The sequence below is a fragment of the Phyllobates terribilis genome, unplaced genomic scaffold (assembly GCF_046119375.1).
Source record: "Phyllobates terribilis strain yellow unplaced genomic scaffold, ASM4611937v1 Scaffold_9__5_contigs__length_417890890, whole genome shotgun sequence".
NCBI lineage: Eukaryota > Metazoa > Chordata > Amphibia > Anura > Dendrobatidae > Phyllobates > Phyllobates terribilis.
The window spans coordinates 107,930,459-108,002,547 of NW_027362769.1; positions in this window are offsets into that span (position 1 = coordinate 107,930,459).

Here is a 72,089-nt window from a genome sequence, read left to right on the forward strand (position 1 = left end):
TGACTGATATTGATCCGAGTGTTGGATTAAAATCATCAAACTGGCAATGCAATTCTATGAGTCTGAAAAAATATCAGATAGCTCTGGCATGCCATCCGAGTCCAGACTGTTTTTCATGGACTCTAGGTAGAAAAAGGTAGACTTTTTATTTTTCTCATTGGAGAAATAATTACGAAACTTTGACCAAATTTGTATGACACACAGATAAAAATGTGAGCAAAATCACTGAGGAAGCTAGAATAATAAAATAATAATGATCATTTTATTTCTATACTGTAGCGCCAACATATGCCGCCGCACTGACAGTGACTGGCAAGCCTCTGCCTATACTCGCATGCAGGCGGTGGCTTGTCAGTCACTGTCAGAGGGTGGGTAGAAGCCGCCGGGAACCCGCCTGTTTATTTATTTTTAGAGCACCATTGATTCCATTGTGCTCTAAAACGAAATAAATAATAATAAATAACTTGTTGATATCTGAAAAAGTATGTTCTATTAGAAAGTGATAAAAGAGCAGAAAACACTGAAGATCAGTAGGTCTCTAATATTATTCACTGCTGAGTCCTCCCACCAGGAAGAGTCTTCAAAAGATAAACTGTTCTAAGCCTTCCATACCTTCCATAAAGGGGGTGTCTATGTAATTACACACTTTTTTTTGTCTCAGTCACATTATTGGCCCTTTTTTTTTGCATGTGGAATTATTTATTTTTTTAATATGCCTGGAGGTTCCAATACTGACCACAAAGACCTAATATCTAAATAATCAGCTAGATAACTCTTGGGAGCTAAGACAACATCTGGGACAATTCATGGACCCATGTATTTACATCAAACCTGTCAGGAAATTCATGCTGTCTAAACCAGGGGCTTTATTAATCAGAAAATGGCTGCGTTATTACAGTCTTATGTTTTATTCTGAAATGCTGCTACTCTTCTGGGAAAACATATTTGAGGGAAAATCTGGAGAGGGATCATATGTCTTGGATAACTTATACGAGGTCGGTCCACCGCAGCTTCTCCCTGCCCTGTAGCCCTAGACTGACAGGTCTCTCTCCATACACACACATTGTGAGGGACCTGCCAGTCCAAGGGAGCAGGTTAGAGAGAAGTCGCCAGGAACTTACTTCATACTAGTAAACAAAACTTGGCACTCCAAATGAGTAATTTAAATATTTATTTTTTTAATTTCAGTGCAGCACAGGTGAGAAAACAGACGTTTCGATCAGCGAGACCTTCATCAGCATGTGCAGACTGTGTAGATAGAGGAGAGTTAATATGGACGCAGTGTCCCAATCAAAGAAGGGAACGCCCCATGAGGAAAGTGGGGCAGGAGGCAAGGCAAAGAACGCGGTGTCCACCGCTTGTCCAGGAGCTGCCATGTGAGGAATGCCTAAGAAACATACATTCCTCACATGTAATAAAGCTGTCAAGCAGTCGCAAATCATGCACACAGGGAGACTGTCACTTTATACAATATGTACCATAATTAAAGGAACAACATTTTTTTTGCTTCAATTTTTATTTATTCCCAAACAGTAAAACACTTATAAAAAATATGTAGCAAAAACAATTATAGTATTATATATAATATATATCTAAACATCATAATATCTAAAAAGGGTGTATAGATGGTTCCTTGCACTGGCACTGCTGTCCAGTGAATTATTGCCACAGAAAAGGCTTCACCCAGTTGACGCGCTGCTTCTTTTCTGTGTGAGCAGTTGATCATTGAGGGGATCACTGCTGGCAATGAATTCCATTAGAGGTACACAAGGCTTCTCCATGTGCCAAGTGCAAATATTGTAACTGGTGGGTGGTATTGCATATTGGGGTCACTGGTTATTAGCCAAATCTCCCCATAGTTCTCCAGATATGCACGGGCCAGAAACTCTGGTTGGCTGTTTATGTGCCTGCAGAGAGGACAGGTGTTGTTGTCCATTAGCCATCTTCCAATACAGGCACGATGGAAAAAGTGGGAGCACTCCATGTAGCTGACTTCATCCCCAGTTGCAATGTCATCCAGACAGATGGTGCAGGTTTCAGGTGGGTCCTGGGACGATCTTAAGGAGGTAGGGAGTAACAGCATGGTTGAATTCACCACTTCAAGCTGAGTGTTAATGGGGAATGGATTCCTGTCTTCAGACCTTTCTGGTGGTGGTGGTGGTCTTCTTCGTCGCTGCCTCCTAGAATTTACAGGAGCTATCTCCATCCTCCTTTGGCGGGCAAACCTGCCCCTTGTCCTGTGGGCGATAGGGGAATCTGCCCTGCTCTGCTGCAATGTTCCTGTGTGAAAAAGACAAACAACACACATATAAGGACTTTCTCCTGTAGAATATTATCCCTCTCTAAGGAATACATATTTTAGAGACCTGTATATGGATATATTAGTGGCTTTTTATGTCCTTCCCCATCTTACCTGATGTAGATGGCCTTACAATGCCATTTGGTAAAGGCTCTTCTGGGACATGGGGAGTATTAGAATTGTCCTGTGAAGCCATGTTCTTCTTATCTGGCCAAGATGTTGAAAATGTCTTGGCCTTGAAGATGCTGGAGAACTCCGAGCCGAAGAATTCTTCAGCACAAATGCTCAAAAAATATTTTCTGGTCTTTGCCAAAAACCAACTAAGTTAAAAGGGGTACTCACTAGAGATATCTCTCCTACGTGAATGCACCGATCAACACTACAGAAGCCCCTCTAACAGCCGAGGCAATTATTATGTCACAATGTCATTACCTCACATTCCATGTTCCGTGTTCCATGATGTGTCCTGATGTCACTACCTCACTGCTTACCTCATAGTGCAGTTCTGGACCACAGACTGGATATGCCTATATGTTTATATAATGCTTTGCATTATTGGGATATACATAGAATTACTAATCATTTCTACAAAGTAAAACACAAAAATGATTTTAATAAAAATAGCATTTATAATTAGTGTTCATTCACACTGGTGACTAGCCAACTTGTAACTCGGACGAGTGCTATCTGATGTTTCATCGGATAGCACTAGCTCCAATGTTGTAATATGGAGCAGTGAAAACTAGCATTTTTTTATCATACTGAGTCAGCATGAGAAAAAAACTGCTACATGCAGCTAGTCGTATATCGGACGGCGCGCACCCATACATGTCTATGGGTGCGTGCAAAACATCAGACTGCACTGGAATGCCATCCGAGTGCAGTCCGATATACGCCGACTTACACAATGGAAAAGATGGAGAAAAAAATGAATTAAAATCAACCCCTTAAGGACCTGAGTTTTGTTCCGATATCTATAACTTATTTTATTTTTTTGTCCACATAACCAAATGAGGGTTTGTTTTTTGCAGGTCGAGTTGTAAGTTTGAACGACACCAATACTTCATATTGTAAAATGAATGAAAAGCAGGAAAAAAATTCCAAGTGGGGTAAAATTGCAAACTCCCACCCACGTAATTCCACCATCATTTTTTGAGTTTATCATTCATGGTGTTGTACAAATGGCCCCGCAACATAATTCTCCAGTTCAGTAGCTGGAGATATCAAACTTGTCCTTTTTTGTTACTATTTCTTATTTAATTCTTTTTAGTGAAGAAAACAAATTAAAATAAAAAAAATATTGTTTGTGTCGCCATTTCCTGAGGTCTGTAACTTTCATATTTTTCCGGCAATCGAGCTGTGTGAGGGCTTCTTTTTTTTTGCATCTTGAGTGGATGGATTTTATTGATATCATTGATATTTTAATATTTATTGCATTTTTTTCTTTTCTGGGTTGAACTTGGGGTTTAAATAATTTTATAATTTTTTAGATAAGGTTCTTTTTTAGATACGATAATATCTAATAATATATTTATATTTTACATTTTCTTAATTTCTTTATTTGTGAAGGGGAAAAGGCAGATGATTTAAACTTTTATTGTTTTTTTTTATATATTTTTTTAAAACATTTTTATTTTTTTAATTTTTAATCCCTTGCAGGACACAAGTCTTATGACTCCTTCTCAGCATGCACCAAACAAATATACGGCGCAGAGGTCAATGTGTTCTTGCAAACCGTCGTATGTGTATGGGACGATGATTTTGCATGATCACAAGCAGAACTTATAACATTATCAGCAGGTGTCAGCTGTGTATGATAGCTAACAATCTGCTGTAATGGCTGTAATCAGAGCAAGCACCGATCACAGCCGTTTAACCCCTCAGATATTGCTGTCAATAACGACAGCAGCATCCAGATATTTATACGATTGACGGGGCTCCCTCTTTATCCCAAGTTGAACCCCATGATTGTGAGACGCTGATGGTTGCCAAACTAACCCCACGCCAAGCATTGGCCAAAAGGTTTACCAGTTGAGACATGTAATGACTGACAGTCTGCTCTGCTGATCTACATGTCACTGGAAATGCCTCATTTAATTTACAATAAGCCCTGGAGGTAGATTCTCAGTGAGATCTATGTCCGGCCCATAGATCTTAACAGTTCATTTACATATTAAGAAAAATATGGACTTCTCTTGGATAAGACATCAGATCACAGATATCAAAGTATCATTTAATTCAACTTTCTATGATCTATTTGCTGATATAAAGTACAGAGCAGTATCTGTGTCTTCCAATATGATCAACAAGAAAAGGTTTTTAAGGCAAGTACAAAAATCTCAGTGACTTGATATGTTTGGGAGACCTTGCAATATGGAATATTCAAGAAGGGTCTCAGAGGGTTTGGAAGAAAAAAAAAAGGCTTACCATGCAGATTACCTAACACACGGTGGTTTGCGGCCTGTTATGACCAAAGATACATGGTTCTCCATGGTGCAGAGATTTTCAGCGGGTTTTGAGTAAGAATGAGCTTAGATAAGAGGAAATGTGCTCACCTTGCATTGCTTGGGCCAGCGGTCACATTTTGCTGGCCATGGGCCTTTTAATTGCTCCTGAGTAGCAATGAACGAGTATGTTCTGTTAACCCTTTCACCGAGTATGCTCGGACGAGCACCGAGTGTTTACAGCATGCTCGGTGATATGTTTGAATCACTCCCGTGTATGATATGCGACGGTTTGACAGCTTTAATACATGTGAGGAATGTGTAAGAAGCAGACATTCCTCACATGTATTAAAGCTGTCAAACAGTCACAAATCATGCACACGGGAGCGATTCAAACATATCACCGAGCACGCTGTAACTACTCGGTGCTCGCCCGAGTATACTCGGCTAAAGGGTTAACAAAACATACTCGCTCATCACTACTTCTGAGATGGCGAGCACCTGCACTTAACGTTCAGTACAGAACACTGCGGTGCATTCACTGAAGACGCTGTCGCACCTTGGAGTCAACACACTCCGCGCTCCAGTCCCACCAATGACAACAACAGCAGCAGCAGCCCCAGCCCATCCTGTGAAGTCTATATGCTCCCAGCCCATCCTGTGATATCTATATGCACCCTGCCCGTCCTGTGATGTCTATATGCCCCCAGCCCCTCCTGTGATGTCTATACACCCCAAACCCATCCTGTGAAGTCTATGTGGTGCCCCTGTGGGTCCAGTGGCCACAGAGGTACTGCATCTCAGCCAGAGGTGTGGTACCCCACTCTCAGGTAAGGAGGGAGCACTATCCGGGACCCACACACTCACATCCAACACACACCACTCCAGAGGGAAGGGCGAGATTGCTCCTGAGGGAGAGCACAGTCCCTGTCCCTGTCAGGAGGGTGGAACTAAGTAGAGGAGGTGGGTGGAGGAAGTAGTTTAGGGGAGCACAGACAGAATAGTATAAAATGGCAATATATGAGGAGAACAAGAGCAGTCTGTGGAGCGCTGGATTGATCACTAGAAAACAGAATTAGGGCTAAAACCACTTAATAAGCCCTTGTGGAGAGGGCTTATTAAATGGTTTTAGCCCTAATTCTGTTTTCTAGTGATCAGTCCAGCGCTCCATAGACTGCTCTTGTTCTCCTCATAGATTGCCATTTTCATTCCCTCCGAGAGGGTTAGCGGCAGGAGCAGCGATTGATCACATGCTAAATTATCCCTACAATTCCCCATCTAACCAATTGAGGACCTGGGGTGCCAGAGCCGCCCTCCCTAACTCCAAATGACCTGCGGTGACGCGCACACAGCCCTGAGTCATGTGGTCTGCAGCCGGTCACGTGGTCCGCCACCAGGAACCCGGAAGTAGCGATCACAGACAGCGGTCCGCAGTACGCAGCACGTGGTGAGCATGCCGGCCGGCCATGTGCGGCAAGAACCACTATCCCTCCACTTGGCAGTTACCGGGGTTGTGCAGGGGTGCACAATTCCAGTAGGTGAGTGCCCTTCTGGCCATCCTCAATTGAATTAGTCCACCCGGTCCTTCACACAGCGCGCTTCTCCTTTCTTTCTTTAGAACAGTATAAAAGGAAGAATGGAAACATCTAGAAGGGGTTCTGTGGAGAGTTATGCTCAGGGGAGCAAGAGGCCAGTCTTCTGTTCCAGTGCTTGGAGCAGGAGCACAGTTCAGTGGAGAGTGAAGAGTAGGGCCCAGTGAGAGGGTCCAGCAGTAAGAAAGTGAGGTGATAAGGCAGGAGCAGTAAGGAGGGCTCCAGAGAGAGAAGGGATCCCAGGGACACAGCGAGTGCGGAGGACACCCGTGCGCCCAAGTTCACGCTGACGTGGAGGGATCAAGGCCGCAGTAGGGGACCAGCCCCAGACTAGTGGAGTACTTTAAGGCTCAGCTAGCAAACCGGAGGCTGCAGTATCTTCATGTGCCGTAGCCAAAACCCACACATAATCGCTGAAAAGGTGGCCATATAGGACCAAGGGGACAGACCGGACGTCGTCCGACAAGGCCCGCGGCCACTGGCTCGGGACACTGTGTGTGAGGCGCAGGGCAGGAGGGCGACAGCCAGCGCAGAGAGATGACCTGGAGAGGTACACAGAAAGGGGTCCCGTTCAAGTGCTTCCAAGATATCTGAGAGTTGGCTGGATCACTTCCCCGGAGGACACAGGATGACGTGGGCGGTTACAGACCGGTTACTGTAACCTGGAGAACTTAACAACTGTGAGTAAATACCCGAAGACTGCACTCCACTGTGTCCTTGAATAATTGCTGCTACCACCTGCCTTGCACTACACCAGCAACATCTATCTCATCAATCACTATATACTGCCCTGGAGCTTAGCTCTGCCCGTGGAGAGCTGAACCATCTTTGCTGCGTCACCATCAGCCCCAGTGGACCTCCACTGCAGCAGCGGCCCCATATAGCCTCATACCACTGGTGGCGTCACGAACATTACCCCCAAAACTTTATTCCCCTTTTCTTTATTTCCCCAAATTGACTGTTCTTTCTTTGACCACCCTGGGCCACAGACCGGATCACTGCCGCCGTGACTACCCCAATACAGAACCGGCCCAGCTACCGAGTGCCCCATGGCTCCAGGGGGCGCATCATCTACATGGCCCCAGCCCCTCCTGTAATCTCTATATGTCCCCAGCCTCTTCTGTGATCCGAATATGCCCACAGTCTCTCATGTGATGAATATATGCCCCCCACCATCTCCTGTGATGAGTATATACCCCCAGCCCCTCCCGTGATGAGTATATGTTCCCAGCATCTCCTTTGAAGAATATATGCCCCCAGCATCTCCTGTGATGTCTATATGCCCCAGCCCCTCCTGTGATGCAAATATTTTCCCAGCCCCTCCTGTGACGGGTATATGCCCTAGCATCTCCTGTGATGAATATATGCCCCCAGCATCTCCTGTGATGAATATATGCCCCCAGCTTCTACTGTGATGAATATATGCCCCCAACATTTCCTGTATTCAAAACTTACAGCTGTGAGTTATTTTCAAAATTCATCACAAAGAGTTGACTCCAGACCATTGTAAACCTGGAAAATCTGCATGGAAAACTGAAAAACCAGTTGTGAGTAGTAAAATCATCTCTACCATCTAACATCACAGGTCTCACCAAAAATAAACAGATCCAGCCATCATATTAGGGGTGAGTTAAAGGGAATCTGTCACCCCCTGGGACCTATCAGACCTCTATGATGGGCATATGTGGCGCCCCTGAGGGTTCGACCGCCACAGGGATGCTGCACCTCTTCAATGGGGTGTGGTGTTCCTCCTTCGAGGTAAGAATGGTGCAATGGTCAGGACCCCACCTCCACATCCAACACCACACTTCTCCCACCAGAGGGGGCTAGTAGGCACTAGTGTGCTGCCCCTACTGGAAAATGGGAGACTGGGGAACCAAGAGATAGGGGGAACCGTTTAGTGGGTGAGGGTGGAGGACGCACATTTAGTTACACTTAATATTTCATATTTAATAAACAGCCATCTTGGGCTCATGGTTCTTTGATTGTGATCTCTATCCCTGAACATGGCTTCTGGGCGAACCTGCAGCGGATGGAGACACGGCCCTCGTACTCCGGCCTTGAGTCGAGGGGCAGGTTGGAGTTAACGAATATCTCAACTCGGTCAAGGACCATACCCAAGAAGACCTGGAGCTTAGGAGTGTAGCTCCACCGCAAGAGGATCCCAGGGGGATGCAGACGGAGCGGTATACGCCACCTGTCCTCGCTATTCTGGCCTAGTCAGAGGGATTCCGGCTGCAAGAGGGGTACCGGCCCCCGACACCTGACTTTGCTACTCCGCGTCCTAGTCAGGGAAGCCCGGCAGGCCCAGAGGATCCCACCGGGTAACGGAAGGAGCGGAGCTGCCACCCGTACCCTTTTTCTGAGCGTTGTCCAGAGGGAGACCCGGCCTATCTACACAGACAAGAAAGGACTCGGTCTGAAGTCTAGGAACACTCTGGTGCGGGGTCCTGATTAAGCACTTGAATTACTCGGAGGTTGTCGGACCCCCATCCCTGGTGACCGCAGAACTCCGTGAGGAGCAGGGAGAAGCCTTTCAGCTGCACTCTCCACCGTGAGTAAAAACCCTGGAAGTCAACCCCTATGGCCTCCGGACTCTTTATTTCTGCACCTCACCGCGCAGCACCAGACCTCCTACACTACAACTCCCTCCATCCTCGTCTCTGCCCTGAGGCCCTGCTCCGCCTGTGGGGAGTAGTGTCAACTACGGCTGCCACAACATCACGCCTCAGAGGACTGCAGCAGCGCTGGTGGCCTTCACAAGGTATCACAGGTGGCGTAGTCATTAGCAACCACTCAACCCTGAAAGCCCATTACATCTTTTTTTAATGTGACGGCCCTGGGCACGGACCGGGTCCAGGCCACGTCTGCAACCCCACAAAACATCTGACCCGGCTCCGAGTAATCCCTTCATCTTCCCAGGGTAGGGCTGTGAGCGTCACACACATACAAGTGATAGAAATGTGAATCTATACTTACCTGTATGTCCCATGTTAGAGGTCTATTAGATTTGTGATATCTTTTTATCAAATTAGTTCAGCCAAGCTTTGCGTCCAGGGGACGCGAAGAAATCCCCGCCTAATTAGCTTCATTTCCATAACCCCCCTGCATGTCACAGGGCCCTGTGACGTGCAATTCCCGGCCAGATCCCGCACCTGAGCAATTTACCCTGTACGGACGGCACTGCCACCCCCGTGTATCACAGTTGGGATTGTGTTCTTAGGCTTCCAAGCTTCTCCCTTTTCCCTTCAAACGTAACGGTGGTCATTATGCACAAAAAGTTAAATTTTAGTTTCATCAGACTACAAGACATGTCTCCAAAAAATGAGATCTTTGTTCCTGTGTGCATTGCAAACATTAATCTGGCTTTTTTATGTTTGTTTTGAAGTAATGGCTTCTTCCTGGCAGAGTGGCCTTTCAGCCCATGTTGATACAGTACACATTTCACTGTGGTTATTGACACAATCTTACCAGCTTCCGACCATCATCTTCACAAGGTCTTTTGCTTTTGTCCTTGGGTTGATATGCACATGTCAGACCAAAGCACGTTCATCTCTGGGACTCAGAACCTGTCTCCTTCCAGAGCGGTATGATGGTATGATGATGCATCTGGGCTGCAGGCTGCTCCTGACAGTGGGCACCTACTCTTACAGTCTGATAAAGCAACTCATGCTCCTTGAATGGCCCATGCTTTGAATTTAATAGTGCAACATTTCTTTCACAGATATACCCACTTGAGAAAAGTGGTGGCTAAGGCCTGGAAAGTGTTAGCTCATTTCAACTGTTGTTAAGTGGCAAAGCATGCCATCCTAGGTTTGCAAAAATACTGTAGAATTATCTATCAAAGAGCCGCCTGTTTTGCGACGTGTTGGAATTCATTGTTGCACATGTTGAAGCTTTTGTATGAGCAGTTTCTTCCATTTGTACCGCCAGGGTATAAACACTAGCAATGCAGGAGGAAAAAGAAGCAGCTTTCTCAGATAAGATATATGACAATTTTTTTTATCTTCACTTGTGCTATTGATTTCTGAAATAAAAAAGATTAAAATGATGGCTACTTTTTAAGAAAAGGTAATCATTGTTTTTTTTATTATTATTATTATTATTATTATTATTAACAGCCTTCAGCTTGATCTCGAGCCAAGGTGACTTGATGGATGAACTCTCTGTAGGAAGATCGATTTTGTACAAACCTAGATAGGTCCATCAGGGTCTTCTCCACCATTATCTTGATAGTATCAAGCCATTGGGTTGCTGGTCTTCCTCTTCGCCTTGTTCCTTCTATTCTTCCGACCATGATGTCATTCTCCAGTGATTGCTCTCTTTGTATGATGTGTCCAAATAAGCAAGTCATAGTTTGGTGATCTTTGCTTCGAGTGACAAGTCTGACTTGATTTGTTCCAGAATTGATTTGCTTGTTCTCCTTTCCATCCATAGTATTGATAACATCCTTCTCCAGACCCACATTTCAAAGGCGTCAATTCTTATGTTTTGTTTCTTTATGAAAATCCATTTAACAGCTGAACTCAGTAATTATTAGGGGCGTTCATATATTTTGTCCAAGTTTTCATTTTCTGCATGATATACATTTCTTTTAGTATTACTGTAATAAATGATATCTGTATACATGTACGTAGACACGAGTGTCTTGGGGTAACAATAAACTTGGTATGAATATTTTATTCCCATCCTTTGTTAAACTTGTCTTGCAGAACTATAATTGGGTATAAGAAAATGTACACTGAGCACAACCCCCAACATAATATTAATGCATGATTATTATGTACAGTCTTTTAGCTGTGAACAGTCTGCTACTAGTTTCCTTAATTAAGGATACAAAGGGCTTCTTTATCTTTGCATATTCCCCTGCTAGGACATTGATACTCATTATTTCCGAAGTCCAAACGGTAAGGCTGTGTCAAGAATGCATTCATCACAAGACGGGCACTTATAGTCAGCAAAATTTTCACTTGTGTCAGCGATTTTAGCAATTTGCAATTTCTATATGTTTGACGTGTGTTTTTAGCGTCGGAGAACATATTCAGAGATCATGATCATGGGAAGGATCTTTAGGTTAGAGTGATGTAATGGAAGCAATTAAGAGCCTAAGATGAGCCTTTCCTTTGGAAAAGAAGAAAATGTTTCACTGTTAATTTGCAGCAGAAGCAAATTTTACACTTATTGTCTGCAGAGATCCAAAATTGCCAAAGTAATATGATTTACTATTGTGCTTTATTGGGTTGAGGAACTAATATGGATGGTGCCAAGCTTTGTACGGCAATGCAAAATATAATGTGTAAAACATTAGCAACATTATAGGTACATTTTCTGTAAATGATTAAACTATTTATAAGTGTTGGAATAAGAACATTCTGGTGGTTGCTTTCATGCATCACTAATGGGAGCTAAAGAGCTTATGATTTATACATTAAATTTGATTAACCCCTTCCCACCGTGGCCATTTTACTTTTTTTTTTTGGCTTCATTCCCCCCCTTCTTCCAAAAGTCATAACTTTTTTATATTTACGTTAATATGGCCATATGAGGGCTTGTTTTTTGCGGGACGAGTTGTGCTTTTGAATGACACCATTGATTTTACCATATAGCGTACTGGAAAAAATCCAAGTGCAGTAAAATTGCAAAGAAAAGTGCAATTTCACAACTGTTTTTGTGCGTTCTTTATTTGCCATATTCACTGTATGGTAATACTGACCTGGCAATATGATTCCCCAAGTCAATACGAGTATGTGGATACCAAACGCGTGTAGTTTATTTTTACTTAAGTGGTGAAAAAAAATCCAAAATTTGTATGAAAATTTTTTTTCTTTTTTGTCGGCTGGCGCATCCATTTTTCGAGATATGGGGCTGTGTGATGGCTTTTATTGCATTTTAGTGCAATGTTGCGGCGGCCAAAAAAAACTAATTCTGGCTTTTCAATTTCTTTTCTCATTGCGCTGTTTACTAATTGGATTGATTTCTTTTATATTTTCATAGATCGGACATTTCTGAAAGCAGCGATACCAAATATGTGTATTTTTTTTAGTTGTTTCCATTTCAATGGGTCAAAAGGGGGTGATTTGAACTTTTGTGTTTTTTTATTTTTTTCATATTTTTTAAAAACTTTTTTTCCCCCACTTTTTACTGTCTTAAATAGGCCCCTTAGGAGATGTGAAGCTGCAATCGTCCAATCGCCTGTACTTTGCATAGTAGTGCTGCAGCACTGCTATGTATTGCCTTTAGGAAATGTCTAATGTGCACAGGTGCATTGAAGGGGTTTTCCAGTGTTGGATATTGTGTGTAGTACTGACGTCTTGTCAACATTGCTGACTGTGCCCGAGTTGATGGCACTAGTTGCTCCGAACCACTGAGCTCACTTATTGGCTGCAGCGCTGTCGATGTGATGCCAAGACTGCAGACACTAACAGACACTTGGAGCAGTGGTGGAGACTCAGCACTGGATTTGGGGAGGGTGAGTAAAGCATAGTTTGTTATCTTTTAAAAACAAATTGCAGAGGGCAAGAAGGGTTTTTCCGAAACTGGAAAACTCCTTTAAGCCCTAATATATATATAATATACAGTGCAGAAAATAAGTATTTAATACACTGCAGATTCTGCAAGTTTTCCCACCTACAAAGAATGGAGAGGTCTGTAATTTTTATTGTAGGTACACTTCAACTGTGACAGACAGAATCTTGAAGAAAAAAAACAGAAAATTACATTGTATGATTTTTACATAATTAATTTGCATTCTATTGCATGAAATAAGTATTTGATAGAACAGAAAAACAGAACTTAATATTTGGTATTGAAACCTTAGTTTGAAATTATAGAGGTCAGATGTTTCCTGTAGTTCTTGACCAAGTTTGCACACACTGCAGCAGGGATTTTGGCCCACTCCTCCATACAAATCTTCTCCAGATCTTTCAGGTTTCGGGGCTGTCACTGGGCAACATTGAGATTCAGCTCCCTCCAAAGATTTTCTATTGGGTTCAGGTCTGGAAACTGGCTGGGCCACTCCAGGACCTTAAAAAGCTTCTTACGGAGCCACTCCTTACTTGCCCTGGCTGTGTGTTCTGGGTCATTGTCATGCTGGAAGACCCAGCCATGACCCATCTTCAATGCTCTTACTGAGAGAAGGAGGTTGTTGGCTAAAATCTCACGATACATGACCCCATCCATCCTCCCTTCAATACGTTGCAGTCTTCCTGTCCCATTTGCAGAAAACCACCCTCAAAGTATGATGTTTCCCCCACCATGCTTCACGGTTGGGACGGTGTTCTTGGGGTTGTACTCATCTTTCTTCCTAAAAACACGGCAAGTAGAGTTGATACCAAAAAATTATATTTTGATCTCATCTGACCACATGATCTTATCCCATGCCTCCTCTGGATCATCCAGATGGTCATTAGTTAACTTCAAACAGGCTTGGACATGTGCTGGCATAAGCCGGGGTTACCTTGCGTGCCCTGCAGGATTTTAATCCATGACGGCATAGTGTGTTACTAACGGTAATGTTTGAGAATGTGGTCCCAGATCTCTTCAGGTCATTGACCAGGTCCTCCTGTGTATTTCTGGGCTGATTCCTTACCTTTCTCAGAAACACCCATACTCCACGAGGCGAGATCTTGCATGGAGCCCCAGGCCGAGGAAGATTGACAGTCATCTTGTGTTTCTTTCATTTTCTAATAATTGTGCCATCAGTTGTTGTCACCAAACTGCTTGCCAGTTGTCCTGTAGCCTATCCCAGCCATATGCAGGTCTACAATTTTGTCCATGGTAACTTTAGACAGCTCTTTGGTTTTTGCCATGGTGGTGAGGTTGGAGTGTGATTGATTGAATATGTGGACAGGTATCTTTTATACAGGTAATGAATTAAAATAGGTGCAATTAACACAATGAGTGTAATGAGTGCAGAGTAGGAGGGCTTCTTAAAGAAAAACTAACAGGTCTGTGAGAGCCAGTATTCTTGCTGGATGATAGGTGATCAAATACTTATTTCATGCAATAAAATGCAATTTAATTATTTAAAAATCATACAATGTGATTTTCTGTTTTTTATTTTTAGATTCTGTCTCTTACAGGTGAATTGTACATATGATAAAAATTACAGACCTCTCCATTCTTTGTAGGTGGGAAAACTTGCAAAATCGGCAGTGTATCAAATACTTATTTTCCCTACTGTACATGGTAATGGTTTGAGGTCCTGGATTAGAAAATGTTTTCTTAGATGGTATCCTGTACCTGATGTGTTTGCTTAGACAGTGTCATTGTGAGGACATTCTGGTAATATCACAAGGCAGAGCTAACTTACCATAATTGTGGACCACCGAGCTATGAATATACCAGGAACGTGTTTTTCAGTCCTGCGTTGGCCTTCAACACTTCATCCAAACATCTGGCTTCCACCTGGCACAGGCTTCTAATACTGCACTTATTGTTTTTTGTGCACCTGCAGTGATATTTCTTTCCCAGTCCTAATTAGAACTTTCATCACTCATTTCAGTTGGCAATATATTAGATAACATGAACCCTGCTCCCGATTCTGTGTAATACATTGCTCCTTTTTAGAAAACATGTAGTGTGACCTCATTGACTTCTTGTTTTATTGTCTACTGGACAATAACAATCGGATATAAATGTGTATAACTCACAGTGACAAAAATGAGCCCTGTACAAAAGAATGGCAAGAAATTAGATTATTGATAAAAAATTAGTTACAACAATGATTTATTAAGATACATAGTAAAATACATTATTTTATGTCAAATAATTCTACATGCAAACTGCTAATTATAGAAAAAAAATCTATCAATTTTTATGTGATCTTTTAAAACACAAGAGGATTAATGCCTTTATATTGCCAAGTGAACATGCTGATACATTGAGCACCTGATGGAGCCTGATAGCAGCACACGGAGGCTAATATAGGCTACCCCTTCATATACAGTTGTGCTCAAAAGTTTACATACCCCGGCAGAATTTTTCCTTTCTTGGTCTTGTTTAAGAGAATATGAATGATAACAAAAAAACTTTTTCTACATTCATGGTTATTGCTTGGGTAAAGCCATTTATTGTCAAACTACTGTGTTTTCTCTTTTTAAATCTTAATGACAACAAAAACATCCAAATGACCCTGATCAAAAGATCACACACCACAGTTCTTAATACCGTGTATTGCCCCCTCTAACATCAATGACGGCTTGAAGTCTTTTGTGGTAGTTGTGGATGAGGTTCTTTATTTTCTCAGATGGTAAAGCTGCCCATTCTTCTTGGCAAAAAGCCTCCAGTTCCTGTAAATTCCAGGGCTGTCTAGCATGAACTGCATGCTTGAGATCTCCCCAGAGTGGCTCAATGATATTGAGGTCAGAAGACTGAGATGGCCACTCCAGAACCTTCACTTTGTTCTGCTGTAGCCAATCACAGGTCGACTTGGCCTTGTGTTTTGGATCGTTGTCATGTTGGAACGTCCAAGTACGTCTCATGCGCAGCTTCCGGGCTGATGAGTGCAAATTTGCCTACATTATTTGCTGATAACGTGCTGCATTCATCTTTCCTTTAACTTTTACCAAGTTTCCTGTGCCTTTGTAGCTCACACATCCCCAAAACATCAGTGATCCACCTCCCTGCTTTAATGTAGGAATGGTGTTCAAGGCCAAGAAAGGAAAAATTCTGCCGGGGTATGTAAACTTTTGAGCACAACTGTAAATGTGACTATTAGAAGTCACAGGGGAGCTCTGTCCAGAATGGCTGAAGAGCATTTATAAAGGACATTGCAACTTGGGCATTAGATGGGTAGTATATTCTGCATTATAATGCATATCTAAGCAGCTGCAGAACCTCTTATCAAAGAGACAGGAAACCATATGTCAACATAAAGCTACCCTTTCTCTACACATTGTACTATCTAATATTATTTTCTATAATTATTGCATTATTATATGTACACAATACCAAGAGGAACTTGGTTCCACTGAGCCAAGCATAAAGACGGCATGGAATTTTTTAATATGTTACTTGTTACCTTGAGTTACAAAATGCAATATGTTTTAGACTGCAGTCTTCAATTCTTCACTATCTTCATTATCATATTTGATATGCACTTCTCAACCTGCACCTAGTTTTAGAAGTCCTTCCCAATAATGCATGGTGGATGAGAGATCTGTGGGTCCAAGATGCTGTTTTCTTCACTATCTCTTATGTATCTGCACAGCTTAATTCCTGGACTAATTTCCCCCTCAATAGCCTATGGAGTATCTCCTCCTACTAGTGCTGACAGACACTGATCCTGAGTATGTGATTTCCTCCCTGTGTATTCTCCTGTATACATGCTCAGTCTGTTTACCCCCTCTTGCAAAGTTTGATGTATATGCTTTCCTTTCTATCTACCACGATGGATGATTCATGTTTGTAGTAGGAGCGCTGCTGGAAAAAATTCTCTTGACGTAGTAAAGTTGAAGGTTTTTTTTTTATACTATAAACATCAATTGTCCACCCTGGTCAATTTCTTCTGGTGGATCTCATCCCTCAGCCACGTGGCATGAGCAGGAGGCATTCTTTACTTGTTGAGTAGTTGTGTCTCACACAACCACTCCAGGTGAAAACCGCCAATTGTTTCAGTGTCCTCCTTCATTTGGGCTTTACCCTATGTTGTGGCACTTTATTCCCTCTACAGCTCTATTTCATTACTTCCTATCTATACTGATACAGAACAGCTTATGTGATCTGCCCTTCCTTGAAACTTGCAGGGTTTTCTTCAACTCCACACTGATCTGGTTCATAAATATTCCAATATTACTACCTCTCCCTGCTGCTATATCTAACAGTGAGAGAAGGGCAGGGGAGGGAGCAGAGAAAGCCAGGAGCAGTGTACTTTCAGATCTATGTCAGAGTCAACAGGACAACCAGCTATGTGAAGGAGTTGCTTTTCTATTCAACAGTAAAAATGGTAGAAAAGTTTAATTAAAATTGATTAGAAAATTCCTCAATTTTTGCATTTAGGAATCAAATAAATAATAAAGAAAATTCAGTGTAAATGTGTAATCTAAGTTCAGTTCTGTAAATTGCAGGAGTTCCTGTGTTATAGCCATATTTTAAAGCTAAAATGCAGTCATTAAATTAGTGTAAATTAAGTTTTTTGAGAATAATCCTAATTAGTGATAAGCAAATTTGCCAAAATTCGAATTCAGCAGTTTACTCGAATTTTGCCAGGAAATTTGATTCATATCGAGGTTATTTGTTGTGTCTCTCCAAACACGAACCACAGAGCATAATAAAAGTTGGGTGAAAAAAAGATACTCATCTCTCCTGCTGCAACAGTCCACCATTCGTTTCTCCACACAACTCCCTCCGGCTTCTTCTTTCCTTTTGGTAACGTAAGCGACTCCGGTATTTTCATGTTGCATCGTAGACAACTCATGTTGTGACTTACTTTTATATATAGTTGCCACATAATTGTCATATCCTTATGCCTTATTATAACAATTTCTATTGCATGGTATAGCTGATAAATTCTAGCATTTCTAAGAAAGTGAATAAGAAGTAAGGAAAGTGAAATAATTGCCATATTTGTTTTTATTGTATCTTATTCCACATAACTTTTTATATCTTAGACTATAAACGTCCTACATTATAAACCTTGAAATATTAAATTAGGCAAAAAATTAAATTTGGTGTACAACGTAGAAGATAAAAAGAGAGTCTTTATTTGTTGGCCTTTTATAAAACTGTTATGATCGTATTTGTGGCCTTGCATTTAGCACCAATAAGAAGCCCAGGGATATTTATACAGGAAGTTCTCCTTACGAACATCTCCGTTACAACTTTAATACAGCAAAGTGAACATTATTTGCTGTTTCAATTACTTGGCCCAATATTATTGCAATTTACATTTTAATTGGTTTTCCAGCACGCATATAATTTATTGGTAGTACAACATAAATGTTACTGATTTAAAACAATAATTGGTCATTCCGCATTTAATTTTCTTCCCAACTTCTCATAGGGCAACATTGTTTTAATTGAGCCTATTGAGCCTACAGGTTTATTGAGTATGGCCCATACTTATCACTAGAGGCACCAAAGTGTGCAGTAATGTCAAAGTGATTTATCTATCCATAAATACCAAATTTATCACCTGAAATGAATTACCTGAATTACCTTCCACTTGAACTCAGAGAAACTCATGCATGGTGGAAACCTTTTTACGGACTGTACACAGGCGCATTAACTAACAAGCACATATCCCCATGCATATCACTGAATTATCACTACTTATTATCATCACTTAGTGCATTTTCTGCACAAGATCGGAATGAATAGGAATCTACAGGTACATTAACGATGGAGAATTTTTTTAAAGAAAGTGTAGCAAGATGATAGAAAATTCGATGACGCGTTTGGTTAAAATTATTGATGATGTAAACAATTATAAAATTAAGAAATATTTGACAATAAGGATATTGGTGTTTAAAAATGTTGTATTTTAAAGGGTAACATATACATCAGATAGTTTTTGGCCAAAAGTTCACTTTCAGTTATCTACTACCCAATGCAAATACACTCTTGGCTTGGCCAGACAGCAGCTATTGAGTAAGCAGAGAATAAGCTGCAGTCAGACATCTCTGATGATGAATTTTCTCCAAACTATGGAGCACTAAAAGATTGGGTGTTTAAGTTCAAAATGTCCGATCCTTCATCCATCACATTGTGTTGTGGGAGAGTCTGGATTTCCCATACACATCATCTGGTTTCAATGTAATCGGCACCGTAGGTCTGATTGACTTAACGCCAATATGTACGGGCAACGTGGTGGCTCAGTGGTTATCACTGTTTATCCTGGGGTCCTGGGTTTAAATCCCACTAAGGACAACATTTGCAAGGAGTTTGTATGTTCTCCCCATGTTTGTATGAGTTTCCTCTCACACTCGAAACCCATACTTATAGGGAATTTACAGCCCCAGTTGGGATTTTGATGATGAGATCTGTAAACTGCTGTAATATATGATAGTGCATATAAGCAAACAAATATATGACATGTAAGAAGGCCTTAATGCTGGGATCTCAGCCACAGTATGGATGGAAAAATTGTGATCTTATGGCTAATAAGTGCAGTTTTGAATTTATTATTAATGTCTGTGTGATTTTGGAGGTAAGCTGCTGAGTCCGTGCTGTTTTTGACCACACCTTGGCTGCATCATAGTCACTATGTGAGAGCCCAGCCTCAGGGTATGCGCACACAATGTCTTTAAAGGGACTCTGTCAGGAGGATCAACCCTTCTAAGCCATCTATATGGGCATGCAGATCAGGGAAAGTTAAATAAAGTAATACTTTGATATCTGTGATTCAATGTCTTATTCCACACTTTTCTTATACAGCGGGTGAAATAAGTATTGAACACGTCATCAATTTTCTAAATAAATTAATTTATAAAGGTGCTATTGACATGAAATTCTCACCAGATTTTGGTAACAACCCATCCAATCCACGCAGGCAAAGAAATCAAACCATAGATGTCCATAAATTATGTGTAATAATGAGACATGACTCAGGGCAAAAGTATTGATCACAATTAATGAAATATATTTAATAGTTCGTACAAAACCCTATGTTGGTGATGACAGCTTCAAAACGCCTCCTGTATGGAGAAACTAGTCGCAGGCATTGCTCAGGTGTGATATTGACCCATTCTTCCACACAAACACTTTTCAAATCCTGAAGCTTCCGTGGGCTCCTTTTATGAACTCTGAGCTTTAGTTCCTTCCATAAATTTCTATTGGATTTAGGTCAGGTGATTGGCTGGCCCATTCTTGCAGCTGTATTGTCTTTCTCTGAAACCAATTGAGAGTTTCCTTGACTATGTGTTTGGGATCATTGTCTTGTCTATCCACTCAAATAAAGAGCTGGATGAGAGGTGGTAAGACATAGACATGTAGTTCAAGGAATCTAAAGAAAAAGATAAAAAAGTGGTGCTCCATAAAGTAGGGGGTCTGGGTTAATAAGTAAGAAATAGTGGAACTGTTCACCTTTGCTAGATTTGCTTATAACAAGCACAACTCTGTTTAAAAACTTGTAAAGAGTGGACCAGCTGGTGCTCCTCATTGTGTCAGTTATGCACAATAGCAACCGCAATAAGTGCCCTGGGGTGTAGAAGAAAAATAAGGTATGACTGCACACTGCTGGAAAAGATGACGGCTCACAGGTAGAGGTATGGTCACTATAATGAGCCTACATGTTTCAGCACAGGTGCCTTTATGAGGCCTATGACGAGCCGTCAATTTTTGCAGACGGTCTCAGTGGTTCCTTGTTATTTTTCTTTAAAAGGGTTATCGGACAATATCCATCTATGAAGATGAGAATAACCCTTTAAGGTTATTCTATATATTCTGGATGAGGTGAAACAAGACTGTATTATAAGCAATATGTGGCTGACAATATTCTTTAAGTTTTATACACCTACTGTATATGGTTGCTACAACTATATGAGAAGCTTTTCCTGTTGGTTCAAGATAATCCCATAGAAAAATTAAAGGCGTTGTGCAGGATTTGGCACAAACGTTTGCAGTAACTCTATGTGACTGCAGATTTGTGAATCCTTACAGTGTGCACAGCGCACGCTGTCAGGATTTTCCAGTCCCGGTGCCGGGAGCAGGCGGTCATGTGACCGTAAATATGTGATATGTATATTCCCGGCCACATTCTGACTAGATGTGCGCAGCCTTGCTCAATTCACTTGTATTAAAGGGAATCTGTCATGTGAAAAATGCTATTAACCTGCAGATATGGGATTAATTTGCAGGTTACTAGTACTCTACAGCCGTGCTGCCACTGCAGCGAGAGCTTGGCTGTAGGGGGGAAACTAAAGTTTATTCCTCATGGCAGCCTCCATAGAGGAATAAACTGTCATAGAGGCACTACCTGTGTGGCTTCAGTCACTGCTCAGTACATAGTGAGCGGCAGCTATAACCACGCCCTGACACTGATTGACAGCCAGCTCAGGAATAAAGTTAATTTCCTCCTGGCAGCCAGGTTGTCAGTGCAGCGGCCTCATGGCTTTAGAATGCTGTTAACCTATAGATTAACTTTGGGACATGACAGGTTCCCTTTAAGCGAGGCAATGCCAGTCACACTCCAGGCCACATTCCGACTAGACGATCACATTCCGAATTGCAGTCACATGACCGCCCACTCTCAGTGTCGGCACCAAAGAATCCTCATAGCGTGCACCGTGCACACTGTAAGGATTCACAAGTCTGCAGTCACATAGAGTGACTGCAGAATTTTCTGCCAAGCCTGGACAACCCCTTTAAGTTCTTGAGTGGTTTTCATCATTGTATTTTCAGCAAGGACTGTATCTGATTATACCATAGTCACTTATTTGATCTAATAAGCATGAAATTCTCTATGGTCATAGCACACCTTTATTATTTCACCCAAAAATCTGTATTTCCATAAAAATGATATTTCCAGTTATACTACTGATATTATGTCTGATGAATGATAATATGATCTTGTTTACTTAAGGTTCTGACAAGCAAAAGTATTAATTGTATTTTAGAACTTGGAATTCTGAAATATATCTAATAAAATAGCAAACTAAAATTATATCTTGATAATAACAATAGCTATTACAATAAAAAAAATAATTGGGGGAGAAAGGTTGAACTGGATGGACCGAGGTCTTTACTCTACCTATGTTACTACAAAGTAAAATAACAAAAAAAATAAAAGAATGTGTCATCTTGTAGTCGTTCATCTGTTTTCTACTTAAATATAGCCAATAAAAATAAGTCATGAATTCCCTAACTAAAGAAACTATCGTGAAATCTACAAGTATAACTTTTAAGAAGATAATAAGATTTAATTTTGAACATTTCCCTTTTTTACAAATCTTCAAACAGCCGTCATTGGTTCATGGTCTGAGCAAAGTTTTATGAAATGTTACAAATACTATTGGCACATAAACACCTTATTAACCTGCTGACCTTTCAGGGGGAAAAAAAGGAACACCTCAGCCGCACGACTGTTCTACTACTTATATTCACATAAGTGGTCGCAATTTAACCGTCACTCAATTGGGGTTCCAAAGAGTCCAACCTAAAAAGTGCAGGTGAGCCTGAATGTTTAAAGAAAAGAGCAATGAACATGTCAATTCTGGAGAGGTTTACCTGCAACCTGAGTAAAAAAAAAGGGTTAGGTGAGTAGTCTAGTAGTTTAGGTAACTGTCCTATTCTATTCAAAGTAAATGTCTTTGGTTTGTGTTCCAAATATTTCTTATGAATCATTTCATATTATAATAAGTGATGAGTGAATATGCCAAAATTCAACTTTGGCAGTTCACTTGAATTTGGCGAGGATATTTGATTCTTATCTAATTTATTCTGTGCAAATTGAATGTACATTATTTGCTCTGAGGTCTCTCCAGACCCAAGAGTTTTACATAAACATATGTAAAATAAAAATGATACTCACATGTCACATTGTGCTACCCTGCTCCGATTATCTTTATTGTTCCAGTCATTGGTGCAGTCTTTAGCAAGCCATCTTTGGCATCTACTAGTGCCCGACATCTTTGACATTTTCTGCCCTGATATGATCATGAAGGTGCAGGAGACACCAAAGATGCCGGTTGCTGGAAAACGCCAAAGATGGCACAGTGAAGACCACATAAGTGACCAGACTGAAGTAGATGACGGGACCAGAGCAGAGCTACGCAGCGGGAAACGTGAGAAGTGCATCATGGCGGGCCAAACAGTTAACTACAACTTCCAACCTACCTGTTTTCCATCTATCTCCTCCCTTCTCTGGCTCTATGAAGCCAGAGCTGTCAATCAAAGAAGAAGGGGTGGAGATTGATGGAAAACAAGCAGGTGGGAAGGTGCATTTAAATATTTGACACCGCCATGATGAGTGCTTGTGCTTGGTTTGAACAGTTATTCTGTGCTGATAGAGTCCTTTTAAGGCCACAGCCCCACTATCAGCATTTGTTCAGTGTTCGGTCAGTATTTTTTCTCAGGAGTGGGAGCCAAAACCAGGAGAGGGTGAAAAATACAGAATTGGTGACTTGTTTCTGACTCGCCCCCTGGGCCGTGGGGCACTCGGATCCGGGCAATAGGGAAACGATGGGGGTAGTAGTGGCAGCCCGGTCCGTGGCTCAGGGGGGTCAGACCAATGGTAGTCTGCTACTGTACTTTAGATAATGTCCGACTACGCCACCCGTGGATTGCGGTTATTAGGAACCGCCGCTGCATGCAGACCGCTGGGGCTGATGAGGTGTGCAGCTGGGGTAGTGTGACTCCCCACGGGAAGAGTGCGGCCCCAGGGCAGTGTAGTGGATGGTGGGAGTGATGGTGGTGAGAGTCCCAGTACCGGTAGTGCCGGAGGAGCGAAAGAGCACACAGACAACGTACTGCAGTCCAGGGTCTTTACTCACGGTTAATATCCAAGTCACTTCTGCAGGGAATGACTGCCCGAGCCGTGCTGCGTCCACCAGGTGAGGGGCTCGGTCAACTCCCAGGCAGTTCAGGAGCATGGCACAGGACCCCCTTTAATCCTTTCTCTGGCCTGCCTCACCAGTGACCCACTTTTGTCCAGCTGCCGCGGACTTGTGCGGGTAAACGTGGGCCCCGTTCTCCGCTGTCCTATATGGTGCCTTCCTAGCAGGTTTGATGAGGTGTCGCACCAATAAATGATCACGACGACCGGTCTTTGGCTGAGGGTAGTTTCTCCTCCACCAACTTGGGATCCGGTACCCTTAATCTGCCTGACCCTCCACCCTGGATTCTCGTGGGTTCTTAGGGTCCCTTCCATCTTCTTGTTCCTGAGCCCTTCTGTTTCTCTTTCTCTTCTCCTTCTTTCCTGTTCTGTCTTCTCCTCCTTCCCTTGGCCTCTTCTCCAGGCCCACTTCTCCTTCTCCTCTCAGGCTCCGGCCTCTTCTCTAGTCCTGCCTCTGGAGCAGCACTCAGCCTGAGCTGCTGCTCCCTGTCAGCTCTCCTCTCCTCACAGACTGAACACTGTTCTAAGATGGTGCCCACCTTTTATACCTCCCTCTGACCATGAGCCCAGGTGACCAGCAACCAATGAGCTCCTGTCTACGCTCAGGAACCAACCCCTATCTGCCCCTACAGCACTGGGTGTTCCACCCCCCTCCCCACTCCAGGCAGGGACATAGTCGGTCATGCCTGCACCTCTGTCTAGTGGGAGCACCGTTGAGCTGTCCCTCGGAAATGGGGTGTGTGTGCTGTATGCAGCTAACTGAGCCCTGGTCCATACTCCATCCTTACCCGGGAGTGGAATATCACACCTCTGGACTGAGGTGCAATACCCCTGTAGCGGCCGAACCCTCGGCGCGCTACATTTCTATTATACCTTTTCTCTGATTGTTCCTCACCCGGTTTCGGCTCCCACTGCTGAGAAAAAATACTGACCGAATACTGATCAAATACTGATAGTGAGGCCGTGGCCTAACTGTATGCCTAGACCTTGAAAATAGAGCTCTGACTTAGATAAACAGAACCCCATTACCTTTTTAGAATGTAGACATTTTATGCTTTGACTATTCTATTTTTTTATTTTTCATTTTCACATTATTGGACTTTTTAATTTTTATAACTTTGGAGGCATTTGAATGTTTGTTTGTTTTTTAAATTAGCTTCATTTTCATTGGTACTATTTTGGAGTACAAATATTTGTTCAAGGTATTCAAGGTATGGGTTAATAGGCAGCTATCATCAGAAAATTATCTGTTATTTAAATCTGATTTTTGTGTTACTTTTTTTTTTGCAATTTTTTTTTGCTTGTCACATTATGCATTAAAAAAAATATATATATATATATAGAACTTTTACAATTTTCACACTGGCCACTGGGATTTTTCTAGTCTCTAACTTCCTGTAGTTTCAGGAAATAATACATGTACATAGCAACAATCAACAGACTCTGACACCATCTTTTGTATTGATGCATTTAGTAAATGTAAACAAAGGCCATTATAAAGGGAGTAGTCCCAGTGGTTAGTTTGAAAATTGCAAGATTATTAATTTTAGTGTTTTTTTTAAATAAAGATCCTGACATGAAAAAATGTCAATTTTTTTTTAAAAATACATGCAACTCAAAAACCTGATTTAAAAATAGGTCATTTTTTGATCATAGCTTTCCTTTAACAAGATAACCTATAGTTCGGGTCATTACAGATATTATTATATCAATTTTTTTTATTCTTTCTATTTTTTATGCAATAAAGTATTTTATGCTGTCAAAAAATGTTTTTGTATTTGTTTCTATTTTTACTTTTTACATTTTTTTTTTTTTAACTTAGTCCTACTAAGGGACATGTGATTGCTTGAACAATCATTGTTCCAAGGGGTAACGTTTCTCCTTGTGGAGCGTCACTGTCCACAAGGAGAGATGTTACCCCTTGGATCCCGATCCCGATCAAACCAGCCAAAGCAGATCTCACACTTTGCACTGATGAGGGGCAGTACTCCGAAACACCGTGTCTGCAAATTGAGATTCTGATTTGGCTTTTATTCTAAGTCATGTAGCAAGGCTTGTTAAAGGGCATTATACGCCATGCATGCTCCTCTGGGAAATTAAATATGCAAATTTCCAAATTGCATTTTCAGAGAGGAAGAGGATTAGAACTCTAGTGCCACCTTTTGGAAGTAGCAATCCTAAAAGTCAATATCGACCCTTTAATGAGCCTTGCCACATGACTTAGGATAAAAGCCAAACCAGAATCTCAATTTGCAGACACTGTGTTTTGACATATTGCCCCTCATCAGTGCACAGTATGAGATCTGATTTGGCTAGGTGAGAGGCTTAGGACTGGTCTCTAAGGGGTAACATCTCTCCCTGTGGAGAGTGACAAGCCGGGCCTGGCATTCCAGAGTGAGAAGTTACTATGTTACTTGCAATAGGTGGCACTACAGTTCTAGTCCTCTTCCTCTCTGAAGAGACAATTTGCATCTTAAACAATCATATAATACACTGAAATACTTCTGTATTGTAGAGTATTATGTATTCTTTTGATGGCCATCATCATAGGTGTACTGAGAGGGCAGATTTGGGTCCACTGTTAGGTTCCAGTTGCCATTACAATCCATCAATGTAAACGATGTAAATCAATGTAAACCATGTAGATGCTCGCAGGCACTATTGACTGCAGCATCTAACAGTCAAGATCAGTATGCTACAAATTGTTTACTGCTGTAGATATTGCATTTTGCATCTGTCCTTAGGATAAGTCATCAATATAAGATTGATCACCCGGGCGCCCTAAGGATAGATCCTAAGTAAAAGTCATCAATATAAAAATACTAGACAACCCTTTTAAGATAACTGTTGTTTTTACAGTGCTCATTTAGGATCCGGAAGGCTACATAAAGTTGAACCAGGTGGTTCATTTCTACATAATGTATTACAAATCTATAAGCAAACAACTGTATACATGGCACATTATAATATAGTATAAGAGTTTTGAGCTTACTCATACAGTATGTATTACATATTCACTTAAGAACAATTAATAGATGGGCAATAAGTACTTAGCTTAGAGGCCGTGAAATTCAAGCCTGCCCTACACAGATCAACATGTAAACTAATATTAAAGGGGTTTTCCAGTTTTATTTTTTTCATGCCAAAGACTTACTATATGTGAAAAAAACACAAAGTCAGCTGCACTTGCACTTGTTTAGCAGCGGGGATGTCACAATTACAGGCCATGATTACTGCAGCCAATCTCTGCAGACACGAGACCGATGAGCTCTTTCCTATAAAAAAATGGTGTTTTATGGTGTTCTTTTTTGGATATTCGTTTGCAATGTTTTATATTCCATATTTCAACCACAAGAACACCAGCGTCATGCAAGGTGTGGGAAAGACTAAGTGCAACACGGAGGGAAGAGGGGAAGGAAGCACAAATGACTCGCCCCCTGGGCCGTGGGGCACTCGGATCCGGGCAACAGGGCAATGCTGGGGGTAGTAGTGGCAACCCGGTCCGTGGCTCAGGGTGGTCAGACCAATGGCAGTCTTCTATATGTTTTGCAATGTCCGACTACGCCACACGTGGATTGCGGTCAGAGCTAACCGCCGCTGCAGTGCATACCGCTGGGGCTGATATGAATGTGCAGCACTGAATAGTACAACTCCCCACGGGAGGAGTATGGCCCCAGGGCAGTATATAATGGATGATGGAGGGGATGATTCCGACCACGATAGCCAGGAAATGGAGGCCTCTTAAACAGTTCAGGGTCTTTATTAGAACAGGTAAAACGACCCAAAAACAGGCCCGGCTAGGAGGGGGGCCTGGATGTCTGAGAACAAGTGGGAAGCTGGCCCTGATCAAGGTGAGGATGTAGGCCTACCGTGCTCTCTGCGCTCTCTCTGGCTATTTCCCTCCTCGTGGTGTAATAGCCCACGTTCCTGAGCTCACCGTGTCTTCTCGCCCGTATGGCTTGCAACTTGCGTCCCTTTCTACTCCCGGCCTGGTATGGCTTTGCTGGTCCCTTCTGCTGTGGCGGAACCTCCGGGCTTCTTAGGCCAGGGAACATACAATCCCCTGCGGACTGGTTATTTGCTGTAGGACTTGGAATCCTCACAGCCTCAGACACCAAAGTCTGGTAGATTAGTTTCTCTATCTGCCAGGACAGGCTTGCTTCGCCTCTTGTCCCTGACTCGTGGCTCTCCTACTGCCACATGGCCTCTTAGGCTGCAAAACAACTGCCTGTCCCTGCTCTGGGACACCTCTCAATCCAGAGACAGGTTGTCCAGTTCTCCTCTAACCCTGCCCCCAGTTCCAGCTTTTATAGTGGCAGCCTGCTCCCCCTACTGGCCTGGGACAGGAGGTATTGCATGCTAATGGTCATCGACCAGAGAACCTCCCCCTTGCTCTCAGACACAGCTTTATTATACATTTGTGGCATCCAGGCCAGGGTGACACACAAACACTAAGGATAGGGGGAGTGGAGACCCCTAGGCAGATCGAATATCATCCTGCCTACCTTACCATCCCTATGTAGGTTTCACACCTATTGCCGAGCAGGACCCTAATCCCTTTATATAGAGCTAGGCAGTAAATAGGGAGGGGGTGAGCACTGGTCAGGCCCCACTACAAACTAAAGACAACAAGGTAGACAAACAAAGGGGGTAAACTTAGCTTGAGCAGACACCAGAGGAGTAATGCCAACTGTCCTTCAAGGGCACCAGAGAAGAAGCCAGCCAAAAGCTAGTGCTTTAAGCATGCATAGGTATATAGAAGTATCACCGGCGATTTCCTGCAGAAAACAGAGAGTTTTTAACTCCCTTCAAGGGTGTGTCAATTAACAGCAGGAGGGAGTGTGGCGCCCCTGCGGGTTCAGTTGCCACAGAAGCACTTCATCTCAGCCAGAGGTGTGGTACCCCACTCTCAGGTAAGGAGGGAGCACTACCCGGGACCCAACCACTCACATCCAACACTACTCCACTTCAAAAGGCAAGGTCCAGATAGCTCCAGAGGGAGAGCACAGACCTGGTCCCTGCCTGGAAGGTGGAACTAGGTAGAGGAGGTGGGTGGAGGAAGTAGTTTAGGGTAGCACTGACAGAGGAGTATAAAAACAAGGGTAGAAACATCTAGAAGGAGTTCTGCTCAGCGGAGCAAGGGAGGAGTCAGAGTCAGGTCCTAGGAGTGAGAGAGGAAGGGAGGATCATGGAGAAGTAGGGCCCAGTTAGAGAGGCCCCGGAGGAAAGTGAGGAGAGAAGACAGGAGCAGTGGGAAAGGCTCTAGAGAGAGAATGGATCCTAGGGGAATGGCGAGTGCGGAGGCCACCCGTGCGCCCAAATTCACACTGGCGTGGAGGGATCAGGCCGCAGTAGGGGACAGGCCCCAGCCTAGTGGAGTACTTCAGGGCTCAGCTAGCAAACTGGAGGTTGCGGCATCTCCAAGTGCCGTAACCAACAACCACACACATTCGCTGAAAAGATGGCCATATAGGACCAAGGGGACAGAGAGGACGTCGCCCGACAGGGTCCACGGCCACTGGCTCGGGACACTGTGTGTGAGGCGCAGGGCAGGAGGGCGAGAGCCAGTACAGAGAGACGACCTGGAGAGGTACACAAGAAAAGGGTCCCGTTCAAGTGCTTCCAAGATATCTGAGAGTTGGCTGGATCACTTCCCCGGAGGACACAGGACGACGTGGGCGGTTATAATCTAGCAGTTGTAACTGGAGAACTTAATAACTGTGAGTAAAGCCTGAAGACTGCACCCCACTGTGTCCTTGAATAATTGCTGCGCCATCACCTGCCTTGCACTACTACACCAGCAACATCTACCTCTTAAAATCATCATATACTGCCCTGGAGCTAAGCTCTGCCCGTGTCGAGCTGAACCAACTCTGCTGCGTCACCATCAGCCCCAGTGGATCGGCACCGCAGCGGCGGCCCTAAATAGCCGCAAACCAAGGGTGACGTCACGAACATTATCCCCAAATTGACTTTATTCCCTGTTCCTTTTCATTATTTGACCGCCCGGGGCCACGGACTGGGACACTGCCATCGTGACTACCCCAATAGAGTGGACTGGCCCAGCTACCGAGTACCCCACGGCCCCAGGGGGCGCGTCAGGAGGTCGACACTGGGTCCTAAAGGAAGAAGGATTAAGAAGGCGTCTGTAATGCCAAGTGCAGTGACCTTCTACAGCCAGATCCAGAGCGACTGTCTGCTACACATGACACACCCGTGACAACCAGGTGCCTATACAGTAGCTCTGTATTATTGCATGTAATAAAATTTGCACTCATATTTTCACATCAACAGTAACAATACACCTAACTGCCCATTGGATCTATAACTATATCTTCCTATATAGCTACCTTAAAAAGCTACAATTCGGTTATTAGGGAGAAAACATTCCTGCTTAAAGAGCTTTAAAAATAAAAAAAGGAAAATTTTACTGAACCACAAATACGACCAGATTTATCAAAATGGTCAGCCATATCCATATACACTTAGTAGTGAGCCCCTGAATGGTATGAAAAGAGAATTATTGCAATAGGAGCCTGAAGCTGGCCGTATACATCAGATAGCTGTCCATTAAGCCAAAAGCTATCCCTCCCGACCCCCGTACACATACACAACATGCCAAAGCAGTGACTAATACGCTCAGTGAATATGTAATAGTAGCAGCGCACGAACATTTTCCTATGTTTTCCCGCGTGTGATGAATTCTCCATAAGCGAGCATATATAATATTTTAGATGTGTCTATGTCACTTCAAATAAATGATAACGGACCTAACAAGGCGAAGGTACGGACGTTCCTTTAGCTGGGTGTTCTATTACCAGCCCTGCGAGTAGTACAAGGGGGTCATTTTTTATTTTAGTAGTCTAGCGCAGTCTAAATAATGAAAGTTAGTGTGTGACTGGATGGTTTTCTTTATTGTACATACTTATATAGAATATATTGCAGACGTTACATTGTACACTAATATTAGTCAATCGCTTGTTCCTCCTTTATACTGTCCTTTTATTTATTATTTTTGGTTGTTTAGTGCATTCTAATCAACATATTTATTATGTCTTATGGTCTTTTATTTAATTGTAATATAACATTATTACAAAAGATAATAAAATAAGCTAGAAATAAAGATGAAAAAAATACAAATAATACCCTCAGCATTTACAGAGTCAGGAAAATATTTACAGATGTTTCTACTGCTCCATTTTCAGCAAAGTGTTAGGCCTTAAAGGGAATCTGTCACCCCCTGGGAGATATCAGACCTCTACTATGGGCATACAGGGTATAGAAAAGTGAATCTATACTTACCTGTATGGCCCATACTAGAGGTTTGATTGCAGCGAAAAGAGCTTTAATCAATTCTATTTTCCACAGGCTTAGCGTCCGGGGGACGCCAAGCAATCCCCACCTATGCGCTTATTATTCCCCCAAATACTCGGCTACATGCTTAATTATCATATTCCCCCTCCCCTGCACGTCACAGGGCCCTGTGACGTGCACTGTGCTCCCTGACTTCCTGGGCATGCGCTCACCTAGATTGCGCTTTGCTTCATCTCGGCCCCGTCTACCTGTGCACTACGCTGCAGGGTTCTATTGCTCAGGCGCATCACTGTCACTTCCCGGCGCCTGCGCAATAGAACCCTGCAGCGCAGTGCTGTTATGATCTGCAACATAAACTAAGGAAAGAATGGGAAAAGCTGTCCCTACAGTAAGACTAAGCTGAATCCCTACGATGTAGCGGGCAGCCTGTTCCTTGTGAACAGACCCGCCTTCGTCCTCGGCTAGTCTAAACGGAGACCTATAGAATAAAGGGAGGGGTCCCTAAAAGGACTAAGGACTGGGAAAAAAATGGGACACCTCCTAACAGAAGTTGTTGCAGAGCAAAAAGACAAACTGACAAAAAGTACTAGAGGTCCCAGAGGACCAAGCAAACTAGACAGAGATAGGCACCGAAGCACCTGGCTAGAGAGACAGGCAAAAAACACTGAAGTCCAGCAAAGCCAGAAGGGCGGAGTTGGAATATATAGGCAGCTGGTCACGTGACCGCAAAGCACAGGATAACAAAACTAACAGGAGGGTTCTAACAGTACCCCCTCTTCTATGAGGATCCTCCGGATCCTCCAGGCCCAGGCCTATCAGGAAACCTCCTGTGGAAAGCTTTAACAAGCCTAGTAGCAGAGACATCATCCGTCCTTACCCAGGAGTTGTCTTCGGGACCGAAACCCTTTCAGGAGACAAGATACTGTAATCTCCCTCTATGCCATCTAGAATTCAAGATACGAGAAATTTCATACTCACCGTCTTCCACCACAGGAGGAACTGTGACAGTGGCGTCCCTATTAGAAACGTCAGCCTTTTTCAACAAGGAAACATGAAACACAGGATTAATCTTCCAGGAAGTAGGGACTAGAGATGAGCGGTGTTCGACTAGAACTGTTCGCCAATCTCAAATTCGAGCTGTTTTGGGCGGTGTTCGAGTTGTTCGACGAACCCGAACGATTTGCAAAAAATTCGGCTGTTCGAGGTTATGTTCGATAACTGTTCGTGCACCAAAAGCGTGTCCTGCATGTCTGGCGCTATTTAGAGCACCAATCATGCAGGGATTGTCTGCCACTCACTGTAATGCCACAGCCATGGTGGTTGTGGCATTACAGTGATTGCCCAAATCGATGGGAACAGTGCTCACAGTGAAACATGAAAAGCCGGCAATTCATCAGCGGCATACACCGGTACCCGACAATTTAGAACAGAAAGAATAGAGCTTCACACATAGATTAGATAGATAGAAACATGTCAGTCACATATATATGAAGTACAGTGACAGTGTTGCTTACTGTACTTGTCATTTAGTGTAAAGGATTTATTAAAAAAAATAATAGTGTTTTCATGCACCGTCTCTTTAAAAAAGCCGGCCGGCAATTCAGCAGCGGTACCCGACAATTTATAACAGACAGAATAGAGCTTCACACATAGATTAGATAGATAGAAACATGTCAGTCACATATATATGAAGTACAGTGACAGTGTTGATTACTGTACTTGTCATTTAGTGTAAAGGATTTATTAAAAAAAATAATAGTGTTTTCATGCACCGTCTCTTTAAAAAAGCCGGCCGGCAATTCAGCATCTGTACCCAACAATTTAGAATAGAAGAAATAGAGAATCACACATAGATTAGGTAGATAGAAACATGTCAGTCACATATATATGAAGTACAGTGACAGTGTTGCTTACTGTACTTGTCATTTAGTGTAAAGGATTTATTAAAAAAAAATAATAGTGTTTTCATGCACCGTCTCTTTAAAAAAGCCGGCCGGCAATTCAGCACCTGTACCCGACAATTTAGAATAGAAGGAATACAGAATCACACATAGATTAGATAGATAGAAACAGGTCAGTCACATATATATGAAGTACAGTGACAGTGTTGCTTACTGTACTTGTCATTTAGTGTAAAGGATTTATTAAAAAAAAATAATAGTGTTTTCATGCACCGTCTCTTTAAAAAAGCCGGCCGGCAATTCAGCATCTGTACCCGACAATTTAGAATAGAAGGAATAGAGAATCACACATAGATTAGATAGATAGAAACATGTCAGTCACATATATATGAAGTACAGTGACAGTGTTGATTACTGTACTTGTCATTTAGTGTTAAAATAAAGGATTTATTTAAAAAAAAATTGGCGTGGGGTTCCCCTTAATTTTAGTCTCTAGCGGAGGTTAAGCAGACTGCTGGGGCAGATGTTTGAAGACTGGGAAGGGGGTAATACCCACGGAGCTTCCCAGGCTACTAATATCAGCCCCCAGCGGAATACCTAGCCTTTACTAGCTATTAAAATGGGGGACCCCCCAAAAAAATGACGTGGGGTCCCCCCTATTTTAATAGCTAGCAAAGGCTAGGCAGACAGCTGGGGGCTGATATTAATAGCCCAGGAAGGGTGCCATGAATATTGGCCCCCTCCCAGGCTAGAAACACCAGCCGTCAGCCGCCCCAGAAATGGCGCATCCTTAGAATGCGCCAATTCTGGCACTTAGCCTCGCTCTTCCCACTGCCCTGTAGCGGTGGCAGTGGGGTAATAGGGTTGGGGTTGATGTCAGCTTATAATGCCAGCTGACATCAAGCCCAGGTTAGTAATGGAGAGGCGTCTATAAGACACCCCCATTACTAACCCCATAGTCAAAGTTAAAAGAAAACACAAACACCCAGAATAAAGTCCTTTAATTGAAATAAAGACACATTCCTTTATTGTTCTAAATTAAACCATACTTACCGTCACGCCCATTCCAGCTGAAGCCAACGATCTCCTGCAATAAAAGAAAAATAATAAAGCAACCTCATCCTTACCTTTCCATGGTTCCCACGACAGCTTCAGCTCTGCTACATCGAGATAACAGGCTGGACCGCAGCAGAACGCTGCCATCCAGCCTGTCATCCCGCAGACACTGAGAAGCGCAGGCATTCTTGCGCTCTGGCTGTAACGGCATCCAGATGAGCCGAGGTCATGTCCAATGAACTCGGCGCACCTCATGCACGTCACTGACAGCGTGGGAGAATTCTCCTGCACTCAGCACTTCAGCGTGAGAATTCTCCCACGCTGTCAGTGACGTACATGAGGTCAGCTGAGTTCATTGGACATGAATGAGCTCACCTCATGCACGTCACTGACAGCGTGGGAGAATTCTCACGCTGTAGCGCTGAGTGCAGGAGAATTTTCCCACGCTGTCAGTGACGTGCATGAGGTGAGCTGAGATCATTGGACATGAATGAGCTCACCTCATGCACGTCACTGACAGCGTGGGAAAATTCTCCTGCACTCAGCGCTTCAGCGTGAGAATTTTCCCACGCTGTCAGTGACGTGCATGAGGTGAGCTCATTCATGTCCAATGAACTCAGCTGACCTCATGTACGTCACTGACAGCGTGGGAGAATTCTCACGCTGAAGTGCTGAGTGCAGGAGAATTCTCCCACGCTGTCAGTGACGTGCATGAGGTGAGCCGAGTTCATTCGACATGAACTTGTCTCATCTTTATGCCGTCACAGCCAGACACTGCAGAGCGCAAGCAAGCCTGCGCTTCTCAGTGTCCGCGGGATGACAGGCTGGATGGCAGCTTTCTGCTGCGGTCCAGCCTGTCATCTCGATGTAGCAGAGCTGAAGCTGTCCTGGGAACCATGGAAAGGTAAGGATGATGTTGGTTTATTATTTTACTTTTATTGCAGAAGACATTGGCTTCAGCTGGAATGGGCGTGATGGTAAGTATGGTTTAATTTAGAACAATAAAGAATTGTGTGTTTATTTCAATTAAAGGACTTTATTCTGGGTGTTTGTGTTTTTTTAAATACTTTACTAGAAATTCATGGTGGTCATGTCTAATATTGGCGTGACCCCATCAATTTCGGGCTTAGGGCCAGGTGATAATGCCAAGCTGGCCTTAACCCCTTTATTACCCAGTGAGCCACCGCACCAGGGCCCTGGATGAGTTGGGTACAGCGCCAGAAGATGGCGCTTCTATGAACGCGCCATTTTCTGGGGCGGCTGCGGACTGCAATTTGCAGCGGGTGGGGCCCAGAAAGCTTGGGCCTCCCTGCGCTGCGGATTCCAGCTCCCAGCTGCCTAGTTGTACCTGGCTGGGCACAAAAATAGGGCGAAGCCCCACGCATTTTTTTTTTAAATTATTTCATGAAATTCATGGAATAATTAAGAAAAAAAGGGCTTCCCTATATTGTTGTGTCCAACCAGGTACAAATAGGCAGCTGGTGGTTGGGGGCAGCCCGTCCCTGCCTGCTGTACCTGGCTGGACACAAATATAGTGCGAAGCCCCACGTCAATTTTTTTTAATTATTTCATGAAATAATTTTTTTAAAAAAGGGCTTCCCTATATTGTTGTGTCTGGCCAGGTACAAATAGGCAGCTGGTGGTTGGGGGCAGCCCGTTCCTGCCTGCTGTACCTGACTGGACACAAATATAGGGCGAAGCCCCACGTCAATTTTTTTTAAATTATTTCAGGAAATTCATGAAATAATGAAAAAAAAATTGATGTGGGGCTTCGCCCTATATTTGTGTCCAGTCAGGTACAGCAGGCAGGAACGGGCTGCTCCCAACCACCAGCTGCCTATTTGTACCTAGCCGGACACAACAATATAGGGAAGCCCTTTTTTTCTTAATTATTCCATGAATTTCATGAATCTAAAAAAAAAATGCGTGGAGCTACGCCCTATTTTTGTGTCCAGCCAGGTACAACTAGGCAGCTGGGGGCTGGAATCTGCAGCGCAGGGAGGCCCAAGCTTTCTGGGCCCCACCCGCTGCAAATTGCAGTCCGCAGCCGCCCCGGAAAATGGCGCGTTCATAGAAGCGCCATCTTCTGGCGCTGTACCCAACTCATCCAGGGCCCTGGTGCGGTGGCTCACTGGGTAATAAAGGGGTTAAGGCCAGCTTGGCATTATCAGCTGGCCAAGCCCGAAATTCATGGGGTCACGCCAATATTAGACATGACCACCATGAATTTCTAGTAAAGTATTTAAAAAAAACACAACACCCAGAAAAAAGTCCTTTAATTGAAATAAACACACAATTCTTTATTGTTCTAAATTAAACCATACTTACCATCACGCCCATTCCAGCTGAAGCCAACGATCTCCTGCAATAAAAGAAAAATAATAAAGCAACATCATCCTTACCTTTCCATGGCTCCCACGACAGCTTCAGCTCTGCTACATCGAGATGACAGGCTGGACCGCAGCAGAACGCTGCCATCCAGCCTGTCATCCCGCAGACACTGAGAAGCGCAGGCTTGCTTGCGCTACTCAGTGTCTGGCTGTGACGGCATCCAGATGAGCCGAGGTCATGTCCAATGAACTCGGCGCACCTCATGCACGTCACTGACAGCGTGGGAAAATTCTCACGCTGAAACGCTGAGTGCAGGAGAATTTTCCCACGCTGTCAGTGACGTACATGAGGTGAGCCGAGTTCATTGTCGGCTCATCTGGATGCCGTCACAGTCAGACACTGAGGAGCGCAAGCATGCCTGCGCTTCTCAGTGTCCGCGGGATGACAGGCTGGATGGCAGCGTTCTGCTGCGGTCCAGCCTGTCATCTCGATGTAGCAGAGCTGGAGCTGTCCTGGGAACCATGGAAAGGTAAGGATGAGGTTGCTTTATTATTTTTCTTTTATTGCAGGAGATCGTTGGCTTCAGCTGGAATGGGCGTGATGGTAAGTATGGTTTAATTTAGAACAATAAAGAATTGTGTCTTTATTTCAATTAAAGGACTTTATTCTGGGTGTTTGTTTTTTTTTTAACTTTGACTATGGGGTTAGTAATGGGGGTGTCTTATAGACGCCTCTCCATTACTAACCTGGGCTTGATGTCAGCTGGCATTATAAGCTGACATCAACCCCAACCCTATTACCCCCTGCCACCGCACCAGGGCAGCGTGGAAGAGCGAGGCTAAGTGCCAGAATTGGCGCATCCTATGGATGCGCCATTTCTGGGGCGGCTGACGGCTGGTGTTTCTAGCCTGGGAGGGGGCCAATATTCATGGCTCCCTTCCTGGGCTATTAATATCAGCCCCCAGCTGTCTGCCTAGCCTTTGCTAGCTATTAAATTAGGGGGGACCCCACGTCATTTTTTTGGGGGGGGTCCTCCATTTTAATAGCTAGTAAAGGCTAGGTATTCAGCTGGGGGCTGATATTAGTAGCCTGGGAAGCTCCGTGGGTATTACCCCCTTCCCAGGCTTCAAACATCTGCCCCAGCCGTCTGCTTAACCTCCGCTAGAGACTAAAATTACGGGGAATCCCACGCCAATTTTTTTTAATAATAAATCCTTTATTTTAATACTAAATGACAAGTACAGTAACCAACACTATCACTGTACTTATTATATATGTGACTGACATGTTTCTATCTATCTAATCTATGTGTGAAGCTCTATTCTGTCTGTTATAAATTGTCGGGTACAGATGCTGAATTGCCGGCCGGCTTTCTTAAAGAGACGGTGCATGAAAACACTATTATTTTTTTTGATAAATCCTTTACACTAAATGACAATTACAGTAAGCAACACTGTCACTGTACTTCATATATATGTGACTGACATGTTTCTATCTATCTAATCTATGTGTGAAGCTCTATTCCTTCTATTCTAAATTGTCGGGTACAGATGCTGAATTGCCGGCCGGCTTTTTTAAAGAGACGGTGCATGAAAACACTATTATTTTTTTTAATAAATCCTTTGCAGTAAATGACAAGTACAGTAAGCAACACTGTCACTGTACTTCATATATATGTGACTGACATGTTTCTATCTATCTAATCTATGTGTGAAGCTCTATTCTGTCTGTTATAAATTGTCGGGTACCGCTGCTGAATTGCCGGCCGGCTTTTTTAAAGAGACGGTGCACGAAAACACTATTATATTTTTTAATAAATCCTTTACACTAAATGACAAGTACAGTAAGCAACACTGTCACTGTACTTCATATATATGTGACTGACATGTTTCTATCTATCTAATCTATGTGTGATGCTCTATTCCTTCATGTCTAAATTGTCGGGTACCGGTGTATGCCGCTGCTGAATTGCCGGCCGGCTTTTTTAAAGAAAGCGTCTTCTGAGCAGTTTGTCAGCTTTTGGACACCTTTGAAGGTGTTTTCTATGTGTTCCTATGTGTTTTTGTTTGCCTGCCATTGGTTTTAACGGTGTTCGACGGTGTTCTAAGGTGTTCGACGAACAGTTCGACGAACAGTTCCTCGAACATCCCGGTGTTCGACGAACCGAACCGAACCCGAACACTACGGGGGTGGCTCAACACTAGTAGGGACATCCAACCTGACAGCAGATGGGTTAACAACCTGAAGCACTTTAAATGGACCCACAAACTTAGGGCCCAGTTTTTTAGAGGGAATCCTCAACCGCAAGTTCTTCGAGGACAACCAAACCATGTCACCCACAGAAAACAAAACCTCTTTACGTTTTCTGTCGAAATACTTCTTGGACTTCTTGTTAGCCTCTTGCAGGTTACAACGTACATTAGTCCAAACTCTCTCCAAATCACCGGAAAAATTCTCCTCCTCCGGCACCGCCAACCCCAATTTTGAGAACGAACCAAAAGACGGATGTCTCCCAGTGCAATAAAAAAAAGGAGAACACCCAGCAGAGGAGGATGTATGATTGTTAAGAGCAAATTCTGCGAGAGGCAGAAACTCAGACCACACCTCTTGATTGTCTGCCACAAAACAACGCAAAAACTGTTCAACATCCTGGTTCTTTCTTTCAGTCTGTCCATTAGACTCAGGATGATAACCAGACGAAAATGACAAATGAACTCCCAACCTGTCACAAAAAGCATGCCAAAAGCGAGACACAAACTGAGGTCCTCTATCAGAAACAATATCCGTGGGAACGCCATGGAGCTTGACAATCTCCTTAACAAACGTCTTAGCGAGTGTCTTGGCGCAGGGCAACTTAATGAATGGAACCAAATGACACATCTTACTAAAATGGTCTGCGACCACCCAGATGACAGTAAAACCCTCAGACACAGGAAGATCAGTAATAAAATCCATTGTGAGATGCGTCCAAGGCGCACTAGGAACCTCCAGAAGGTAAAGCAACCCCGCAGTAGGAGTATGTGAAGCCTTTGACCTAGCACACACAGTACATTGACGCACCCACTTAAAGACTTCCTTCTGCCATCCAGGCCACCAAAAACTACGACTGATAAGTCTCTTAGTCTCCGAAACTCCGGGATGACCTGCCAACCGAGACTCATGACACTCCACAAACAAATCTCTCCTAAAGGCTCTAGGCACGAACAACCTCCAATGGGGAGTGTTAGATGGAGCATCATCTTGAGCATTCAGAATCCCATTCTCCAAATCAGAGTCCAATGCCACCACCACAACTCCTTTCTGTAAAATGCTCTCCCCCTCCTCGGCACCGACCGTAGGAGAGAAGCTGCGAGATAAAGCATCGGCTTTAACATTCTTAGTACCAGGGATATAGGTAAAAGAAAAATGAAACCGAGAAAAAAAAAGTGCCCACCTAGCTTGACGGGCATTCAAGCGCTTGGCGGCATCCAGATAGATCAAATTCTTATGATCTGTGAAAACTTGAATAGGAAATCAAGCGCCTTCCAAAAAATGACGCCAGTGTTCAAACGCAAGTTTAATAGCCAGCAACTCCCGATTTCCAACATCATAATTCAGTTCGGTTTCCGAAAATTTTTTCGAAAAGAAGGCACAAGGATGTACTCCACCCTTGTTCTCCTGAGACAAAACTGCTCCGACCCCCACCGATGAAGCATCGACCTCGACCAAAAAAGGTTTGGTCTCATCAGGCTGTATAAGGATAGGGGCAGAACTGAACCTCTCTTTGAGATACTCAAACGCTTCAATGGCTTCAGTAGTCCACTGGGTCGTATTCGCACCTTTCCTGGTGAGATCGGTTAGAGGTTTAACAATTACAGAAAAATTCTTAATGAATTTCCTGTAATAATTGGCAAAACCCAAAAATCTCTGTATAGATTTCAAACCAATAAGCCTAGGCCATTCCTGCACAGCCTGAACCTTCACAGGGTCCATCTCAAAGCCCTCGCTGGAGACAATGTAGCCCAAAAAACTAATTTTCTGCACAGCGAACTCACATTTCTCCAGCTTAGCAAAGAGTGAATTATCACTCAATAACTGCAAAACTTCATGTACACTCTGCCAATGGGACTCCAGATCTGGAGAATAAATCAAAATGTCATCTAAATACACAACCACATTCTTACCAATCAAAGGTCTCAAGATGTCATTAATATGGTTCTGAAAAAATGCAGGTGCATTGGTAAGACCGAAGGGCATCACCAGATTCTCAAAATGACCTACCGGAGTGTTAAAAGCAGTTTTCCATTCATCACCCTCCTTCACTCGTAACAAATTGTATGCCTCCCGGAGATCAATTTTAGAGTACCACTTGGCCCCCACTAACTGGTTAAAAAAGTCAGGAATTAACGGCAATGAGTAGGAATTGCGTACGGTAATCTTATTAATTTCACGAAAATCCAGACATGGACATAAACCCCCGTCCTTTTTTTTAACAAAGAAAAATCCAAATGCCACAGGCGACTTAGAAGGTCTAATGTGACCAGCAGCCAGGCTAGTCTGTATGTATTCCTCCAAGGCCTTTCTTTCAGGGATAGTCAGATTAAGCAGGCGACTCTTGGGAAGAGTAGCTCCCGGAACAAACTCAATGGCGCAATCATAATCCCTATGAGGAGGAAAAACTTGCGACTCCTCCTCCGAAAAAACCCTCCAAAAATCTTGAATAGGTACTGGTAATTCCCCTTTTTCCACCGCTGCAATGCAACCATTACAACATTTATCATAGCACTTCAGACTCCAAGACTTAATCACATTAGTAGACCAGTCCAGTAAAGGATTGTGCAGTTTTAACCAAGGCAATCCTAGAACAACCGGAGAGGGTAAATTATATAAAACAACCAAGTCCAAAATTTCTTGGTGAACTCCATTGATAGTGAGGGAAAATGCAGCAACCTTGTGAGTAATACTTTCAAGGGAGTGTTATCAATAGCAATCACAGAAATAGGTGATGACAAAGGTTTGTATTTCAATTTAAGGTTTTCCAAAATCCCTTTATCAATAACATTAAGTGTTGAACCACAATCCACAAATACCTGAAATTCAATCAAATCTCCCTGCAAAGTTGTACTCACAGAAAGAAATACTCCTGCAGAGCGTAAACAAGCTATACGGGCGTAACTGACCTTTTTTTTTTCTTTACTTAAACGAAGCTCACAATACTTAATCAAATGGTCAGCTTTACCACAATAAAGACACAATCCCTCGGCGAACCTCCGGTGTCTTTCCTGAGAGTGGAGTGACATCGCCCAAACCTCCATCGGTTCTCCGCTGTCTGAGCAGATTTTCTGGGGACTAGGAACTGACAATACAGGAGTCTTTACCTCATTCAGCCTGAACCTCAGCCTCCTGTCCACACTAACAGCTAATTGCATGGCATCCTGCAAAGTCTCAGGTGCAGGGAATGCAATTAGCAGATCCTTAACCCTTTCACTCAGACCAGCAAGAAATAAACATTTCAGCGCAGGATCATTCCATTTAACTTCTGAGGCCCATCTCCTGAAGTGTGTGCAATAATTTTCAACATCACCTGACCCCTGATTCAAACGCCTGAGTTCTGCCTCAGCAGATGAGATTCGATCAGGATCATTAGGTTGGAAAGAAAAGGCCCACCCCTGTGGTTCATTGCGCAAAAGTGACATAATAAAACCAATGCGCTGTGATTCATTCCCAGAGGACCTTGGTCTCAAACGAAAATGTAACAAACAAGCATTTTTAAAGGAAAAAAAATCTTGCTGTTTACCATAAAAAACATCAGGCAGTCCTAACTTGGGTTCGACAAAATGCGCTCCAGAACAGCTACTCACGTGTTCCTGAAGCTCGGCCACCTCCAGAGACAATCCCTGCAGGCGTTGAGCCAAATCCTGGATGGAAACCATACTGATCCCCGAATTTCTTTCCTTTTAGATTTTTGGGCTGGACTTACTGTTATGATCTGCAACATGAACTAAGGAAAGATAGGGGAAAACTGTCCCTACAGCAAGACTAATCTGAATCCCTACGATGTAGAGGGCTGCCTGTTCCTAGCGAACAGACCCGCCTTAGTCCTCGGCTAGTTTGAACGAAGACCTATAGCATTAAGGGAGGGGTCCCTAAAAGAACTAAGGACTGGGACAAAAATGGGACACCTCCTAAACAGAAAAGTATTTTCTGAACTAAAAAAAGACAAACTGACAAAAAAGTACTAGAGGTCCCAAAAGGACCAAGCGAACTGACAGAGAAAGGCACAGAAGCACCTGGCTAGAAAAACAGACAAACACTGAAGTCCAGCACAGCCAAAAGGGGGGAGCTGGAATATAAAGGCAGATGGTCACGTGACCGCAAAACACAAGATGGAAAAAACAAACGGGGGTTCTAACATTTTTTTTACTATGGGCCAATAGACCGAACCAATAGACAGATAGTTTCTACATACCTGGCTGTTATGCCCACCATTGTTCTCCTCCGTCATACACTGGTCACTGGCAATTCAGCAGCTTCTGGTGACGTCCTGTCGACAGAGCGGAGGCTTTTCTGTCGACATGGGCGTGACTGCTGATTGACTGCAAACTTATCACTGCAGCCTGGACAACCCCTTTAAGGAGTTTGTCCCATAAGGATATTAATCACCTAACTATATTATAGCTGACAAATGTCTGATCACTGGTGGTCTCACAACTAGACCCCTCTCAATTGCTAGAACAGGAATCCCAAGGACATCCCACATTAAATACATGACCGCAGTGGGAAACAGTGTGATTAGAGCAGTGCCTGCTACTCCGTTTAATGTCTATGGGGCTGACGGAAACAGCTAAGCACACTACTTGGCTGTTTCAAGAAGACATTAGAACTGTGCAGCTGATATATTTCCTTTAATGGAACAATTCAAAAATAGCGACACAACTGTACACAGGTTGTGCGTGGTATTGCAGATTAGCTCTATAGAAGTGAGTCGGGCCGATCTGAAATATCATACATAGAGATGAGCGAACCCGAACGTTAAAGTTTGGGATTCGACCTGGAGAGTTAGTGTTCGGTGATGAGCTCTGAACATGGACTTCTCCGGGAAGTCCACTTTAATATTCGGAGTTCTGGGAGAAGAGAGAGAATTTTTCAGCTCCAAAGTTCGGGTCCCCATTGTTTTCAATGGGGTTCGGGTTCTGGTTAAAGTTCGAGTCAAGTTCTGGTACCCAAACCAAACTTTGGAATAAAGTTCAGGTCGGGTACTAGAACTCAAACTTCCACGGGTCCGCTCATCCCAAATGATACACAACCTGTAGAAAGCTGACATTTATTTTTTTTTGCTAATTCTATAAAACCACTTTTTGTTTATAAAAGAGACAAGTAAATGCTCAATGATATAGAAAGACTTTTTTATTTTTGAATTCGATTTATTCTCCATGTACACAGAAAGAGACGAAATTGTTTGCTTGTGCAGGTATTTTAATATTTGACTCAGGGCTCATTCACACATCCGTTTTTTGCATACATGTGCTATTCATGTTTTTCGCGGATAACACTCATACCTATAATGATGAAACTCGGACCAAACTTCAATGGTAAAAACTGACACTGACAAAAGTCTGATGAAACCGTGACGAAACATCACTGATAAAACTCACATGAGAAAATCACTGATGTCTGAATGAGCCTTTATGCCCCTTATGGCTTATGCATATAGTCCTTTATAGATTTGTGCTCTATGGATCGGCAATATGGCACCTAACTAAAAAATTGTGGAATGTTTTTAGTGGAGAATATAGGGGGAACTTAGTAAGACTTTTGCACAATTTTTCAAAACACTTCAAATTTTGTTTTTGCAGAAATTGAGTGTCCTTAGGTACACAAGTAAGAGTCAAACCTGATTTATGAATTGCGATTTTTTTTTTAAAGTAGGGTTTGTTGAAAAAATTAAAAAAAACAACTCTAGACAACAGTTGCTATATCTGTGCCAAATTTATCAAGTATCATGTGATGCAAATAAAAAAATGAAAAAATCCCCGCCATGAAAAATTTACCCCATAGTGGCTCATCCAGACTCCATTTACTTCTGTACAATGTCTATGTCCTATTTTCATATAATAATATATATAATGTAAGAAATCTAGGTTGTTACTCTTGGTAGATGGATATTTCCTCGATTTCTCGTTGTAATATTTAGATTTAGTTTTATATGACTTCGTTACTTAAGTAATGTTATTGTATAATTTAACCGTGCCAAGTATGTTACCTTAAAGCAATGCAGATTGCAAGTGATTTCATCCGTAGCTGCATAGCCTGGAGTAAACCACACCATTCAATAGCTGCAAATGTCTCCTACAATTCTATGCAGTTCTTTGTTGCAGGCACCTTCCACAATAAAACTGCTAATTGTTTATTTTGGGCCTACATGGAAGGAAATCTGCACAAGCTTCCATAAAATAAAATGTACTTTGTTAACGATAACATTTAATGAAGGTGTGATGTGAAAGCGTTCAGTTGCCCTAATTGGCCTAATATACTACACAATGTGCTATATATTCTAGTGAACATATTGTGTGCATATATTTATATACACTTTAATGTAGGATACATAATATATGTATATACAATGTATATGCTTATTGTCTGTTACCATGGATGCACATAGATCTGCATAGGAGCTGTAGACACAAAACGACAGAAAGTTTGTATTAAAGCACTACTCCAGCATTTTAGGGTTTTTTCAGCGCTGGAGTGGTGCTTCTAATCTAAGGTCCCTGCCTTTAGTCTTATACTTACCTGCGCCGTCTTGACCTGCTCCAGTCCCACGGCGCCATCTTGTGACCACAACTTCTTACTGGTCGGATGTCAGAAGTAACGATCACAAGCTCTCAATGCAAGTCTATGAGAGCCAGAATAAGTCTCTTAAACTCGCATTGAAAAGTGACCTCCAATTCATCACAGCAAACTCTGGAGCAATACATCAGGTCACAAACTGCTGGAGACCGATGGCAGCAGCGGTGATAGAAGGTGAAGAAGGTGGTGAGTAAGTTAAGACCAGGGTCAGAGTCCTCAAATTAGAAGAACCACTCCAGCGCTGCAATAAAAAAATTGGAGTGATGCTTTAAAGAATTATTGCAACTTTCTTTTTTTCTATTTTAGATGTATTAGAACTATGAAAAAAATTTGCAAGTCTTTAAGGAGACTTTGAGCTTAAGCTATAACTAGTTTTTTGGGCAGTTTAATACAATTTATTGTTCTCTGTAACCATAGATAGGAGATGATGACTGTAGTGTTCACCATGATGATTAATAACTTGAAGTCCAAGAGAAAGGATCTGTCTCCACGATCACAAGTTCATCCCATTTATATCCAATTCTGAGATTTGCAGATACATATCTTAATGGAGTATTTTCAAGTTATTACATTTCTTTAATTAGTTAAACAGCATGAAAATAAGCAAGTTTGCAATAGACTCGCTTTTTCTATCTGCTATCATTCTCCTGCAATGAGAGCTTTTATCTTACATAGTGTACAGCTGGTTTCCATGAAGCTCTACCACACATGCTTGCTTAGATCCTGATCCAGAGTGCACATCAGTTATATTCCAGGACAGGTGTTAACTAACTCCTAACATACAAGCCACCTCTCTTGAGCCCATGTATTTATATACAGTAATTAGCTTCTCACCTCCCCCTCTCATTTAGCTCCTGATTAGCTGCTGCTATATATATTGCAAAGTCATTAGCTCCCAACAATCAGCTTTTACCACAGCAATTCTCCTAATCAGAGCTCTCGTATTCCAGAGCCGTGTGTTTGTTAAAATGCCCTGTTAACTCTATATGTACATAATATGATAATAGTGTACGCTCCAGAGCAAACAAGTAATAGCTAAATGTGATACAATAGAACTTGTGCTGAACTTTAAAGTTTCACTAATTCTAAAGCTCTGCTATTTAACAGAACTGTCACTCAAGGAGGATAGGATGTGACGTTGCTATCTCCAGTAGCACCAAAGTAGCACCCTGAATTACACCGCACCGTCTCTGAGTGGTTCCTGCTACCCCCATCATCCACATCTGCTGCCCTGAGGCCATACCCCTCCCGTTGGGGGTTACACCATCTACGCTGCACCATCCATCCACCGGCCTCAGCGGACTGTCCTGCAGCGGCAGCTCCATAGCTGCATTCAACGGGTGGCGTAGTCGTCCTGCATCTACCGCTGTTACATCGCCGCTCAGTTGGACTCCCTGGGCACGGACCGGGTCACCGCCACGAGACTACAACCCTCAAGAGATCCGGCTCCGGGTAAGCTCCCGCGTGCGCAACGCAGAGCGACACAGGCCCAGGGGCGCGTCATGTGCACATTGCACACTGTAAGGACTTGGCAATCTACAGTCATAAAGTGACTACATAAATGTATGCTCAGCCCGCAAACCCCTTTAATCTTGGTGCTACCCTATTATATCAATATAGAGTAGACTACCTCAAAAACTACTTCCGATTTAAAAAATAGATTTATAAGCTCGTAAATCAACAATTACAAAGTGAAACAAATCAAATAATTGCGCAATACTTACTAAGAAAAGGGAAAGCAAGCTCCATGTCCATAATGTTGTTTCTGGAAGAGCCGTCAAAGAGTTCATCAGAATGTTTCATGGGGTAAACAATAAAGAAACAAAGAGCCTCAACCTCGAGATGGCAGTATTGGTCACAACGATTAAAGCCTGAATGACTTTGGCAGGATGTTGATTGACAGTATCAAAAATCACTAAAAGGTCAAGAAGAATCAGAACGGAAGAATGACCTTTTGGTCTGGCAGTCAGTAGTTAGACAGTTTTGTCAGTGTTGTCTGAGCAGAATGTGAGAGGTAAAAGCATAAAAAAGGGTCAAGGTCATAATATTGTCATAATAATATATAAATGTCTGTTCGATGGTCAGTAGATTATAAGATGAATACACTTAGCTATAGTATGTAGAAAGAGAATGAGAAGGAAAACCTATTGAAGTATTGGTTTGTAAGTCACAATATACTGAATGATCTCAAAGATAATAGATACATAGGATGTTTTAGGACATTTATCAGAAAAGCTTTTGTAGATGTACTGTGTAGGTGTCCAATACTTTTGTCCAAATGGTGTATTTGCAGGCTCATTTTCTAACTGCTTTATACAGTAATCGTAAAGTTAAAAAACCAAAGTAACAAAATCAATTACATCTATGACACTTAAATTGTGTGCAACAATATGACAAAAAAGATAAGACAAGTTTGCAAACAATTATAAGTAAAAAATATACTATGTCAAGTCTATAGCTTCTATACCAAGGCAAGAATTAGACTTTTTTATACTTTTTCTTTTTAAAGTTTATCTGCCACAAATTGCAATATTGCAAAGCCTCAATTTGCCCTGTGTCAAACTCTCAGGTCTCCTAGGACTGTATCTAACCCCTTTCAAGCTCTTTAACACAAACACATCCTTAGTAATGTCAAACTGATAGACATTAATAAGGCTTAACCAGTGATAACCAACAACCCACTTAATAACGGTCCAAAAATTATCCCTCTTAGTCATTTGTGATCAGGCAGGCCTTTTGTGCTACTTCTGCTGACAGTTCCCACATTCTTACCTGTAGTATGTTTTTCTTTTACACTATCTCATCCATTGCCATTGCTAGCTTTTCATTTAATCCCTTTCTGACATGGGATGTATCCATATGTCCCTGTGGCCTGCTACTTATTGACCAGGGACATATGGATACATCCAGGCAATTTTGAGCGCACAGAGGCTGTGCGTGCACGATCGCCGCCAGGTGTCAGCTGGTTCTGACAGCTGACACCCAGCACTCAGTGCCAGGAGCGATGCCCGCACAGCTCCTGGCACTTTAACCTCCTAAATGCTGTGATCGCTGCGTTCGCAGCATTTAGCAAGAGAGAAGAGGGACAGTAGCCCCTCTGCTCTTGGATCGGAGACACCGCAACATCATTGCGGGGTCTCAATCGTTGCCATAGTGACATGATGTTGCATCCGGGTCACCAGGCACTAGTAAGTTAGTTAGATCATGCACAGTGCATGATCTAACTAATTTGTGTCAGTGCAGAACTGACAGTTATGAAGTTAGCATTGATCTTCCACTGCTATACATTATAACTGTGATCAGACTGCTAAAAGTGAAAGTCCCATAGTGGGACCAAGTAAAAAAGTACAAAAATGTAAAAAAAATAGTCAAAATATTTTTTAAAAAAATCTGAAAGTAATAAAAAAAATAAAAGATATATTGTACCCATAAACAAATATTATTATGAAAAAAATACACAATAAAAGTACACATATTTGGTATCACCACATCTGGAATGACCCAACCTACAAAGCTGTCACACTAGCTAACCCCTTTAGTGAACACTGTAAAAAAAAACGAAGAAAAAACTATGCCTTCTCATCATACCGAGAAGCAAAAAGTGGCAAATAGACGAGTGTAAATAACAATGGTACCGCTGAAAACATCATCTTGTCCCGCAAAAAACAAGCTGCAATACAGCTCCATCAGATAAAAAAAAAGTTATAGCTCTCAGAATAAAGTGATGCAAAAATGATTATTTTTCTACAAAATAGTTTTTATTGTGTAAAAGCGTTAAAACATAAAAAAAGATATAAATGCGGTATCGCTCTAATCGTACCGACCAGAAGAATAAAGCTGCCTCATCAATTTTACCACATTTAAAACGGCAAAAAAAAACAAATAACAATTCCTGAATTGTTGCTTTTTGTTTATTCTGCCTCCCAAAAATCAGAAAAGAAAGCGATCAAAAAATGTCATATTACCAATAAAAACGTCAACCCATGTCTCAAAAAATAAGACCTCACATGACTCTGTCAGCAGAAATATGGAAAACTTATAGCTCTTATAATATGGCAATGCAAAAAACAGGCGTGCATAAAAGCGCCGTCGGCCACAGTTTTGTGCACCTCTGAAAAAAAGGACACGGCTGAACAGAAGCCAGACGGAGCCCAGAGTAACTCTGTTGCCTCATTATAGTGAATTACGTCACTCAGAGATTTAAATGGAAACCCCAATATCAGTGCTCAGCGTAGAGCACAGGATAAATGGGAATATTTTACATAACATTTTGGATCACAATAAAAGCTTGGACTCAATCCAAAAAAAAGCAAGTCTCCACTCAGGTCTGTTATCTGTTAACGGAAATATAGGGGGTGAAGCACCAGTGGGTTCAAGGTGCTGACCACACATCTAGATAAATTCTCTGAGGAGTCTAGTTTCCAAAATGGTGTCACTTGTGTGGGTTTCCAGTGTTTAGACGCATCAGGGGCTCTCCAACGTGACATGACACCCGCAGACCATTCCATAAATGTTCGGTCTCCAAACTGCCACTCCTTTTTTTCTGAGCGCTGCCATGTGCCCAAAGAGTAGTTTACCCCCACATATGGGATATTTGCGTACTCAGGAAAAATTGCACAACAAATTTTGTTTTCCATTTTCACCTGTTACCCTTGTGAAAATAAAAAAATTGGTGCTAAAAGAACATTTTTGGGCGAATATGAAATTTTTATTTCCACGGCTCAATGTTATAAACTTCTGTGAAGCACCTGGGGGTTCAAGGTGCTCACCACACATCTAGATAAGTTCCCTGAGGGGTCTAGTTTCTAAAATGGTGTCACTTGTGGAGGGATTCCATTGTTTAGACACATCAAGGGCTCCCCAAACGTGACATGACACCCGCAGACCATTCCATAAAAGTTTGGGTTCAAAACCGCCACTCCTTTTCTCTGAGCTCTGCCATGTGCCCATACAGTAGTTTACCCCCACATATGGGGTATCTACGTACTCAGGAGAAATTGCACAGCAAATTTTATTTTCCATTTTCACCTGTTACCCTAGTGAAAACAAAAACAATTGGTGCTAAAAGAACACTTCTGCGAAACACCTGGGGGTTCAAGGTACTCATCACACATCTAGATAAGTTCCCTGAGGGGTCTAGTTTCTAAAATTGTGTCACTTGTGGGGGATCTCCACAGTTTAGGCACACAAGGGGCTCTCCAAACGCAACATGGCACCCTCTAATTATTCCAGCAAATTTTGAATTCAAAAAGTCAAATGGCACTCCTTCCCTTCCAAGCCCTGCAGTGAGTCAAACAGTGGTTTTCCCCCACATATGGGGTATCGGCATGCTCAGGAGAAATTGCACAACAAATTTTGGGGTCCTTGTACCCTTCTGAAAATAAATAAATTTGGGTCTAAAGTAAAATTTTTGTGAAAAAAAGTTAAATGTTCATTTTTTTCCATCCCCATTCCAAAATTTCCTGTGAAGCACCTGAAGGGTTAATGGGTTAATAAACTTCTTGAATGTAGTTTTGATCAGCTTGAGTGGTGCAGTTTTTAGAATGGTGTCACTTTTAGGTATTTTCTGTCATAAAGGCCCCTCAAAGTCACTTCAAATGTGATGTGGCCCCTAAAAAATGTTTTTGTGAATTTTGCTTCAAAAATGAGAAATCACTTGTCAACTGGTCAAATTTTTAAAAATCTTGTAACTTCCTCACAAGAAAAAGTATTTAAAAAATTAGGCTGATGTAAAGTAGACATGTGGAAAATGTTATTTATTAACTATTTTGTGTGTCATATCTCTCTGATTTAAGGGCATAAGAATTCAAAGTTTGAAAATTGCTAAATTTTCTAATTTTTCACCAAGTTTCTGTTTTTTTTCACAAATAAATGCAAGCGATATGAAAGAAATTTACCACTATCATGAAGTACAAGATGTCACGAAAAAACTATCTCATAATCAGTGGGATCCGTTGAAGCGTTCCAGAGTTATTACCTCATAAAGTGACTGTGGTCAGAATTGTAAAAATTGGTCTGGTCATTAACCGGTTCAGGACCGCCCACTGTACATAAACGTCGGCGCTGCCCGGGCTCTGTGCAGCGCCGACGTTTAAAAACGGTGGGTGGTCCCGCAGCGCTCAGGACCCCCAGGGTCCTGCTAGCGCTGCGGTACCGGTTCAGAGCGATAGCTCTGACATGTGGCATCATGGGGACCTGAATGGATCAGGTCCCCATGATGTTAACCTGTTCCTATCTTCTAGATGCCGCGATCCATAGCGATCGCGGCATTTAAAAGATAGCAACAGCTGGTGGTCGGCGATCGGGACCCCCCACATACCTCAGGAGCGGCGGGGATCCCGGTGCTGTGACCTCTGACATCATTGAGACCTGATTGGCTCAGGTCTCGATGATGTCAGCGTCACACCAGCCAATCAGAGAGATCACCAGGGAAGTTTGTTTTAGCAACAAACTTTCCCGGGCGATCTGCCTGATAAATACACTGTTTCTCCTCCGATCTCAGTGAGAGAGCAGAGGAGAAACAGTGTGACAAGAGCTGTGTCAGCCTTGCCACTGTGAAAGTAAAAAAAATAAAATAAAAAAGAAAGTAAGAGTTAGGGTTAGTGAGTCTGTCAGATCAGTCCTGTCAGATCTGTCAGTCAGTCAGTCCTGTCAGATCTATCAGTCAGTCCTGTCAGATCTATCAGTCAGTCCTGTCAGATCAGTCAGTCAGTCCTGTCAGATCAGTCAGTCAGTCCTGTCAGATCTATCAGTCAGTCCTGTCAGATCAGTCAGTCAGTCCTGTCAGATCAGTCAGTCAGTCCTGTCAGATCTATCAGTCAGTCAGTCCTGTCAGATCAGTCAGTCAGTCCTGTCAGATCAGTCAGTCCTGTCAGATCTGTCAGTCAGTCAGTCCTGTCAGATCTGTCAGTCAGTCAGTCCTGTCAGATCTGTCAGTCAGTCAGATCTGTCAGTCAGTCCTGTCAGATCTGTCAGTCAGTCAGTCCTGTCAGTCAGTCCTGTCAGATCAGTCCAGTCAGTCAGTCCTGTCAGATCTGTCAGTCAGTCAGTCCTGTCAGATCTGTCAGTCAGTCAGTCCTGTCAGATCAGTCAGTCAGTCCTGTCAGATCAGTCAGTCCTGTCAGGTCAGTCAGTCCTGTCAGATCAGTCCCGTCCGTTCAGTCCGGTCCGTTCAGTCCAGTCAAAAAATCTAAAAATAAAATGGCCCGTCAGACTTATACCGCAGAGGAGGTGTATGCCCTGCTGTGTTCTGACACTGATGACAGCGCAATCTCAGATGGCGATGTGGATTTTGAGGGCTTTAGTAGCGGCGACACTGAGAGCTCAGAAATGAGCAGTGATTCTGGTCCATCCTCAAGCCCAAGGACCAGTACAACAATAGGGGCAAATAGCGCTACTGGAGAAACGTCTCCAAATCAGGGAACACTGCCCAGTACAAGCGCTGTCCCTGCTACTAGTGAATTGGCGCACGCCAGTGTACAAGGGGCTTTGCCACATGATCTAGCATTTCCCAGATGGGAGGCTTCGGATTCGGATGCTCCATTCAGCCCTGATTTCAACGCCACTCCTGGTATAAATGTGGAGGTGGAAGATTTTGGACCAATTCATTTTTTTAATTTGTTTTTTACAGACAGCTTGCTAGAGCATATTGTCGTGCAAACAAATTTATATGCATCCCAATTCATAAGCCAGAATCCCCGATCTTACTATGCTAGGGCAAATTTATGGACACCAACTAATGTCCCGGAAATAAAAAAATTTTTAGGACTTACATTTGCCATGGGGCTTGTTAAAAAACCGAGCATTCGATCCTACTGGTCCAACCACCCTGTTCAAGCCACCCCTATGTTTTCAGTCATTCTGCCTAGGACCCGTTATGAAATGCTCATGCGGTTTTGGCATTTTAACGACAATAGTCAATGCCTGCCCAGAAATGCCCCAGAACATGACAGGTTATATAAAATTAGACCCATCATTGAAAATTTGTCAGAAAAATTCTTAAGCCTCTACACCCCAACACAAAATATTTCTATAGATGAGTCCCTTGTAAAATTCAAAGGAAGACTGCACCTCAAGCAATTTATCCCATCTAAAAGGGCAAGGTTTGGAATAAAGATCTATAAAATGTGCGAAAGTTCAACCGGATACACATCCGCTTTCCGCATATATGAGGGGAAAGACAGCCAACTAAACCCACCAGGATGCCCTACTTATCTGGGGACATCTGGAAAAATTGTTTGGGAGCTGATAAGTCCATTTTTTCAAAAAGGCTACAATCTATATGTGGACAATTATTACACCAGCATACCCCTATTTAAAAGTCTGGTTGAACACAACATCGGGGCTTGTGGGACCATCCGTAAAAACCGTCAGGGGTTTCCACAACCATTGGTCAACCAAAAGTTACAAAAGGGGCAGTCAGGGGCTGTACGCAACGGAGAGCTGCTTGCCCTGAAATATAGGGATAAGAGGGATATTTTTGTCCTCAGCTCGATCCACACAGATGCCACAAGGGCCACTGTAGAACTAGGATCCACCACTCCGAAGCAAAAACCTGTGTCAGTCATTGACTACAACAAACACATGGGGGGTGTGGACCTTGCAGACCAGGTTCTACAGCCATACCAGGTATCAAGAAAGTCCTATACCTGGTATAAAAAGTTGGTTATCTATTTGTTTCAGGTGGCCACATACAATTCTTTTGTGTTGTACAAAAAAGCAGGAAATTCAGATCCTTTTCTTGATTATCAAGAAAAGGTCATTGAAAATCTTGTCTTTCAAAGTGTTAGCCCCGCTCATCCATTAGAATCTGAGGATGTGAAAAGACTCACTGAGCGACATTTTATTGCACTTATTCCAGCAACGGAAACAAGAAGGAACCCCCAGAAAAGATGTCGTGTATGTACTAAGAGAGGAATGAGGCGTGATACCCGCTACTATTGCCCACAATGCCCATCATTGCCAGCCTTATGCGTCACTGACTGCTTTAAAATCTACCACACAGAACCACGTTTTTAAACTGTAAAAATGTATCCCAATTTGTCATTCAAACATTTGGTTCATTTAGTGAATGACATATTCGAGTAGAGCTCACTTAATTTCCAGGGGGGGTTCTCCAGAATCTAAACCTTCCATTGCGTGCTTGTTTCTGGAAATCATCCATCGAGTTAAAATGGTCACTAAACCCATAGATGAATTCCCAGAGGGGTGTCATTTCCAAAATGGGGTCACTTCAGGGGGGATTCTTTAGCTCTGGTACTCTGAAAAGTGCCAGAACAGCATAATCCCCCCTGAAGTGACCCCATTATGGAAATGACACCTCTGTGGGAATTCATCTATGGGTTTAGTGACCATTTACCTACTTATTTTCCCACCACTAGATTAATTTATACAGAGGAGTAGATTGTAAAATTCGGTCACTTGTTGTGGGTTTCCTCTGTTTAGGCACCTCAGGGGCTCTCCAAATGCAAAATGGCGTCCGCTATCCATTCCAGTCAAATTTCCATTCCAAAAGTCAAATGGCGCTCTTTACCTTCCGAGCCATGCCGTGCGCCCAAACAGTGGCTTTGCACCACATATGGGGTATCAGCGTGCTCAGGAGAAATTGCACAACACATTTTGGGGTCCATTTTTTCTGGCTGCCCTTGTGAAAATTAAAAATTTGAGGCTAAAGTAGCAGTTTTGTGTTAAAAATGTGTTTTTTTATTTTCACCCTTCAACATTATAAAATTGTGTGAAGTCCCTGGGGGTTCAAGGTGCTCACCACACATCTAGATAAGTTCCTTGAGGGGTCTAGTTTCCAAAATGGGGTGACTTGTTGGGGGTTTCCTCTGTTTAGGCACCTCAGGGGCTCTCCAAATGCAACATGGCGTCCGCTATCCATTCCAGTCAAATTTCCATTCCAAAAGTCAAATGGCGCTCCTTACCTTCCGAGCCATGCCGTGCGCCCAAACAGTGGCTTTGCACCACATATGGGGTATCAGCGTGCTCAGGAGAAATTGCACAACACATTTTGGGGTCCATTTTTTCTGGCTGCCCTTGTGAAAATTAAAAATTTGAGGCTAAAGTAGCAGTTTTGTGATAAAAATGTGTTTTTTTATTTTCACCCTTCAACATTATAAAATTGTGTGAAGCCCCTGGGGGTTCAAGGTGCTCACCACACATCTAGATAAGTTCCTTGAGGGGTCTAGTTTCCAAAATGGGGTGACTTGTTGGGGGTTTCCTCTGTTTAGGCACCTCAGGGGCTCTCCAAATGCAACATGGCGTCCGCTATCGATTCCAGTCAAATTTCCATTCCAAAAGTCAAATGGCGCTCCTTACCTTCCGAGCCATGCCGTGCGCCCAAACAGTGGCTTTGCACCACATATGGGGTATCAGCGTGCTCAGGAGAAATTGCACAACACATTTTGGGGTCCATTTTTTCTGGCTGCCCTTGTGAAAATTAAAAATTTGAGGCTAAAGTAGCAGTTTTGTGATAAAAATGTGTTTTTTTATTTTCACCCTTCAACATTATAAAATTGTGTGAAGCCCCTGGGGGTTCAAGGTGCTCACCACACATCTAGATAAGTTCCTTGAGGGGTCTAGTTTCCAAAATGGGGTGACTTGTTGGGGGTTTCCTCTGTTTAGGCACCTCAGGGGCTCTCCAAATGCAACATGGCGTCCGCTATCGATTCCAGTCAAATTTCCATTCCAAAAGTCAAATGGCGCTCCTTACCTTCCGAGCCATGCCGTGCGCCCAAACAGTGGCTTTGCACCACATATGGGGTATCAGCGTGCTCAGGAAAAATTGCACAACACATTTTGGGGTCCATTTTTTCTGGCTGCCCTTGTGAAAATTAAAAATTTGAGGCTAAAGTAGCAGTTTTGTGATAAAAATGTGTTTTTTTATTTTCACCCTTCAACATTATAAAATTGTGTGAAGCCCCTGGGGGTTCAAGGTGCTCACCACACATCTAGATAAGTTCCTTGAGGGGTCTAGTTTCCAAAATGGGGTGACTTGTTGGGGGTTTCCTCTGTTTAGGCACCTCAGGGGCTCTCCAAATGCAACATGGCATCCGCTATCGATTCCAGTCAAATTTCCATTCCAAAAGTCAAATGGCGCTCCTTACCTTCCGAGCCATGCCGTGCGCCCAAACAGTGGCTTTGCACCATATATGGGGTATCAGCGTGCTCAGGAGAAATTGCACAACACATTTTGGGGTCCATTTTTTCTGGCTGCCCTTGTGAAAATTAAAAATTTGAGGCTAAAGTAGCAGTTTTGTGAAAAAAAGTTAAATGTTCATTGTTTTCTTCCACATTCCAAAAATTCCTGTGAAGCACCTGAAGGGTTAATAAACTTCTTGAATGTGGTTTTGAGCACCTTGAGGGGTGCAGTTTTTAGAATGGTATCACTTTTGGGTATTTTCTGTCATAAAGGCTCCTCAAAGTCACTTCAAATAAGATGTGGTCCCTAAAAAAATGTTTTTGTAAATTTTGTTGTAAAAATGAGAAATCGCTGGTCAACTTTTAACCCTTATAGCTTCCTAACAGAAAAAAATTTTGGTTCCAAAATTGTGCTGATGTGAAGTAGACATGTGGGAAATGTTATTCATTAACTATTTTGTGTGACATATCTCTCTGATTAAAGGGCATGAAAATTCAAAGTTTGAAAATTGCAAAATTTTCAAAATTTTCGCCAAATTTCCGATTTTTTCACAAATAAACGCAAGTGATATCGAAGAAATTTTACCACTATCATGAAGTACAATATGTCACAAAAAACAATCTCAGAATCAGGGGGATCCGTTGAAGCGTTCCAGAGTAATTACCTCATAAAGTGACAGTGGTCAGAATTGAAAAAATTGGCCCGGTCACGAAGGCAAAAACAGGCTCTGGCGCGAAGTGGTTAAGGTGTAAACAGCCTTTGGGGTAAAGGGGTTAACATACATTTTGTACAACACTATAATTAACTTTTAACAATCATTTCAAGCCTAATTATTCAACCCTTTCCATAACATGAAATGCTAGGTAGGTAGGTAAATATACAGAAAGCAAAATATGGCAGCAGGTTGCAGTATACATGTGGTGTGTATGGTTTTCAAATAGGACTAGTTTTTTTCTATTTAACCCCTTTACAACCCAAGGTGGTTTGCACGTTAATGACCGGGCCAATTTTTACAATTCTGACCAGTGTCACTTTACGAGGTAATTACTCTGCAACGCTTCAACGGATCCCCCTGATTCTGAGATTGTTTTTTCGTGACATATTGTACTTCATGATTGTGGTAAAATTTCTTCGATATCACTTGCATTTATTTGTGAAAAAAACAAATTTGGCAAAAATTTTGAAAATTTTGCAATTTTCAAAATTTGAATTTTTATGCCCTTAAATCAGAGAGATATGTCACACAAAATAATTAATAAATAACATTTCCTACATGTCTACTTTACATCAGCACAATTTTGGAACCAAATTTTTTTTTATTGGGGAGCTATAAGGGTTAAAAGTTGACCAGCGATTTCTCATTTTTCCAACAAAATTTACAAAACCATTTTTTTAGGGACCACATCATATTTAAAGTCACTTTGAGGGGTCTTTATGACAGAAAATACCCAAAAGTGACACCATTCTAAAAACTTCACCCCTCAAGGTGCTCAAAACCACATTCAAGAACTTTATTAACCCTTAAAATGCTTCACAGGAATTTTTGGAATGTGGAAGAATAAAATTAATATTTAACTTTTTTCACAAAAATGTTACTTTAGACCCATTTTTTTTTATTTTCACAGGGGTAACAGGAAAAAATGGACCCCAAAATTTGTTGTGCAATTTCCCCTGGGCATGCAGATACCCCATATGTGGGGAAAACACACTGTTAGGGCGTACGGCAGGGTTCGGAAGGAAAGGAGCGCCATTTGACTTTTTGAAAGTAAAATTTTCTTGAATAATTAGCGGACGCCATGTTGCATTTGGGGAGCCCCTGATGTGCCTAAACAGTGGAAACCCCCCACAAGTGACACCATTTTGGAAACTAGACCCCTCAGGGAACTTATCTAGATGTGTGATGAGCACCTTGAACCCCCAGGTGCTTCACAGAAGTTTATAACATTGAGCCGTAAAAATAAAATTTCCACATTTTTCCCACAAAAATGTTTTTCAGCCCCACTTTTGCATGTTCATAAGAGTAACAGGAGAAATTGCACTATGCAGTTTGTTGTGCAATTTACCCTGAGTTAGCAGATACCCCATATGTGGGGGAAAACCACTGTTTGGGCACGTGGCAGGGTTCGGAAGGAAAGGAGCGCCATTTGACTTTTTGATTGTAAAATTTGCTTGAATAATTAGCGGATGTGCCCCTGATGTGCCTAAACAGTGGAAACCCCCCACAAGTGACACCATTTTTGAAACTAGACCCCTCAGGGAACTTATCTAGATGTGTGGTGAGCACCTTGAACCCCCAAGTCCTTTACAGAAGTTTATAACATGGAGCCGTGAAAATAAAAAAATCAAACTTTTTCCACAAAAATGATGTTTTAGCCCCAATTTTTTTATTTTCACAAGGGTAAGAGGAGAAAATGGACCCCAAAAACTTTTGTGCAATTTCTCCTGAGTTCGCCAATACCCCATATGTGGGGAAAATACAGTGTTTGGGCGCACGGCAGAGTTCAGAAGGGAAGGAGCACTGTGTGACTTTTCTGGAATTGAGAGCGGACGCCATGTCGCGTTTGGAGAGCCCCTGATGTGCCTAAATAGTGGAAACCCCCCACAATTGACCCCATTTTGGAAACTACACCCCTCAAGGATTTTATCAAGGGGTATAGTGAACATTTTGAACCCAGAGGTACGACACAGAATTTGATGACATTAGGTCATCATATTGAATAAGTTGTCATTAGTCTTGAGCGCAAGTGCTCACTACTTGAGTTTGCATTGGGTACTCAGGTATGCACCATGTATCACGGGTGCTCAAGTGAAATGCTTGAGACACCCCAAAAAAATCATGCGGGGATCGCTCGTGCATGGCAAGCAATCCCTGCGAGGTTTTTTTGGCCACGAAGCATATGGGGCGGAGACTTGAGCACCCGCGATACTCAATGCATACCCGAGCACCCGATGCAAACTCAAGTAGCGAGCACTTGCGTTCAACACTAGTTGCCATATCATCATCTTTTTTTATTTTTTTTTTTTACTTTTGAAAAAAAAAAAACAACCCTAGCCCAACCCTAACCCTACCCTAGCCCAACCCTAACCCCAACCCTAACATTAGCACAACCCTAACCCAAACCCCAGCCCTAGCGTTTATTTTTTACGCTGTGCGGTATAAGTGATTAGACTACCTTATTCTTCGGGTCGGTGCGACCACAGAGATACCAGAATCATATCGGGTTTTTATGATTGACAGCTGTCACCCACTAAAAGACACATATTTTGTAAAATCTAGTTTTTGCATCGCCATATTTTGAGAGCTATAATTTTTCCATATTTTGGCCGACAGAGTCATGTGACAGCTTGTTTTTGCAGGATGAGTTGACGTTTTTATTGGTGTCATTTTCAGGCACGTGACATTTTTTGATCGCTTTCTATTCCAGCTTTTGGGAGGATGGAATAAACAAAAAACCAACAATTCAGGAATTGTTTTCTTTCTTCTTTTTTTTATTCTACTCCGCGTGTGGTAAAATTGATAAGGTAGCTTTATTCTTCGGGTCAGTACGTTTACAGCGGTACCACATTTATATAGTTTTTCTATGTTTTGGTGCTTTCACACAATAAAAGCTATTTTATAGAAAAAATTATTTTTTTGCATCACTTTATTCTGAGAGCTATAACTTTTTGATTTTTTGGATGATGGAGCTGTATTGCGGCTTGTTTTTTGCGGGACAAGATAACGTTGTCAGCGGTACCATTTTTATTTATATTCGTCTTTTTGATCGCGTGTTATTCCATTTTTTGTTTGGCGGTATGGTGATAAAGCATTGTTTTTTGCTTCGTTTTTTTTTTTTTTTTTTACCGTGTTCACTGAAGGGGTTAACTAGTGGAACAATTTTATAGGTCAAGTCGTTCCGGACGCGGCGATACCAAATATGTGTACTTTTATTGTTTGTTTGTTTTTTTCATAATAATATTTATTGATGGGTACATTATATTTTTATCTTTGGTGAATTATTATTATTTTATTTTTTTTGTAATATTTTTACAATTTTTTTTTTTTTTCACTTTCTTACAGTTTTTTTTACTTTTTTACTTTGCCCCACTATGGGACTTTCACTTTTTTATTCTGATTGCCTGCATAGCATAGGGATGGAGCACCATCCCTGTGTCATGCAGGCAGTCAGCGCTGCACAGTGAGAAGATTGTTTGGTCATGCACTGCGCATGACCCAAAAATCTTCCTGCTGTCTGGTGACCCGGATGGTGTCATGACGACATCGGGTCGTCATGGCAACACCCGGGAAGCCGCGGCAGACAGCGCTGGAGGCCGGAAGAGGAGGTGAGTATTGCGATCACCTCCCCTTAGCCACCGCAATGCTGCGATCGACTGCGATCGCAGCATTGCGGGGGTTAATGTGCCGGGAGCGGTGCGGGACCGCTCCCTGCACATACAGTGCCTACAAGTAGTATTCAACCCCCTGCAGATTTAGCTGGTTTGATAAGATGCAAATAAGTTAGAGCCTTCAAACTGCAAACGAGAGTAGGTTTTATGAACAGAAGCATAAATCTTACAAACCAAAAAGTTATGTTGCTCAGTTGAATTTTCTTAAATTTTAAACATAAAAGTGTGGGTCAATTATTATACAACCCCTATGTTTAATATTTTGTGGAATAACCCTTGTTTGCAATTACAGCTAATAATTGTCTTTTATAAGACCTGATCAGGCCGGCACAGGTCTGTGGAGTTATCTTGGCCCACTCCTCCATGCAGATCTTCTCCAAGTTATCTAGGTTCTTTGGGTGTCTCATGTGGACTTTATTCTTGAGCTCCTTCCACAAGTTTTCAATTGGGTTAAGGTCAGGAGACTGACTAGGCCACTCCAACACCTTGACTTTTTCCCCATTGAACCAGGCCTTGGTTTTCTTGGCTGTGTGCTTTGGGTCGTTGTCTTGTTGGAAGATGAAATTACGACCCATCTTAAGATCCTTGATGGAGGAGCGGAGGTTCTTGGCCAAAATCTCCAGGTAGGCCGTGCTATCCATCTTTCCATGGATGCGGACCAGATGGCCAGGCCCCTTGGCAGAGAAACAGCCCCACAGCATGATGCTGCCACCACCATGCTTGACTGTAGGGATGGTATTCTTGGGGTCGTATGCAGTGCCATCCAGTCTCCAAACGTCACGTGTGTGGTTGGCACCAAAGATCTCGATCTTGGTCTCATCAGACCATAGAACCTTGAACCAGTCTGTCTCAGAGTCCTCCAAGTGATCATGAGCAAACTGTAGACGAGCCTTGACATGACGCTTTGAAAGTAAAGGTACCTTACGGGCTCGTCTGGAACGGAGACCATTGCGGTGGAGTACGTTACTTATGGTATTGACTGAAACCAATGTCCCCACTGCCATGAGATCTTCCCGGAGCTCCTTCCTTGTTGTCCTTGGGTTAGCCTTGACTCTTCGGACAAGCCTGGCCTCGGCACGGGAGGACACTTTCAGAGGCTGTCCTGGCCGTGGAAGGCTAACAGTAGTTCCATAAGCCTTCCACTTATGGATGATGCTCCCAACAGTGGAGACAGGTAGGCCCAACTCCTTGGAAAGGGTTTTGTACCCCTTGCCAGCCTTGTGACCCTCCACGATCTTGTCTCTGATGGCCTTGGAATGCTCCTTTGTCTTTCCCATGTTGACCATGTCTGAGTGCTGTTCACAAGTTTGGGGAGGGTCTTAAATAGTCAGAAAAGGCTGGCAAAAGAGATCTTTAATCCACACATGTGAAGCTCATTATTCTTGATGCCTGAACTACTTCTTAATACTTTAGGGGGACCAAACAGAATTCTTGTGGTTTGAGGGGTTGAATAATAAATGACACTCTGAATTAACTTTTTACGTTTTAAAAAAAAACAAAAAAACAAAACAAAATTTGCTGCAGTGCATTTCCCACTTCCAGGCTGATCTACAGTACAAATGTCACAATGCCAAGTTAATTCCGCATGTGTCAACCAGCTAAATCTGCAGGGGGTTGAATACTACTTGTAGGCACTGTAGTACCAGGTGTCAGCTGTGACAATCAGCTGACACCCGGCGGCGATCGCGCCCGCACAGAATGTGTGCATGCGCTATCGCCATGACGTGCTAATACGGGTCAGGCTCTTAAGTCCCAGGGCACAGACACGTATTAGTACGTCATGGGCTTTAAAGGGGTTAACAAAATTCACCCCTGTTCCCAGAAATAGTTATAGTAATAACAAATGCTATGTAGGCACACATCCAATGTAAAATTTGACTAGCAAAACAAATGTGTAAAAAAAAATATGCAATACACACATTTTGTTAGGTAGTTAAATGCTTGGATTTTGGGGGATTTTCTTCTGAATTTAAAAAACAAACAAACAAGCAGACATTATTCCCTCTTCACAAAAAAAATTGTATAATAAATGCAAAAACTCAGTACAGTCACTTGTGACCAGCAATCAAACCATCTCTGAATAACACTGATTTCAGATTTTTTTTTTGTAAAAACTATTGTGCCTTGCTGATGCTTTCTAGTGCATTAGGAATGTGGAATTGTAATTCAAATGTAGCAGGACAAATTCTAGATGTACCACATCACTGATCAATCACACTGAGTCTGGCATTGCTGATGGCATCTCTCCTCTCTCCTCTCTCTTCACCTATCTACTGAATCTCTATTTTTTGAAGGCTTCTACTCTCATCATCTTCAGTGCTGCAGTTCTACAACACATTACTGTCTGGAGTATTTGTCCAATCTTTTAATACGTTCTCTTTCTATCTCTGATGTTGAGCTGTGAGCTCTGACATCCTTTCACTGTTCAAAATAACACTAAAATGGCTGATGCATTCCCTGCCTTGGCTATTAAGCAGGCTATAATAGTTCCTCCTGATTGACTGACCAACGAGGATGTGCCTGAAGTCACTTGATACCGCTCTCTTACTGATGCAATATTCTGTAATGAGTAAAATGGAGGCGGGCATTTTCAGACAATTAGCACAAATCAAATTGTAAGTTTGAATTGGCCAGGACCTGTGAATTTTCTAAAATTCAACACTAATTTGATTTGCATTGAATCTATTCACTCAAGTCCATTTATAAGATATACAACTAACTCTTTTCTGGGCTTAACTAACCCTTGTCCAGAAAAATCTCCCCTAAGCAATCTGAGCATTTTAAACTCATCTGAAGTATATAGCACCACACAGGTAGTTATTACTTGCAGCCCCACCCCTCTGGCAATCTACTGAACAATAAACTAGAAAGACAAAGGCTTCAGCTACTGACATACATTAAGACATTAAAAAGTGTTATGCTTTTAGCGTAAGTGTGAAAGGTAAGCAGAATTTGAAGCTTTACCCTCAGCATAGGGTTTTCTCTTAGTGCAGACATTTTGCTCTATGAAATAGTGTACCTTATTATTGTGCAGTATTGGATTTACAGACTGTGTGAATACCTATGTACAATGCTCAGCATAAATGAGTACACCCCAACAGATTTGTCAGAAAATCCTTAGTTTCCTTTCACAATCAAAATTTTCTATGGGATACCATACTACAAAATATACCTAAAATGTGGGCCATTGATTTTAAACAAGGTTTGTTATTTTACACACCCCAAAAAGTGATTTTCCTAACAAACTTATTTAATACCATGCTGCAAAAACTAGTACAACCTAATAACAATTTTAGCAGCAAAGCTACAGTTTGGACTACAAAATTCTAATTAACAAGAGAATTCAACCACAGGTTAAGTTTAATTAATTCATTGATCAGGTGTCCAGCAGACAGTTTACAATAAAAGGCCATTACTTAACAAAGAAAACCTCTTCCCATTTTAAGCTGTCAGCAATGGCACCACATGGAAGAGAAATGTCACAAGACCTGAGAAAAATGTTTTCCTTACACAAGAAAGGTGAAGGCTACAAGAAGATTAGAAAAGCTTTGCTTATCAGTCAGAATACTGTAGCAACAGTGATACAAAAATTTAACAAAGATGGAACTGCAACCATCTCACAGAGACGTCCAGACCAACCACAGAAGTTAACACCTAAAGAGGAGCATCTTCTGATGAGAAGGGTTGAATAAAATCGACATGTACTGTACATTCACTGCAGTTACCTAAAGAACTAGAAATCCAAACCAGGGTGCGTTTTTCCTGTGACACAACACGGCGTACACTTCAGAGAAATGACATACATGGGTGTCGTCACAAAGGAAGACTCTCCTAAAGTCCATGCACAAAAAAGCCTGCCTACAATTTTAAAAAATATATATAATCTATCCAGATTTGACAATGAGCATTTTAAAATGGTATCAGGGTGCATTAGTTTTTTTTCAACACATATTTTCAGTTATATTTCCAGAAAAAAACAAACTCTGTGCATGGAAAAAAAACACCTTTAGGCTATGTTCACACGTTGTTTTTTTTTGCTGCATTTTTTTATGTAAATTAAAAACTGCGTTTTACAGTGCCAGCAAAAGCTATGAGATCTCAGAAATCTTTTGCTCACACATTGTTTTTTTTTCAGACTGAATTGGAAAACTGCTGCATTTTTTAAAACTGCAGCATGTCTCTTCTTTCAGTGATTTTGCAGCGTATTTGCAGTGTTTTTTCACCCATAGCAAGCGATGAGTAATTGCAAAAACACAGCAAAAAGGGAGGTATCAGGTTTTGCTGCGTTTTTGGTGCAGAAAACTCAGGAACAACAGGTACTAATCTGTATCAGCATGAAAACGCAGCAAAAAAAATGCAGCAGAAAACGCTGCAAAAAAAGCAGCAAAAAAACAGCAAAACCTTCTGTTTTTATGCAGTTTCTTTACTGTCAGGAGAGCAGGTTTTGTATGAAGAAAATAAAGACAGCAAAAACACAACGTGTGAACATAGCCTTATGGTGAAATATCTGTGTAATCACACATGAGATGAAGCAAAGCACAATTTTATTCTTCAATTTTTGGATTAGAGATAAAAAATCTTAAAAACGGCCCATTCTATGTTTCCTTTTCAACTAACAGCTTACACAAGGTCATGTTCATGAGACGTTAATGTGAACTGATTTAGGGTTAGGCTATATTTTAGGCAAAGTTTAGGCAAATTTTAATGCATAAATATTTATTTAGCGAATAAAGCCTGTAAAAAAAAGTTTTAAAAACTGAAGCAAAAACAGTATATGTGAATAAAGCCTTAAGTGTAGCATTGCAGCAATATTAAGCACAACAGGATTTTATAATTGGGTTGTAAGTTGTAGAATCAATGTCCGCTAACATTATCTTTACTTAATTTAAACACTTTGAATTATTACGTTAAATGTCCCATTATATTTTAAGATGTGGAAAAAAAAACATTCGACTTTCACTCTAACTAGTCTGTGGGAAAAACCATTAAACGCAGACATAACATTTGTACAAGGGGAAGAAAGGCAATAATCAGGTAACTTTTAATGAGTGATATTAACTAAAAATATAAGAAACACATGTGTTTCCCTAGACTTTTACAACTTTGTAAAATCCGCATAACCTATTTTGTAACAAAAAAAAAAATACATAGCTGAAAATGGAATAATCACGGCGATGGGTTTTAACGATCATCATCTGCATAATGATGCCTATTATTTATTTTTTAAATAGCATTTTTTCCTAAAGAACGAGGGAGACGAGCGAGATTTTGTATAGTCTGCCAGTTGTGGAGGGGCTATTGGTGGGATAAGCTGCCAGACCCTATTACAGGACAGTGGGAGGTCTTGTATGTTCCACTCTCACACTCTCTAGAGACCAGCGCATTTAAAACAACAGAGAGGAGGAAAAAGGCTCCGAAATCCTCACAAGCAGTGTTCAAAGACGCAGACAGGTTCTGACTGGATTAACATTTATTGACTCTTTAAGCCGGTCTTTTTTTGCTCCAGGACATAGATACACGAGTTTAATTGCAAAGTCTGTTCAAGCATCTGATCACTAGACTGGCAACCAAAGCTTTACTAATCGCTCCTTCATTAAAGATTAGAAAGTCTCTATTACAAAATAAATTAAGCATGCTCTGATCCTTCTAACCTACGGGTCCAATTGCATTTCAGTAAAGTTTAAGCTGTTAAAGCAGTGGAAAACTTATTAAGGTTTAATGCTGAGATAGCACTTTTCTATTGATTTTACAATACGCAGGTATTATGATTTATGGAGTTCTAGCGTCACTCTAACAAGCTGAAGGACACACAATATCATCTCCAACATCATTAAAATTCAGAAGCCACTAGAACTAACTCATCAACCACTGCGTATTGTCACAGGCTGTTATTAAGCTATACTTTAGTTTTAAAACGCTATCATCTTCAGGGGCACATCTTGCCTGGCATGTGGACAGTGCTGTGATCAATTACTGCGAAAGTAACAAGTCTACTGCAGATGCAATAATAAAATAAGTTACATTTTTCAAACTAAGTTCCATAGCAATATTCATGGTATGCTACTGTCCTGCTGTCTGTGTGTGCGAGTGTATGTATGCAGCTAGAATACACAAGTATCTGCAAAACTCACATACATACTGTACAATGCAAAGAAGCAATGAAATATATATATACAGTACTTCACGCATGTATATGTGTATGTTTATAAATATGCCTTATACTGTATGTGGTTTTATATAAATATATTATTGTATAAATATATATTATGACATATAATGTGTCTGTGTGCGCGAGTGTGTGTATCTCTACGTATGTGTTGACCATATCATTTATAGATTGATTGATTCTAAACACCCCTCAATGCCCTCTGCACCCCCTCACTCTACGCACTGACTGTTTGGCACAACCCCAGGAGGGTAAGGACCAAATTTGGCTGATGTCTCATTACAATCGCACTTACCAGTTTTAGGCATAATTTCAATGAAAACAATGACGTTCGTATAAACGCTGTATTTATATAACCTTACTAACATTGAGAAGTAAAAGATACATGAAGTTTGTGTGTGCAAAAATTGCAAAGAATTTCTACACATCTATTGATCTATCTTCTATCTATCTAACTTTTATCTATCTATCTATCTAGCTATCACTTTTTATCTATATATACAGTATATCTATATATGTATCTATCTCCTATCTATCAATCTACATCTTTTTTTTATCTATTTAGCTTTCTAATTATCTATCACTTCAGAAAGGCTCAGTGTTAGAGTCGAAACATTACATGGAATAAATAGTTTTCAAAGTTTTATTGATGGACGTGATGCCACTAGTTTTGCTAATTATATTTTGGGATCTGATTACCAGCGGATCCAGAGGTTTTCACCCCTTATTGAAGAATTGGCGCTGCTTTGTTGTTTTCTTTTACATATCTATTTATCTATCTTTCATATATCTCACATATATCTCACATACTGTATATCTATCTCATATCTATCTATCTCATATCTATCTATCATCTATCTATCTATCTAATATCTATCTAATATATATCTATCTATCCAATATCTATCTATCATCTATCTATATATGTATCTATCCAATATCTATCTATCTATCCAATATCTATCTATCTATCTATCTATCTACCTATCTAATATATATCTATCTAATATCTATCTATCTATCTATCTATCTAATATATATCTATCTAATATCTATTTATCTATCCAATATCTATCTAATATCGATCTATCTATCTATCTATCTATCTATCCAATATCTATCTATCTATCTATCTATCTATCCAATATCTATCTATCTATCTATCCATCTATCTATCATCTATTATCTATCTATATCTAGCTATCTATCCATACCATATCTATTTATCTATCTCACATCTATCTCTTTTTTTTATTTATATAGCTAGTTATTTATCCACCAATCTATCAATCTATTTAACTCTTCATTATAACGTACATATATATATGCTTGTATTATAATGTGTCTTTTTGTGCACAGGACAGTACAGGTATACACATATTAATAATATACTGTGTACTACAATTATGTTCTGTGAACAGACGCTCAGCTTGATGTAAACCATATAGTAATCAGTTTCTTTGTAAACGGTTTTGTGGTACACTGGAGACCCCTATTGGTTTCATAGCAATATTAGACACTCTTTGCTTGGAGTCCATGGTAATGTGAATCGGAATATACACGCTCATATCCTGATGGAGAAAATTGTTTAAAATACATGTTATATTTGCCAGAATTATTACCCATTGATTGTAGGATTGCAAGGACATTTATTCAGGCAAAAAAATCAATATTTCTATACAAGATTAAAAATTGAAGGCAGAGCATAAAAACAAAGAATACATTTTCCTATACATATCAGCTATTTTGAGCTATTTTAAGAGTATTTTTCACATTTCATATTACACTAATGAAAGACATACAGTATATCAGTCCTGCTCACACCCTTATTCGCCTTTACATCATTTGATATAAGGTAAGGTTTTAATACTAGAGGTTAGGACCATCCCGAATAGGGTCACCTTGACGTGGTGGGATGTCTTTTACATTTTTTTGATCAAAATTATGTTAACTAAGTATCCTATGTTATTTTCATGCACTATTGTTATTTATTTATTTACTACAAGGTTTTGTTCATTTTGTTTTTATCTTAAGTTTTGTTTGTTTAGTGGCCATGTGTGAACATGTTCCTACACGTTGCATGCATACCAACTTATATTCTAGTTCATCTCTTTAGACTTTTTTTCTTGCTACTACACAGTATGACATCCTTTATACATCTAGTGGACAATATATATAATTACATCTACTGTATTTTATCTCCTCCTGCTATGCTATGTCGCCTCCTCTGTGTACTCACTTTGACTGTTTTTAGCAGCAATTGTGTGTATATCAATGGTTTGCAAATTATTTTAAAATAATGATTTCAGTTATGGCCTTTTACCATACATACAAAAGGTCCAATTCATTCATCAAGCAGAATTTTGGCATTAAATAGCTTGAAATGTCACAAAGTTTTTTGCACAATTTGAAGTTGCACCAAACTTTTGGTGGTTTTACATCAGTTTCAGCTAGTTCCAACAACTTTAGAAAAGTAGAGATGGGGCATGGCCTAGTGTGAGTGACACATTCATTATAATTTACACCACAAAGGTGGCATAAATTGTGACAGAAATGTACTGCGTTCACATTACATTTCTGGTAATTGGGCACGGCGCTTTAAATGCATTATTATGTGAATTTGGCACATCTTAGTCCAGCACATAGTCAATGAAGATTGACATAAAAATTGCCAGTCTTGATGAACTCAGGGCAGAGATTTGTGTCTATTTTTCAAGGAGTCATTAAAACAAATACAGTACATGCAGAAACAATAAAAATGGTGGGCCACTGAATCCTCTAGCAGTACCAGTTATTGTTAAAGCATACCTCCAGTGATCCACTTGAAAACCTTTTAGGTATGCACATTTGTAATGATCATTATTTCACTTATTAAATATATTTTAATTGCAAATTAAAGCATGAATGCTCCATATGTCTTGAATTTCATTCATTTGCAGGAAGCAGACTCTATTATATTTCAATGTATGACAGAATAAAAGGAATCTTGAATTTCTTCATTTTTTTATTACTGAATAATTGAAATATCTTATCCAAAAATAAAGCACAAGCTGCCTATATGTCTGCAGAGGAAACTTTCTAGCTAATAAAGTCCTGTGATTACAGCAGCGATGGCAATAATCATAGTCAGACAGTTGCTCTCTCTCCATCTGAATTATGGGAGGAGTAGCAAGTGTAAAGTGAGGAAGTTTGTAGACAAAATTACCCTGACCGGGTTCCAAATCTACTTCATCAGCTATATGGACAAAACCGAAGATAAAACAAAATGATTAAATACCCTGCTGTAAATAAATAAATAGCAATAGTGCATGAAAATAATATAGGGTTCTTAGTTTACATAATTTTGATCAAAAAAGTAAAAGCCATCCCACCACATCAAGGTGACCCTATTCTGGCTGGTCCTCATGTCTAGTAATAAAACCTTACCATATGTCACATTTTTGTTTCAGATTGTTGCACTCTGTGTAAATAAGGGTGTGGCATCCCTTTTCTTTGAACTGGACATTAGGTTTATATAGCTCCCCATGGCTGGGTGTCCACTAGTCAGGATCCCGGCCCTGCTCCGCCCTTATTCATATTTACGTCACTTGACATATGGTAAGGTTTTAATACTAGAGGTTAGGACCGTCCCGATATGGCTTACCTTGACGCGGTGGGATGACTTTTACATTTTTTGATCAAAATTATGTTAACTAAGTACCCTATGTTACTTCATGCACTATTGCTATTTATTTAGTTACTGTAGGGTATTTTTTCATTTTGTTATTATCTTAGGTTTTCTTTGTTTAGCGGCCAGTGTGACCATGCGCCTACACACTGCATGCATGCCAACTTATATTCCAGTTTATCTCTTTAGGTTTTTTTTTTCTTGCTACTACAGAGTATGAGATATTTTATACATCTAGTGGATAATGTATATGATTACATTTATTGTTTTATTGTATTTCATCTCCACCCACTATGCCATTTCCTCTCTGTTCTCACTTTTAGTGTTTTTAGCAGCAACTATTTGTATATCAATGGTTTGTAAATTATTTTAAAATGATTGGTAAGCAAGTCGGGAGTTCATTTTGTTGCAAAGATTTTTGTAGTTAAAATTTTTGGCTAAGCAGTTTTAAAATATAATACAGTACTTTAAAGTACAGTTCAGCCAGGGCCAGACTGTTACTGCTCTATGTAAGGCCACGTTCACATGTTCAATATTTGGTCAGTATTTTACATCAGTATTTGTAAGCCAAAATCAGGAGTGGGTGATAAATACAGAAGTGGTGACGTTTTTCTATTATACTTTTCCTCTAATTGTTCCTCTCCTGATTTTGGCTTACAAATACTGATGACAAATACTGACCAAATACTCAACGTGTGAACGTGGCCTCAGGCCTCATTCAGATGTCCATGACGCATGTACATGTCCTATCCGTATGTTTCAAGGATAAAACACGTACCCTTTTTGGGGCTGTCCATATGTTTGCGTTTTTTCACAGACTGTGTCTCCATGCAAAACTCAAGGAAACATGTCAGTTTTTTTTCAGGCAGCACAGATGAAAAGGGTCTTTACAAGTCTATGGGTCCATGTAAAACATGGACAGAACACAAATGGCAAAGGATAGGAGATAGAATAGCAATATTTATACTATGCTTTCATAATAGCTTTCTATACAAACAATGCTTGGTGCAGCATACAAGGCCCCGGAAAACCTTTATTTCATATGGACACCACGAGGCTTGGACTGGCCCACAGAAGAACAGGAGAATCCTCCGGTAGGCCATCACCCTCTTATATGAGTAGCACTTGGCACAATATACTTGAATCACTATGTACAAAGGCAGCATCTTATTCATTTAACAATCTACCCAGTTCATTGTTATATACATTTGTGATTGAGGATAATGTCATATTTGCATGTAGCTGAAAAGTGGGGCCCTGGACTTGGTTACTGGTGGGCCCTTGGCAACCCAGTCCGACACTGGACACCACTATGGTGCAATCCCTTCCATGGGCAAGCACAGACTTTTAATGTTGTTCTAGATGGTAACTAGTACATAAAACTTCACTGCTACAATAACACTAAATGTTTAAAGCAACGGACTCACAAGGTAAATCTGGGATGTAGTTTGTGTTCTTTTGAAATTTGCA